Source organism: Cibotium barometz, chromosome 1 (assembly GCF_041138505.1).
Source record: "Cibotium barometz isolate CiBa-2024 chromosome 1, ASM4113850v1, whole genome shotgun sequence".
Lineage (NCBI taxonomy): Eukaryota > Viridiplantae > Streptophyta > Polypodiopsida > Cyatheales > Cibotiaceae > Cibotium > Cibotium barometz.
In genome coordinates this window covers 38,769,154-38,841,242 of record NC_141046.1, presented here as the reverse complement: position 1 = coordinate 38,841,242, position 72,089 = coordinate 38,769,154, and the positions used below count along the sequence as shown (strand labels likewise).

The following is a 72,089-nucleotide window of genomic DNA, read 5'->3' as shown; positions in this document are numbered from 1 at the left end:
CATCTAGTTGGTACTTGTCAGTTGTTACATTATAAGTCAAGTGTGCTAATGCAATAACACTCTCAATGTCCACCATATTCAAGTCGGTCAAATCATATGCAAACATTCGGGTTCCTTTCACCTTCTGATACCAACCAAGCTGAACTTCCAAACCTTGAGGCCTATCTGTTAGATCAAAACCTCGCTTGTAATCCACATATCTACGTCCTATCTTCTTTCTCATCTTTTGAACTCTTCCAAGATACCATGTACTATGAGTTGCATTCATTTTTTTCAAGCTTGTTGCCTTGCCATTTCTTTTCTTTGGTTGCTCATTTGCTTGCCCTTTTGTATCATCATGGAAATAAACAGCACAATCACATCCTATGCCAAAAAAGTTTCCATTGCTTGCTGGACATATTTTTGATTCATTGTTGAAATAAACGCCTTGCCTTACTCTTGTGAGCCTGTCCTTTGAAAGCGTTGAGTTTCCATTGAGTTGGCTCACAAAGGTTGACTTGAAAATGAATTTTCCATCAATCTCTACTATTGGGCATATGTTCTTCTTATCTGGTCCAACGCTTTCTTCATTCAAAATCTCATCAACTTCGTGTCGTATCTCACTCACTGAAATGGCCTCATCATCTTCATCGCTACCTTGTTCAGGAGGATCCTCTTCAACACAAGGATCTGCAAAATCATCATACTCGTCGGCTTCTCCCATTTCAACATCCAGCTTAGACCATGTGGATCCTGTATCCAACCAAGGTTGAGACCACCATTTTAGGTCTTCCACCTTGCTAGGCTTCAACCCTAATGATTCACATAGCGTTTGTGCTTGCTGTAATCCCTCCTTTAATGCACCAATAACCTTGTCATCTGAAGATACACTCTCATAGTTCCCTAGGTTTGCTTCACATATTCCTTCCTGTTTGTTCAAATCCTTCTAAATATGTTCCTGCTTTTTATGAGCCCTAGAAAATGTTAGCCCATCTGAGTTACATTCATGCATGGAAATTTTATTTAAGCTACCAATGACATGCAGTAGATCTCCAAGATCAAATGCTCTTTCTTGCCCAACCATGCCTCCAATTTTACTGAAGTAAATTTCAGCAGCATCAGATCCAATAAGATGCAACGGGCACTTGAGATAGGATAGAAGTCCCGAAACATCTTGATTAGGAGTACAACAAAGTGGCAAGAAATTTGAATATCTGTATAGGCCTCTTTGCTGATGAAGTTTTTCTTCAAGGTGTAGGTTGGGTAGTGATAAATCCACAATCTCCAAATCTTGAAAAAAAACCCACCTTTGCTGCAAGAATCACACGCTCCTTCAAGCCTACATTTGGTGATAGAAATATGTCGATATAATCAACAACAATTTGCAAATAGGCTTCAGTTCCCTGCATACTTCTCTCTCTTTTTTGTAACCGTCTCAAACAACTTTGTACCTGCCTACTTGCAAGTCTTTGAGTTGCTCCCCAATTTTGCCGAGATCGTTTCGTTGAATATCTCCATCTCGTAACCTATGCTCATCAATAGTAAAAGAGTTGTAAACAATAGCAACATGATTCAGTGTGATCCAAACACAGCGAATTGCTAGTTGTCGAGTAGGACTATCAAGCGGACTTGTAAGTTTCTTTCCACCATGCACAAAATCCTGATCATGTATACCATATACATTACCTCCTATTGGCTTTCCTCTTAGTTTCCAGCCACACCAATCAATGTGAAACAGCCTATCATTCTTGCCAAGATAATCCTCAAGCATCAATCGGCGTCGTCTACTATCACCATCTGAAGCATGCCCAATTATAGGTCCAACTATATCCTTCAACTTAGCATTCCACATTTTCTCTATAAGATCCCACTGATTCCTGACAAAATCACTATTAAATCGACTACATGTACAATGCACAACTAGAGCCAATCGTGGAAGACATTCGTGAGTGAAGAGGATTAAATATGTGCAGCCTTGCATAATGCCCTATCACATGATTTTGAAAGGCATCTACAATATTCTCATATCCTTGTGAACCTTCTCCAACAATGATAGCACCATTGGAAGAGCATACATGTTGCTCCTCTTTTCTCCCACAAAATCCAACAAGAGTGTCATCTTTTGGATTCCACCTACACAGAATAGCATATTAATGCAAGGACAAGTCACTTTGTTACTTGACTACTAAGGCTAAATGAAAAGAAATACAAATGTTACCTTATGCGACGTTTGATTGTTGTCTCATCTTCCACAATGATGATGGGCACCTTAGACATTACTCCGTATTTCTTCTTGGTATGAATATACTCATGCTCACCAGCTATGAATTGAATTGCCTTTCGACCTTGCCTTTTAGTGGTTGACATAGATGGCCCTTCAAGATTTGCGCTTAGAAAATCATGTATTCTTGGTCCACCCCACAACTTAACAACTTCATAGATTGTTTTGGTAGACTCTCTAAACCTTCTCCCTTTCTTGGATCTCAATGTGTTTTCTGCCATGTCTTGGAAGAAATCCCATAGCGCTGATTTGCCTCCAAATTTACCTTGTCTATGAGCCTCTATTATGTTGTTATAGAAACATCGAACATCTTTTCTATTGACACATTCTAAACTTGCTTCCTTGAAAGACATGATCCTTACTGATAGCACCGCAATGTGTGATCTTGCCCACCACAACTTTCTTTTGTCTTCATTCAAGCTTTTCTTTGACTCCAAAGTAGCATTTTTTAACTCTTCAATTGTCAAATAATCTAATCGCCTGCCTTTACCTGTTCTTCTAGCTCCTCTCTTTTCAATGGCAATACTCTATCTGTATAACCTCATACAAAAATCATTGCAAGTTGTAATTTTCTTGCAATTATCACATGAGAAACCCTGAAATGGAATTTTTGTTCTTGATATACGATGACAAAGTGTGTGTCTGTAGCATCCCTCCACCTTGTATTCCATAGTCCCATCATGTAGAGTAGCTCTTGTATACGGCTCACAAAACCATTCATGTCCTATCTTTTGATCATTTAAGTAAGACTTTATATCAATTTCCTGACCTTTTACATGGATAGTTGCTTTCCATAACCCCCAACACAACAAATTTAAATTTGACGAAGAAGACAAGTATGGATCAGCTACTACAGGACTATAAGGTACTTGCATCTCACCGCTATCATGTGTGAGTTGTTGTTTTGTTGAAACGAGGAAACCGCCTAAGGATTGTTGTCGAGGATCTTTATCAAAGTGTTTCCTTGGTCTCCCATGAGTCCCTGTTAATGCTGGGCTTGATTCGATTGATGTCTTGTTCCAAGAAGTGATGTGAGATTTGCCTTTGATATGCTCTGTCAATATAGTATCCAAATCTGATCCGCGAGGGCACAAATGAAGCCATTTTCCATCGTACTTACATACTACTCTTACTGCATTTTTATCCTTATACTCATTTAAAGTTGCCTCCACCACCTCAGACTTTGCTCCTGAATTGGCAAAAGCATATATTTTATAGCTAATGTGCATTTGAAAGATACAGGTTATACATTTAAAGTAAGTCATCTTACTTAATCTAAGAGAAAAAGCATACCTTTGTGAGTGTTATTGAAAACATTCATCTCCTCAATAGCGGCTACAATTTTCACTGCATCATCAACATCATCTCTTCCCTCACGTGTGCTGCTTCCATGAGAAGTCATTAAATTTTCCAAATTCAATCCTCTATTGGCCAAGTACCTTTTTGATGTCCTTGACAATCTAGCACATGAGTTCTCATGAAATTGGACAAGCAATCATAAGCCGATTTCTTGCCCTCAACCGATCCTGATCCATAGGTACTTCCACATTCATGACACCAAACTCGAACCATAGGCTTACCATTGAGGTCCTCTGTAAGAAGCTGAAACTTGTCATCTCTAGGTTTCTTTAGCTCCCTTAATTTCTTCCGAATCTTCTCACAGTGAGCCTCCCAAATTTCAAGAATAGATTTTGACAATAGAGTACTCTTGTACATACTCCTCGCATGCAAATGTCCACGATCAAGATCACTCATGCCATTCTCTCCATCACCATCTGCATTGATAAATCCTTCATTGATGTCATGTGATGTCCTGCAAAAATGCTTTGATGGCCCACCATCCTTCTCAATGTTACTCAACGCTCTTTTGATACCAACACATTTATCCCCTTCGATATGCCAACGATCTTCTTGTATTGCATTTAATATGCAACCTTCATCATCATCTTTGTCTTCGATGATAAACTGAAAAGGATCTGCAACAAGCCCATCTTGCACTATCTCCTTGCGTATCATACTGTAGGTAGGTTCACCAAAAGCTCTAACATAGCCCAGGAGCTTCTTCTCACTAGATCCGTGGTCAAACACCTTCACATGAACCTTGGACCCCATAGATTATCACCGATCAGCCAATTATCTGTAAAGGTTAAAGGAAGAGACAAAAGTTTTAAAAAACAAAAATTTGATAGCATCAACTTAGACATGGATGCGCACATACGCATTTTTTGCAAAAAACAATTATGGGTTTGTATGTAAACTCATGTTTGGCTGAAAAAACAACGGATCAATTATTTTACCGAGTATGTAAGTTTGAGTCTTCATGCACATAAGATTGCATAACATCACAGATCATGCATAACCACCCACTCCACATTTCAACCAAAAAAATTATAACATGATATGGAGCTCATGATAGGCAGCATGTATGCAACCAATAATGCTAGAGAAATAACTTTCACAAATTTTGAGCAAGATGTCTTTTTTTTTGTTGGGTAGAGAGAGGTGCATTCTCACACATGCATGCACTTTGGTGGGCATGTGCATGCGCTTAAGATCAAACCCATTCCAGCCATACTTAAGATCAAATGAATCATAGGCTTCTAAGCAAGCTCCCATTGTAGCCACATATTACTTTGATCTTGAAAGAGTAGTGGACATGGCATACATTATTGCCAGCAAATGTAATGTCGCACGGGCAGTAGAGTTAGTACCGACTCTTGGAAGCTAAAGCCATGATGCCTCCCAGCATTATTTACACACAGTGACACAAATACACTACCAATTAGTCTTCTAAAACTAGAGTCATTATATTATACGATACTTTTAAAGTGGTGACATAATCGCATGTATGGGCAGGAGAACATGAAAATCATACTTACATTCATTCAGGGATTACCTATACTAGCTCTTGACACATTTTCATCCGCAAAATAGATGTGCACGTGAGAAGGATAAGTTGCTGTAATAATTTCCAGAAAGAAGACGAGTGAATTCAAATGCATCTGCATGGTCCAATGGCCGAAGAGTCACTTTGTGGAGCAAGGTACATGTTTGTCATCAAATGATTACAACAGAAAGTCATTCACCATCCTATAATCCATAAAGATGACATGTTTGAGGAGTTTCCAATAGGCCACAAGATAGCAAGTCTGATCACTTTCAACAATGACCATTGCATTCACCATGAGATGACACCGACCTATACACCATAGTTGAATGGTGTTGCAAACTGTAGAAATAGTGCATCGTGGACATGAAAACAGTCGAAGAAGCAAGCAAGACTCAGTATAACAATCCTTATGCAATTATTGCCTCAGATCAATATTCCAGGGCCTTGAGGGTAGCCACTAGCAGGTCTTTGGAGGGTGCTCCATCAAAGGTCTAGAGTGTCTTGTAGCTCCATCAAAGGTGTTGATTTCACAAGTGCATTTCCATCACACCGGGACACTTGGATGTAGGCCAGTCATTAAGGACAGGGAAGACCCGTCTCATCAACAGCAGATGCTTGGGCAATGCTCTACCATGTCAATAAGGGCTCCTACAAACTGTGGCACAGGTACTCTTTTAGCTTGAAATCGTGCAGTGCACGCATGAATTTGCTCAACCCAAGGGGTACGGTAGAGGCAGCTGCTAGTGAAAGAAGGCATTTGAGCGAAATGGGAAGCAAGTATGACTGTGATTTTGATAAGAATACCATACTGAGAAAGGGTATCATTGGAGCCTCTTCTATCAGAAGCAAATTTTCTTTTGGTGAAAAAGAAATTGAGGAGAGCATGACAAATGCATGTCAGGATAACACAATGCTCATGATTTACAAATCCATGTCTGAAGAAATTCAATTAGGTAATTTATCATGCTACGAGATGCATGCACTGGATGCAAATAAGTTGTGTGAATCTCAACGAAAACAGTCGGGGATAGGTCTGCCGTTTAGTTTCCATGTTGCAGAAAATGCTCTCTCATGCCCTTCAAAACATGTGGAGGTAGAAAGGGCTTCAAGAAAGCCTTTGGCCATTATGCTTTTGGATTTTGAGAAAGCCTATGATCGAGTGGATTGGGATTTTTTGGAGGGTACGCTGCTAAGACTTGGTTTTCCACAACTATGGATTGCTGGCATCTCAGCCTTGTATAGATCAGCTACTAGCAGGACAGTCATTGGCAGGCTAGGTGATGCGAGAGATCAGTGAGACAGGGATGTCCCTTGGCACCCTATCTCTTTATCTTGTTTGCAAAGGCCATGTCGTATTTTTTTGCGGGATAGAGCCACAGAAATTTGTGGTTTGAGATTACCTCTGGGAGTAGAGGAGGACTTGCTTGACTCAGAGTATGCTGATGACACGACCTTGTATGTAGAGGATAGTGAGGAGACTTTTGAGACTGTTCGAGTTTCCTCGGATACCTTTTGTCTTGTAGCAGGTGCCAAGATAAACTGGAACAAGCCAGTTGGATTTCTCATAGATCCAGACTCCACCTCTACTTGGGGACATTAGTGGGGTTTTTCGTGGATTCAGAGAGACTGTACCACCAGGTACTTGGAGTTTCAGGTAGGTTTGGATGTTTCTCTAGAGCAGCAGTTTGTACCAGTTATTACTTCCATCAAGAAGAAACTGGCCTTTTGGAGCTCTGCACGACTCTCTTGCTGGCAGAGCCTTGGTGGTGAATCAGGTGTTACTTGCGACAGCTTGGTATGCTGCCTCTTGCTGGTGTTTCTCTCGAGCTTGCATAAAGAAGTTGAGGAGACTTATCCGCAACTTTCTTTGGGCAGAGTCTGATGGCACTACAGACATGAGAGTGAGGGTCTCTTGGGACTCTATTATCAAGCCTCAGCATGAGGGTGGTTTAGGGATTCTAGACCCAGAGATACAAAGCAGAGCCTTGTTAGGTAAGATTATTGTTAGAGGACTTACTCCAGGTGGGCATCCTTGGAAATGCCTACTGCTGCTGCAGGAGGGATTCAGACATTGTACGCCGTAATTAGGAGGAGATTGGAGGCCTTCTATTAGGTGGATCTTCATTGTTGCTCCTTTGAGTCCTCCTAGATCTCATTTTCTCAGATGCCTTCTTAGAGTGTGGTCTTCATTGAGGGTGTGCCTTACTCAGAGGAGCCCTACCTTGCCTGAGGAGGTGGATAGACAGCCGCTCATTTGGAATCCCTTGATTCAGGATTCTGATGGGCATATGATTGGAGTGTGCACACACATTAGATGGGCCAGGTTGACCAGCTACATCTGTCAGATCTTGGAGATATGCGAGTGTTCTGTCAGATCATACCCTACCAGAACTTCTGGGAGACTCCCTGACGAGTGTTTCAGACAGGAAGACGGATTTCATGGATGCCATTCCTGATGATTGGTTCTTTAGATTGGATCAGTGGAGAGAGCATCAAAATGACCAACTTTTTTGGCAGGGGCAATTTTCGGGGATTGGTATTCCTCTTCTGATTATTTACGGGACTGCAGGCAGAGGTTCTCTTTACTTCCAGGTGGCAGACCATGGGAGTCTAGTCAGAGTCGCCACTCCTTGTGGTTTGGATATTGATGCTTGTCCTTGATGGCAGAGAGTCAGAGTTGTTGCTCGACGGGGCAAGCAGTGGCACTTAGATCCAGTTGTCTCAGCCTCGTCCTTGTGTGAGTGGAGATTGTGGTTGTGGGAGAGACGACCGCTGTCTGAGGTTGAGTGGGACCCAAGGGAGTGGACCTGGCCTCACATCTCAACAGGACAGTCCCCCTACCCCCTTCTTTCAGTATTTTGCGAGGCTTGGGAGGAGATCTCTGATGAGTGAGAGGCTTCATTCTCATTCTAGGATTTTACATTGGGCTACAGAGGGTATTTCAGAGCCATTTTTGTAGATTTTTTGGAAAAGGCTTTGGGACTCCTGACGGCCATGGAGGATCACTTACTTTTTATGGATGGTAGTACACCAGGGACTGTCGGTTGGGAGCTGGCTTGCTCAGATGGGGATGCCAGGATATTGTTTGACATGCACTGTGCCTACTCGTGAGACTTTGAGTCATTGTTTATGGTCATGCAATTTTTCTCGTATGGTGTGGAGAGGCATATGCAAGATTTTCCAAAGAATGACGCCGGATCTAGGATATATCAGTTGGGGAACATTCTACTGGGTGCTTCCAGGTGTTTGGAGACATGTACTATATGAGGCGGACACTCTTGATACGGTTTTCTACATCCACAAAGGGTCTTGTGCTCTGGAGGATGCAGGTAGTATTCCTTTATCTGCATTACTAGAGACTTCATCAGAGAGCTGCACAGAGATCTTTGATATAGTGGCCAGTATTACATATTCGTGCATATGGAGAGACAGATGCAGGTTTGTGTTAGGAGGTCAGCCTTCCTCCTACCTGCATGTCATTGCTCAGATCTAGGGAGAGATTATTCACACTCTCCGCGGAGAGTGGGACTACCTTCTAACCCTATGTTCTAGAGCGAGAGAGCTTCGTCAGGAGCACTTCTTACATACTTGGAGTGCCCGCTAGCTCTTCTTTAGCATGAGGGGTGGTGTTCTGAGATGGGTGTATTCTCCTCCATGGTGGCTACTCTCTCTGGTTTCTATCCCCCCTTGATGATGTATTTTTAGCGCTCTTTTTACGCAGACTCTAGAATATAATGATACCTGTTTTCTTTTTTAAAAAAAAGAAAGGGCGTCAAGGTCAATCGGGAATCCAAAATCATCATGTCAAAGATTGGAACAACGAAGTACCAATTTAACAAAACACAGAAGACATGAAAGCGGGCATATCAGCTTTGGTACCATAAGGGAAGCAAATAATAGTGAGTCACTAGATTGCAGATCTCCATGTCCACTGTCATCTGATTGAGAAGCAACTTTTGAATTGGCTCATAAGATATTTTGGGCAAGCAAAATGTCTTGCTTCCCAAGGCGGTAAAGGAAGATTTTTGTTGGAATTAGGGTTGCAGGAATGCACACACAACTTCAAGAAGATGAGGAAGCTTGAGCACAACACAGTAGTGTATTATGAGTGCCAAAAAATGAAAGATAACAAGCCCTAGAAGATAATGGGCGTATATACAATGCACGGGGGAAAAAACCTCCTAGTGAGGGAAAAAGTGCCCCGGCGGTCCTAAGTGTGTTCACACACATCACTACTACAATATGGTAACAAATCCCCCCTGGAGTGATGCGGTGAACAAGAGCTAGCACTCATGTATAGGGAAGTGTCTAGCTATGTGGACGAATCCACAAAAGGGAGTAAGCCCAAAGCTTTGCGAAAAGCTTCGAACTTCTCACGAGGCAGAGCCTTTGTGAAAAGGTCTGCAAGGTTATCCTGTGTTGGCACATAAGCCAAACTGATCTCTCCTGCAGAGAGTCTCTCCCTGACATAATGGTAGTGCACCTCAATGTGCTTCGTACGAGCATGGAACACTGGGTTCCGCGCAACTGCCAATGCGCTCTGACTGTCAGTGAAGATGGTGGTGGCAGATGGCTGCCCAACACCCAAATCAGCCATAAGGCGTCTGAGCCACACACACTCAACCGTAGCTGTGAAAGCTGCCCTGTACTCAGCTTCACAACTAGAAGTGGCCACAGTAGGCTGCTTCTTGCTCAACCATGATATGCATGAGCTTCCAAGCATGAAGCAAAAACCACTCGTGGACACGCGTGTGTCATAACAACCAGCCCAGTCAGAATCTGAAAAAGCATGTAAATCTGGCGGCAATGATCCCCCCTTGGGATAAAACAACCCAAGATGCCGAGTACCACTCAAATAGCGAAAGATACGCTTCACTGCCTGCCAATGCTTAATGCCTGGGCTATGCATAAATCTGCTCACCTGTGAGACTGCAAACTGAATGTCTGGCCTCGTAATGCATACATAAATGAGGCAACCAACAGCTGTCTGATAGAGTGTGACATCAAAGTGATCTCCAGCATCATGAAGACTCAACTTCAAACCTGTCTCCATTGGAGTAGCAATAGGCTTGCAGTCTTCAAGGCCAAATCTCCGTAACAATGTTTCAATATACTTTGTCTGACACAAAGCAATACCTCCATCACACTGCTTAAATTGTATCCCCAAATAATGATGCAAATGCCCCAAATCTGACATCTCAAAAGAGGCATTCAAATCAGCCTTAAAATCAGCAATATGACTCTCATTTGGTCCTGTGAGCAGCATGTCATCGACATAGAGAGCAATGATTAGATGTACACCATCCACACGTTTAGCATACAAAGTGCTTTCTGTTGGACTATTCTGAAACCCATGTGCAGTCAAATATGCATGTATTTTTTCATACCAAGCTCGTGGAGCTTGCTTTAAACCATATAAAGCCTTTTTTAACCTGCACACTTTGTTTTCCTGCCCTCTTTGAACAAAACCACGAGGCTGCGATACATACACCTCCTCATGCAAATCTCCATTTAAGAACGCAGTCTTTATGTCCAGCTGATGTACATTCCAACCATTATGAGCTGCTAGTGCACAGATGCTACGAACAGTGGTCATACGACATGTGGGAGCAAAAGTCTCATCAAAATCAATGCCCTTCTCTTGAGCATAACCTTTTGCAACAAGCCTAGCCTTATGGCGATCCACTGTGCCATCAGGCTTACGCTTCAATTTGTATACCCACTTAGTGCCAATGGCCTTCTTGCCAGGGGGCAAGTCACATAAAGACCATGTACCATTCTTCATAATAGCATCGTATTCTGCTTGCATAGCAGCCATCCAATTTTCTGAACTTTGTGCCTCATCAAATGAAACAGGCTCACTTTCATCGCACATACTAGAAACAGCCAATGCATAACAATCTGACGCATAAGAGGCACCATGAGAGCCAGAACGAGTGCGACTAGACAAAGGGGCATCCAACTTGCTGTCACGCAAAGTCTGCACCAGCCATCTAGGCATATTCCTAGAGCCCTCAATCTCTTGTCTCTCATCCTCAAGTGCATCATGCACATCTGCATCAGATATAGGCTGATCTGTGCCATCATTTAAAACCTGCATAGGCTGAGAAACTGCCTCATGAGGTATTGCACTTGACTGTGCACCACTGAAAAGAGGCAACAATGTATCATAGACATCACGTGAGCTGATATCTGTCTCCTTAGTACATGAAACCAAGGGCTGAACTGCATCTTCCACAAATACAACATCACGGCTAACCAAAATGCGCTTTGTCTGTGGATGATACAAACGATAGCCTTTGCTCTCAGCACTATATCCAACAAAAATACATTTGACAGCTTTGTCATCCAATTTTCTGCGATGTTGCACAAGCACTAATGCATATGCCAGGCAACCAAAAACACGTAAATGGCCAACAGATGGCTTGCGGCCATGCCAAGCCTCATATGGAGTGACAACCTGTAATGCTTTGGTGGGACACCTGTTTAGTACATAAGTGGCACACATGACAGCCTCAAGCCAAAAACCATGTGGTAGACTTTGACTCTTAACCATACATCTTGCCATTTCCATGAGAGACCTGTTTTTTCTCTCAGCCACACCATTTTGCTGTGGTGTATACGGCACTGTACATTGGTGTTTTATCCCACGCTCAGCCAGAAATGCATTAAATTCTGAAGACATATACTCCCCCCCTCGATCTGAACGGAGGGTGCCCATCTTACTTTCTGACACATTTTCAGCCATAACCAAAAATTGTTTGAAGCACAAAAACACTTCGGACTTTGCCTTCAAAGGATATACCCATGCATGCCTGGTAAGATCATCAATGAAAGTCACGAAGTAAAGGTAGTTTCCAAATGATGGAGTTTGCATGGGACCACAAACATCACTGTGAACAAGCTGCAATCTGCGTTCAGCTCTCACTGATCCATCTTTGGGAAAGGAAGCACGCTGCATTTTACCCAATATGCAGCCCTCACAAACATGCTTGACAGGTGCCTCAAGCTTAGGCAAAGAAGACACCATTTCAGATTTCTGCAGGCGCAGCAAACTTGCAAAATTCAGATGACCAAAACGTGCATGCCACAGTTTTGCATCTGAAATAGCCTGCGTATCCATAATAGCACATGCTGAATCCTCTACACATTTGCCATCCATATTGAGCTTATACAGCCCTCGACATAGTGAACCAGATGCTACAATGATGTCACCACAAGAGAGATCATGAACAGTACATCTGTCATCCACAAATTTTACAACCAAACCTGTTTTGGCAAATGCGGAGACTGACAGCAGATTCTTTTTGATCCCTGGCACATACAATGCATCAAAAAGTGTAAAGGTGTTGCCATTTGCAACATTCAGCACAATCTTTCCAACTCCTTTAACGGGATAAGAGGAGTTATTGGCACAAGTGACAGTATTCCCTGTGGGAGCAGACTCAAGGAAAGTGAATAAACTGCGCTGCGAGGTGATATGCTTAGTGGCACCACTGTCAAAGTACCATACATCTGAATCTACTGCAGACATACATGTGTCATGCAAAGATGGGTCATAACTGCACTGCGCATTGAATGCCCATTCTGTATCTAGCACAACATTAGCAGATTCATTGTTAGAAGGAGAGGCATCTGCAACAGCCATACCAGCCTCTTTCTTCTTAGCCTCTTTCGCAGCCAGCTTAGGACACGCTTTGATGACATGATCATTTCCCTTACAGTACTTGCAAAATGTCTTCTGTTTGTCACCCTTCTTCTCATCTTTGTCTTCCTTCTTTGGTTGCGCAGCATTTGCAGATTTCTGCTTACTAGAAGAAAAGCCAGCTTTACCTTTCCCGCTTCTCTGACTAGCAACGAAAGCTTGATCTGCGACACGCATAATATTCCTGTTTTGCCTTGACTGGTCTTCTTGCAGCAAAACAGAAACTAACTCCTCAAATGATAAGGCATTGGGATTGCCTTTCATCATCAAGCGAAGAGTGGAAGCAAAACCCTGATAAGAATCTGGTAGACCATTCAAAACAGTCTGCACAAGTGAACTGTCTGACAGGATTTCATCTGCAGAAATGAGCTGCTCTTTGAAATCCTTGATCTTTGTCAAAAAGCTATCCATAGAATCACCTTCGTTCATATGCTCACTCTCCAACTGTTTTCGGAGATAAGCAACACGAGCCTCATTTCTTGCCTGATACAATGTGGCAAGTACATCCCAAGCATCCTTAGAAGTCCTGCAGGAGCGAATATGTGGGATAATGGTACGTTTGACAGACAGCGCAATCAAGGCATGAGCCTGCGCATCTCTACCATCCCAACGAATCTGCTCTGCTGAAAGTGGTGGTTCTCGAACAGCTGCTACAGCACTTGTGCCTGCACCATCATCAACAGTACCTGTTTCTGATGTGTTTGCAGCATTCCCAGCCACAATAGGACGTGCATCAATACCCTGCACAATGTTCCATAACCCCTTTGCTACCAATACATGTCGCATCATATATGCCCACAATGGATAGTTGGTGCCATCCAACTTATCCTCAGCAGCCAACATGCGGAATACATCATTGTTGTCAGCCATGGCCAATGACTGTACTACTAGATGTAAATGCTGTCTGTAAGAGGTAAACCTGTATAAAATCGACCTGTGCTATGTAGCACAGCCCAAAACAGACGAATGGGCACCTGTCCTGCAGATTTTAATCTTGACAGAAAATCTGCACAGTAGGACGATTTTGCCTGCGCAGTACTTGGAATGCAAAAACGGAGGGCGAAATGACTTCAGATCAAAATTCTGAAATGACCAAGCCCTACGGGCTTTCCCACGGCATATACTAACCTGCAGACGCTCGTGAAACCTCGTCGCAATCGGAGGAGATGAAGCGGCAGGTGCCGGTGATGCTGCCCGGGAGGAGGAAGCCTGCTCTGATACCAATTGTTGGAATTAGGGTTGCAGGAATGCACACACAACTTCAAGAAGATGAGGAAGCTTGAGCACAACACAGTAGTGTATTATGAGTGCCAAAAAATGAAAGATAACAAGCCCTAGAAGATAATGGGCGTATATACAATGCACGGGGGAAAAAACCTCCTAGTGAGGGAAAAAGTGCCCCGGCGGTCCTAAGTGTGTTCACACACATCACTACTATAATATGGTAACAATTTTATGGGTGCGTTACTCAGCAAAACGAACATGGGTGCTGGTGCTTGTGCTGATGCTGGTGGACATGGTAAAATTGACCACGAATTTGACAAGCCATTGGTTAACAGTGAACCTATTTCTATGCATGAGTGCTTATTCTATGTATTTATTTGGTGCAATGCAGGGGTACATTGCTTCGCTAAAACGGAGTCGGGTTACAAGGTTGAATGCACCAAGGTACAAATTTGTGCTTTACCAGTGGTTTAGATGTTCTAGATCTTCTATCCTCTAAATGATGTATTATTATGTGCCATTTGAAGGTCATCAGCCCATGTGGGTAGAACTACTTAGTGTATGTGTAATTTTGATTCCAAGCTTCTAATACTCTATTCAACACGTCATCGAACACCTTGTAGCATGATTAGAGCACACATCACAAGTTTTTACACGACATCGATGTTCTACATGACAGCTTGATGTACATTCTAGCCTGTAAGCCACAAGATGCATGTTGATTTCCAACAGCTTACCTCACAAGCTCTCGGCTGAGGCAGTGTGTTGTGCTAATTACCTCATCAACAGAGCCGCCATCAAGGACGTTCCCACACCCCACCCCACCCCAGAAGCTGTATGGTTTGGAAGAAAGCCAGATGTCACCAACATAAGAGTTTTTGGCTATAGGGACCATGCAAATGTTTCAAACGCACGTTGCCACAAGCTGGAACCAACTGGTTTGGAATGCATCCTGGTGGGCTACCCCGAGGCATCAAAATCAAGCATCTAGATGTGGGTATCTATGCCTACATGAATTTTGTCAACAAAATAACTTTCATTGTTAATTCTACCTAGTATGTAGACTTTCAAAATCAATTTAAGTTTGAGAGGGGGTGTTGGAGATCAAACCTCAAATTGAGCTCCAGATGTAAATACACTAAGAGTCACAAGATGTAAATAGCGGGATAATCACTAGTCACCAGCTATATAAGAAAACCCATAAAAATCAAAACATAATGATTGGGCCTTCGGGCTACCACACAACTTCTCTCCATCTACCATATCATTTCCATGGCATCGTTCAAGTAAGGCTACCAAGGAATCTTGGAAGCGTAAGAGCTCAAAAGAAGAAGCCTCATGTCAACACAAGCTCAAGATGGAGAGCTGTATGAGACAACAAAAAAATGATCCTTGACAAAGTACTTTTCCATGATGAGGATATTACTTCAGAGGCTTTTTTGAGGTCTTATAACACCAAAAAAAATGATATAAATAAAGGCATGATGAAAGTCATGCCAAGCTTGAAAAATGCTAGCTAACAAGGGGAATTGAATTTATGATGGGATTGGTGGATCAAGGTACACAAATTACAGCCATATCTCAAAAATCCAGCTGATTTTTGTGGTTGTTACACTACAATCCATTTACAATTGATCAAGAGCTCAAAATAAGAGAGCTCGCACTGTCAACATAAGGTCATGTTCAATAATAAGGGTATTGCTTTGTGGGCTTGTGCCACCAGCCAAGAATTCATAGAAAGACGTTAAAATTTTTAAGATCATTGGAGATTTTTACCTCATTCTTATGAAGGCTTGGTAGATGGATGAGATGCTTGGGCCCCATGTATGGCCACACATGGAAGAGAGAATCTCTGTGAGAAAATAAAAAACAGATAAAATTTTAAACAAAGATGAAAATTACTAATCTTTGTGAGAAAACTAAAGCAGAGAAATATAACAACAAAGATGAGAAATTACTCTCACTAAAAAAGCATGTACTCAGAGATGAGAGATTACTATCACTAAAGAAAATATACTCACTGAAGATTGTTACCTGATTCTTATGAGATTGATAAGATGGTTGGGCCTCACACAGAATCAGTCTCTTACGATAGTTGGGTCTCACGCATGGTAGGAGAATCCTTTATTAGTCTGCGTGAGAAAAACAAAATTTTTCAAAGTCACTGTAAGAATATCTATGAGAGAACCATAGGCATAAGAAAGACTTTAGCAAAGATGAAAAATACTATCAAAACCCTTGATTAGTTTTTGTGAGAAAACAATAGCAAAGAATTATTATAACAAAATACATTGCAGGGCATAGGATGGACTAAAAGCTTACATGGAAAGAGTAGGAGCACACAAGAGATACAAAGAATATGTGAGGAAAAAACACAGAGCTAGTAAATTAAGGAGGGAGATACGTCAAGCTATTAGCTTTCATGGAAGCTAGGAGGAGGGAAAGAGCGCTTGAGCATTAAAAAAGTAATCATCAAATAAACAACCAAAGATACAGTCGGGCAATAGATTTTGAAATTGGGATTGCTTCATAATTTTACAATATCTTTCAAAAAGTGACTTTCAAAAATTGGACTTGAACCATGTACCTAGGCGCTCACAAAAATAAACCTTACCACTACAATAGACGCACACTTCTGTAAACTCGTGAATAAAAATACTCCTTATGTTTATTTGATCTGGGAGAATAAAATAAACCCTTGTGTATGTACATTTTTGTAAGTCCAAATAAATTAAATACCCCTTAATTTTAACACACGTAGTAGGGTTACAGATCTGTGGTGGATGGACCCCCCGAGCTTCTTCTACAAGGGTGTTGATGGCGGTAGAGAGGGGTTTTGATGATGTAGTTGTAGTGCCAAGAGGGTAAAGTTTACCATCTTTAGGGAATACCAAGGTAGTCTTCTTGCTATCATGATCTATAGCTATGATATGACAGCCATCTTTGACAAATTTGAACTCAATACCTTGATCAGCAAGCTCACTAAATAGAGATGAGAATCTTCTTTAATCCTGGGACATAGTAAACCTTCTTGATGACTAAGGTAGATTTGCATTAGGTAGGGTGATGACAACTTCACCATATCCTTTGGCTTGTTGTATGCTATCATCTCCTAAGTATACATCTAAGGGATTGTGAAGAGAAGTAAAGTTAGATAGCCATGAGAGATTAAAGGTCATATTGCAACCAGAATCTTATTCTAGGAATTGATTGTGAAAAAGTAGAGAATTAATTCAATCATAAAAACCATTGCTTGTAAGCTTCAACTAAATCAAATCAATTGAAAAAAATTAAATACTTAAACAAAAATACTTAGCTCCAAAAAGACCATATTGGGTGCAATCTTCCCCCCTCTTGTGCGTGGCCTCTCCCCACACAAGAGTATTTCTTTATTAGTTTTCCTTTTTCACCAAAATTAGGCCATAGCCCCCAAAATACAAGATGTGCTTTTTAGAGAGCACGGCACTCTTCTTTAACAAAAATAGAGTGTCAAATTGGGACTAGGGTAAAGCCATAGGCTTTAATAAATTCCACATAAATAAATGTATCTTTCCTAAAGTTCAAAATGGAAAAATCATTTGATAAGATTACAAGCTACTATGCTTGCCAAAAATGAAATGTAATGATCCAAGACATTTCTTCCAAAGTAAACTCTTCAATTCCCATAGTCTTCATCACCTGAAAATATAAGCCCAATTAATTATTAAATTAATCCCACAAATATTAAACAGGCACAAATCATCACCAACTCATGACTACCAGGCGTAAGTACCCCAAGAATCACCCTACCATACAAACCTAACTGAAATAATCATAGGTGTCCTCAAACATACGTCATATACCGCACGTATTAATATTTATAGAGGTGTCACCCACGATATTAACCTAGCCGGCATGACGCAAGAGTAATCTAGGCGTCCCCAAATTACTCAAGAGGGGATAAATAATATTTTTCTAGAGGACTTAAAATATATTCTCATGACATCCCTCTTGCTTGAGTTTGCAATTGTCCTCAATTGCGGATTTGCTAGGTTTGAAAAGAATGAAGAATTTCAGGGTAAACTCAAAAAAATTTCTCAGGCATCCATTTAGCATCTTCTTGAGGATGATTCTTAAAAGTCAAAAGATACTTGAAGTATTGATTACCTGTCCTTGTTGTTGTTATCTCTTGGTCAATGATAGCATCAGGAACTAGTACTTCTTCCTCTCCTTCAATAAGAGATGGTTCCTCATATGTTGGGTGAGTAGGAAGTGTTCCTCAAAAAGGTTTCAAGAGATGGATATGAAAAGAATTGTGGATATTCCAATTAGATGGAAGCTCTAGTCTATAGGCCACATCATTAATCTTTTTGAGGATTTTAAATGGCCCATAATATCTAGGCGCTAGCTTCACTGCAGGGAATTTTTCCACACTCTTTAATCGACGCTTATCAATTCTCAAAAGTACATAATCACCTTCTTGAAATGAAAAATCTTTGCGCTTCCTATTTGCTTGAGATGTATACTTCTCTTGAGCTTTTGCAATACAATCACGCACTTCAGCTAGAATGCGATCAAAAGCTCTAACATATTGGTCGGCAGCTTCAATCTTATGAGAGAGTCTAGTAGCCGGAATAGGCAATGCTCTTCCATAGATCTCAAATGGTGCTCGACCAGTAGCAGTATGAGGAGTATTATTATAAGCAAATTGGAGTAGGTGTATGTACTTATCCCATGCACTAGGTTGCTGGAACATAGGCTCTAAGCATATCTAAGATAGTGCTATTTGTAACTTCGGTTTGTCCATTCGATTCCGGATGGAAAGCCGTAGAAAAATCTAACTTAATGCCTAAGTTTGAGAAAAGAGCAACCCAAAAGTGACTACAAAATTTAGAATCTCTATTAGAAACTATCACTTTGGGTAGACCATGATGAACAAAAATTTGTTTAACAAATATGTTCGCGGCTTGCTGAGAAGTTAGTGTCTTTTTACATGGAATGAAATAGGCTTGCTTACTAAATCTGTCCACTATCGTCCAAATCATGTCATGGTGACTAGAAGTAGTAGGAAAGCCAGTAATGAAGTCCATAGATACTTGTTCCCATGGTCTATCAGGAATAGGTAGAGGCATAAGCAATCCTAAAGCTTTGCCTTTGTAGCTTTTAATTGTTGGCAAATGTTACATTCAGCTACAAACTTAGCTACATCATTCTTCAAATGGGGCCAATAGAATTCTCGAGAAACTACTTGAAGTGTTGCAGAAACTCCTCTATGTCCCACAAATGGTGATTGGTGCATCTCTTCCAAGACAAGCTGTCTGTAAGGTTGAGTAACACACAATCTCTTCTCAAAGAAAAGATAGCCATCATTATGAGAATAACTTCCTTGAGGTGTCCAATTGTTTTCATGCAATTTGATCCATATTTGAGAAAAATCTGGATCTTCATAAGGTTCTTTCATGAGTACAAATGGTTCACTTTCAATAATGGAAATGTTGTTGATATTTGGTCTTCGACTCAAAGCATCGGCAACAACATTTTCTTTTCCAGGTTGATATTGAATCATAGGTTGAAAACTTTGAATGAAAGCTGCCCATTTGATATGCCTATCTGAAATAAGAGGTTGCGTAAGCAAATGCCTAATGCTTTGTTGGTCTGTCTTGATAAGAAATTCAGAGCCCATTAGGTAATGCTTCCAGATTTTCAAAGCATGCACTACTGCTGCTAATTCCTTGTCATAAGTGCTATAATTTTGCTCTACAGGCTTAAGCTTTCTACTTTGATAAGCAATAGGATGGTTGTCTTGCATAAGAACAGCTCCAAATCCTTTGCCACTAGCATCAGTCACTACTATAAAGAATGGTCTTTGAAAATCAGGTAGTGTTAGAACTGGTGCTTGTGTTAAAGCATTCTTGAGTGTTGCAAAAGATTTATCTTGCTTATCAGTACAATTCAAATTTGTAGCTTTCTTAAGGAGTTCAGTCAAAGGATGTGCAATACAAGCAAAATTCTTGACGAACTTCCTATAATAACTACATAAGCCAAGAAAAGATCTAAGATCATGTATGTTTCTAGGCGTAGGCCAAGAAGCAATACACTCAATTTTCTTACGATCTACACAAATCCCTTCGCCCGACACTATATGACCTAAGTATTCAATCTCCTCTTGAAAGAAAGAACTCTTTTCAGTTGACATACAATTCATTTTCTCTCAAAAGATTGAACACTTGTTCCAAGTGTTGTTCATGCTCTTGTCGATCCTTGCTAAAAACAAGAATGTCATCAAAGAACACTATAACAAAACTTTGAAACTTAAGGAATATGCGATTCATCATACGGCTAAAAGTAGCTAGAGCATTGGTCAAACCAAATGGCATAACCAAAAACTCATAATGACCAGTTTGGGTTCTAAAAGCTGTCTTGAAAATGTCAGATTGAGTCATACGAACTTGATGATACCCAGACTTTAGGTCAATATTGCTAAAGACCTTTGATCCTCTAAGCTTATCAAGAAGATCATCTACCCTAGGAATAGGATATCTGTTCTTGACAGTAATCTTATTCAATGCACGATAGTCTACACACATTCGGTAAGTTCCATTCTTCTTCTTAACAAGAAGTACTGGACCTCCAAAAGGTGAACTACTAGGTCGAATAAGGCCTCTCTCTAGCAAGTCTTCTATTTGGCTTTGGATTTCTCTTTGCTCTAAATTGTTGACTCTATAGGGAGCTTTACAAGGCGGGGAATTTCCAGGCAATAAGTCAATACTATGATCCTCAGGCCTAGACTTAGGTAATCCTGGAGGCAGATCTTCCATGAAACAGTCACTAAATTTGGAGATAAAAAGATCAAACTTTGGTCTTTTGGATGTGTCCAACTCAGCATCAAGCTGGTTAACCCGTACCATATAAGTCTTGTCTCTTTTTCTTAGAGCTCTCTTTGCTTGAGTGTGACTCAACAAAGGACTCATTTCTCCTTTGACTTGACACTGAAGGATAATATTTTCATTTTCCTTCCTTAGAGAAATGCTATGAGTGGCATAGTCTATAATAGGATTGTATTTGTGTCTCCAAGGCATACCCAAAATTATATCTAACCCTTGTAAAGGTGCAACTAAGAAATCCCTCTTTTCTGTTAAAGGTTTGATGCATAACTCCAAATCTTTCACCTCTTGCATGCAATTATACTTTGTTCCAGTAAATGCTGCTTTGACTTTATAGTGCGTAATCATAAGTACCTTTTCAGAAATGAAATCATGTGTACTACCATCATCATGCAAAATAAGAACTTCATGTCCATTTATCGTTCCTTTTATTTTAAGCAAAGAATAAACATGAGGTTTACCTTCTTATTCTGAGTAATCTGGATCGGAATTACCCTCTTGCTTGAATGATTCTTCTTCATTGTCTTCTTCTTCAATCATGTTGACTCGAGCTGCTGCTGCTGGTGTTGAATTCTTGGTACGCTCCGGACAATTCGGTGCTATGTGACCTTCTTTGTGGCACTTGAAACATTTGATAAGAGATGTCTTCGGTTTGCCACCATTAACTTTCTTATTGGTACTCATGTTGCCTTTAGCTTCCTCCTTGCCTTTGTCATAACCTGGTCTATACATCTTCTTTGAAGCATAAAAAGATTTAGTAAATGGTTTAGAAGAAGTACCCTCATGTGCTTTAATCTCTTTAGGAAAACCATTTTTACGTTCTGAATTAGTTGCCAAAGATATTGCAGAAGATAGTGAATGAGGTCGAAACATATTCACATCGGCCCTAATGGTAGATCTAAGGCCCGATATGAACTTCCTTTTTTAATCCTTTTCGCTGACTCTATCCACAACCTGCACCTGTAATAAAGTATTCCAGAACTTTTCTACATACTGTGACATAGTTTCCTTTTCCAATTGATGCAAAGTGTCCCATTGGTGCCTAACTTTGGACTTGAATTGTGAGGGTAAAAAGTGCTTTTTAACCAGCCGCCCGTTGAAATCTTTTCCAAGAATCTGGCTTGTCACGACCTTGCTTAATTACACTCCACCATAAAGCTACACTGTCTACCAAATGATTGACTGCACATTTAATCTTATCACTCTCTGAAAATTTTTCTCCAGAAAAATAGTCATCTAGTTGACTAAGCCAAGCTAAAATAACCCTAGCATCCTTCTTTCCATCATAATTTTGAAATGTGAAAGCTTTCCGACTAATCTTGGATTCTTTTTGTGACCTTTGTGCTTGCAATGTAGCATTTACAGCCCTTTAAATAGTGTCATCTTCGTCATCAAAAGATAGCAAAGAGTCACGGTTGCGTCTACGATTCAAGAGCTGTCTCTCCAATTCAATACGCTTCTCTCTTTCTTCTACAATTTGATGTTGTAAAGAAAGGAGTTGCTCTTGAATTGATGGCGAGATAGGCAAATCTGCCATAGTGCTTGTGCAAATGATGTAGATAAATAAAATTTTACTTTATTTGATGTAAATAAATAAAGCAAAAATGAGTACTTATCTTATTTTTCTCCCGAAATTTGATCTTGGTTGAAGCTGAACAAGACGTTGTTCAATGGCTGAATTAGATTCTCGTCGCCTCAAACAAATCCCGAACGATTCCGCGTGATTCAAGAGTCTTGGGCTAGTCGAATTGTTGATGAAATAATTTTTCTACACTTTGAAACCTGCTGAAACAGTCCTGTAAACCTTGCCCAATCTCTGTAATATTTTTCTGAAATTTTTAAAATTTTTCAGAAGCGATTTCGGAATTTTCTGGCCTTTTCTAGGCAATTTTCAAGCTTTTTAAAACCTGTAAATCACTTTTCTGCACCCAGAAATTTTCAGAATTGGAAACCTTTGAATTTCTCCTCAAATTTGAAAATAGAGAAAAGTAAAGGTTCAAAAAGTGATGTGACTTGCATGGGGATTGGGAAAAGTGAGCTTGATTAGAAAGTGGATTAAGGAGTTGATTAGCTTATGGATTTAAGCTTATAGCTTTTTTTTTTAAATTTCCTCTCCACGCCGTTTTGCGCCGGCAGGCTGCCGCCGTGCGTCTCTTCGCCACGAATTTGCTTGATGATTTATTTGCTAGCTTTTACACTGATTTATCTGCTCCGTCCATTATAGGTTTGCTCAACCTTGAAGCTTTCTGATTTCTGAGAGATACCCGTGAGGTTTTTGGCTATGAGGATTTCATCCATACGGTCAGATTTTGATTTCACTGAGTATTTGGGAAAACCACTTTTTGATAGAGAGGGATGGTTTTGCAGGGTGATGAGTGGGTTTGAGAGTAGATCTAGTTTTGAATCTTTGACCTTTGGGTAAAGACTTGCAAAACACCATTCTGTCCACTGGATAAATTCCTGCACTTTCTTGATTTTTGAGAAGTTGAAGCCCTTTCCTACCTTCTCCACAAATCTCCTAGCCCAAGCTCTGATACCACTGCTCTTATTCTAGGAATTGATTGTGGAAAAGTAGAGAATTAATTCAATCATAAAAACCATTGCTTGTAAGCTTCAACTAAATCAAATCAATTGAAAAAAATTAAACACTTAAACAAAAATACTTAGATCCAAAAAGACCATATTGGGTGCAATCTTGGGTGCAATCTTCCCCCCTCTTGTGCGTGGCCTCTCCCCACACAAGAGTATTTCTTTATTAGTTTTCCTTTTTCACCAAAATTAGGCCATAGCCCCCAAAATACAAGATGTGCTTTTTAGAGAGCACGGCACTCTTCTTTAACAAAAATAGAGTGTCAAATTGGGACTAGGGTAAAGCTATAGGCTTTAATAAATTCCACATAAATAAATGTATCTTTCCTAAAGTTCAAAATGGAAAAATCATTTGATAAGATTACAAGCTACTATGCTTGCCAAAAATGAAATGTGATGATCCAAGACATTTCTTCCAAAGTAAACTCTTCAATTCCCATAGTCTTCATCACCTGAAAATATAAGCCCAATTAATTATTAAATTAATCCCACAAATATTAAACAGGCACAAATCATCACCAACTCATGACTACCAGGCGTAAGTACCCCAGGAATCACCCTGCCATACAAACCTAACTGAAATAATCATAGGTGGCCTCAAACATACGTCATATACCGCACGTATTAATATTTATAGTGGTGTCACCCACGATATTAACCTAGCCGGCATGACGCAAGAGTAATCTAGGCGTCCCCAAATTACTCAAGAGGGGATAAATAATATTTTTCTAGAGGACTTAAAATATATTCTCATGACACATATGGTGGGTTGCACTAGTATCTAGGTACCAAATAGTAGAAGGAGTATTATGTGAAATACTAGTAGCAAATAGGTGGAGAGGGTAATAATGAGAAGTAAGAGGATTATAGAAAGTAGGAGGAGAATCTAGATTACCTTCTTGAACCTCAGTGAAGTGAGCCCTACCAAATGGCCTCTTGTTGTTCTGATTGTTGTTATTGTTGGAGAGTGCCCGTTGCTTTGTGCGGGAGTCCTTCTCTTCATGCCTATGACGGTGGCAATATGTGCATTGCACATTGGAGTAAGGGGTATTTCTAGCATGAGAATGCTTGTGGGTTCCCCCCTTAGGGTTGAAGTGATGATGTCGTTGCGAGTGGTGAAAACCACTTTTGTGATGACCATGCTTATGAACATTGATAGAAGTGGCTAGAGCCAGTGTTTTTATGTTGGAGTGGGATTTTTGATCCCTTAAGGCCTCCTCCTGTTGAATATTTGCCACTAAGCTTTGAAGCTTGAGCTCTGTTGTTGTTGAAGCATGGGTTGTAAAATTAATGCCCTCCATGTTGATGTTAAGGCTACCAGCAAAAACATTGATTGAAGAGTCTTTGGGATTTCAAGACCAGAAAGAAGGGTTTCATCTAGAAGACTCTACCAAGAGTCCAAGAACTTGGCGATTGCTTGACCTTCTTGCATGTTGAATTTGACAAGTTTCTTCACTAGAGACACTTGATAAATCAAGTCAGTGTGTAAATAGAAATCTTTAAAGAATTGCCATATTTATTGTGAGGACTTTAGGCTTCTCACCATTTGCACTTGTCGATCTCCGCAGTGAAGAATGATTTCCATCTGTGCCGTGATGTCTTGTTCCTTCCAAAACTTGAGAGCTTCAGTTTGCTCCTCATTGGGTTTGCCGTCATCCTTGATGTACTTCCATAATTCAAGTTTCTTGAGATATAACTTCATTCTTAGCTTCCATACTAAGTTATTGTTGCCACTGCGCTTGTCAATGGAGAACAACATTGGCTTGGTTATTGCAACAGAATAAGAGACTACCTCCATGATTCCTTAATTGAAGGAGAAGGAGCTTGAGCTTGGATCTTGAAGGTAGTAGAGATTAAAGCTAAGGTATGAAACCTCAAGATGAAGAAGGCTTATGGATGGCTATGGAGTTCTCAAGGCTCTGATACCATGTGAGAACTTTGATTAGAGTAGAGATGGTGAGAAGAATGAGGAAAGTAGACAAATAGAAGAAGAGAGAGAGAGAGAGAGAGACCTATAGACGTGAGCAACAACTTGCTTGTTAAGCATATATTCAAATGAGAGAATGAGTAGCTCTTTATACAAAGTGGAGTCATCATAAATAGAAGTGACTGTTGTAAGTCATATTGCATGTTAGAATAGAAACAGAATTATGCTTCCCTAGAATATTGGAGAGCATCTCCTAGATACATGCATAGAATAAATGAAATCCTAAGAACATGAGTCCACATAAAAATGGACACCTCAAAGCATTAATTACTAGCATGTGCAAGCCGCCCTGGTGTGGGCTTGTGACTTGGGGTAGGAAAGGATTCAATTTCAAAGCTTGCAAGCCCTGACTTGGGGAGGGAAAGAATTCAAGTGCAAATCTTGCAAGCCCCCATTGGTGTAGTGATACTGAACATGCTATAATAAGCAAACAATCATGATCAATTACTTGTTGCTATATGAATGGCTTTTTTATTCTCAAGGATATTGCATGATCTTTTTTTGCTATCATTCTCATAGGTATTATATGTTCATTTTCTTTGAATCTATTGATGAAGCCTATTAATAAAGTTTTTCCTTCTGGTGCAGGTGTATGCCAAATCAAAAGAAGAGTTAGATAGCTCTAGATCCAAGTTCATGGAGAGAGAATCGATGTTTATGACAAAATTAAACATTTGGATATATCAAATGAGCAACAAGCAATTGGAATAACTGACCTCGGGATGGATCAACTAGAAAATGAGGCGCATATGCCTTAACTTCATCTTTCTAAGCCAATGGGAAATAGTGTGAACTTGTGACTTTTGTGGGGGGGGGGGTGTGTGTGTAATTCCCTATAGATCCTTGTTGGTATTGTGTGGACACCATTTGTAATTCTTCTGATGGGAAGACCAAGCTGCCTTCAAGCAAGTGACCAAATTGGGACTATAGAGGATCTTCTTAGGGGGTATGTGGGGGGAAGTAAATGATGATGTTGAACATCAAATTGAAAACACAAACAATAGGTTGTAGCATATACAAAATAATTTACAAGTTTTGCATCCACCTAGTTTTAGAGTTAATATTGTTATAACTATGATTGATTTTCACCACATGGATGTTTTTATGTGTGAAATAGTTGGTACGATTGCAAAATCAAAACTCTTTCCTTTCAAGAAAAGATCAAGAGATTTTTTCGAGCATGCATACGCAAGAATTTCTACAAGAGGAAGTGCAGAGATTGCAGGAAGTATGTGAGCCTTTTGATCTATTATTCTTTAGAAGATTTTATATGCTTATGCTATTAGGTGGCTTATTTTAATGCACTAATAATTTGATAAGAGAGTGAATTATGTACTTGAATGGAGAAACCATTTCTCAACTAAAAGAGCATAAGGAAACATGTTTTAAAACCTCAAAGAAAAATAACAAAGGATGTCCTCGTCACTAGCATAATGCAAATTGATTATAGACAAATGATGGTTGTATGTGTGTGCATGTGTGTGTGTGATTAAAAAAGAGAGAGAGAGAGATGTTTTGACCCAAATTTTTTTTTGAGCGTCCTCCCCGCATATTGTTGAAATAATTTTCTCACGCCACAACAACAAATAAGGGTTGTGTGTGTGTGTGTGTGTGTGTGTGTGTGTGTGTGTGTGTGTGTGTGTGTGAGAGAGAGAGAGAGAGAGAGAGAGAGAGATGAAAACATGTGGATCCTTATTATGGTGATACACATGCACTCATGCATGCACACAAAGAAATGGCTACATGTATGATAGGATCTATGTTTACATGAATGTGCTTTTATCTGGGTGTATGGGTGCATGTGTATAGTTGCTTTTGGCCTTCCTCTTCATGCATTTGATGTGCATGTGTGTAGTTAATTTTGGCCTTCCCCTTCATGCATTTGATGTGCATGTGTGTAGTTACTTTTGACCTTCTCCTTCTTGCATTTAATGTGCATGTGTGTAGTTAATTTGACCTTCCTCTTCCTACTTTTGGCCTTCCTACATTTGATGTGCATGTGTGTAGTTACTTTTAACCTTCTCCTTTTTGCATTTGATGTGCATGTGTTGTGTAGTTATTTTTGACCTTCTCCTTCGTGCATTTGATGTGCATGTGTGTAGTTACTTTTGGCCTTCCTCTTCCTACATTTGGTGTGTTCATTAACAAGTTGTTTTTTGTATCTAAGCCAGTGAACTTCTTGAGGCCCATGTTTTAAAGTTCATAGAGACAGCAAAGAAATATTTTCTGCTAGAAAAGATCGTGAATTTGGAGACACATCTAACACATGCATTAGAAGCCAACAACATGTACAAGTTGCAACTCAAAGGGTATGCTTAATCAAATTAAAATAGCATGAGTTAGAATCTCAAGTTTTAATCTTGATCAGATTAGAGGTTTATTTCAAAAACAAAACTAATCTTTGCCTTGAAAATGGATGTGTTTTGTTTTTTTTTGTTAATATAATACCATCTTTCATTCATAGACATAAAAGATTATATTACACTCTTTCTATTTTTAGTGTTTTTGATAAGCAACAAACTATAAACATGGCCACCCTTCAAGATGTTCAAGATGTTCGCAAGCTGGATCAAATCAGGAAGGACCTTTCTCATTACAAGAAGAAGGTTACACAACTAGAACATGAGCTACATGACATGAATGAGCGCTACATCCACGTAAGTCTTGAGCTAGCTGAAGCAGAAGAAAGAAGGTGTAAACTTTTGGTAACTCTAAACAAACGAAAAGTATGAAGAGAACTTGATATGTTGCAATATCGGCTTCAATGATCTCTTCGTTGGTGTTAAGATGAAGGGATTGGACATGAGCTACCCATTTTGCATAAATACATGAAAGCTAGGTATGGTGGATTATCAACTGTCTAAGCCTATCTAATAGTGCCATGTTATCGATTTGTTTGTAGATACTGTCATACACAGGCTTCAATATGCTTTTATCACCTAAGTTTGACATGAGACTAGATGGATTGTAAACTAGAGAATAGCCAACATAGTTATTAGAAAAATGCTACCATGTTTCATCAATTTTTATATTGAATTCTTGAATCCTCAAATTTGGGGTCTAGACCAAAGAATGAATTAGAAAAAGATGTGTAAAATAACCTAATGGAAAACTATGTGGGAAAAATCCAAATTTCCATGTTAATGCCCAGTTTCCATTACTTTAAGTTAGGAAGCTCCTATTTTTTCCACAGAATTTCCATCAAGTTAGGACACCCAAAACCTTCCTGCCAATATGATATTATTTATTCATCTATATGAGGTTAAAAGATGAAATATTCTTCTTAAAATACAAAAGTAAAATAAATAAAGACAATCAAGACTAACACTATAGCAAATCATATATTATTTTCCTTTTTTATCGGTTTTTTTAATCATACTAAGGTTTTTAGAATGCAATAAGGTGATGCACTCAATTAAGATGGACTACCACATCTTTGCACTCAATTAAGATAGACTACCACATCTTTGCACTCAATTAAGATAGACTACCATATCTTTGCACTCATGCTTGGAGTACCACAAGACTAGTCTATGGAAAGCTTATTAGCATAGCAAAAATGATTATATCTTGTTAATTGTAATTAGGAAATCCATTTTCACTTATATACCATGGTCCCTTTTCACATTACACTTATTATTGTCTATCCCCATGGTCCCACCAAAACCGCCCATCAATGGCGCACCGAAGTAGCATGTGACTACCATGAGATATCTCACCCATGTCATGCCCATAATGCCATCACTCTACCATAATGATGTATGTCTAAAAGTTATAGCAAGCATTCACTCCATTGTTTGCATCAAAGATCTCATGTTATTCACCCACGAACTCTTTATGTCCTTCCAAGATGGAAGCGGGCTGCCACAAAGCTTCCTTATCCAGCAATCCTCTCCATTTAATGAGGTACTTAACCATAGTAAGGTGAAAGCATGAAAGGTTGTCTAAAAAAGTATTCTTTTTGACCAAGGAAAAATTGGTACTAATTTTGTACTTGAGTACTTTAATTTTTTTGCATGTCAAACTAGAGTACTTTTGGCTAAGTTAGATGCAATATTTTGTGAAAGAAAGTTCTTAAAGCAATATTCTCACATAGGATATTAGTACTATTGAATTTTTGTACTATTTTGACTAACAGTATGTACACCCTTTCATGCTTTCACTCAGTATGGTTGTGAAGTACCTTCTCTCGTGTTCCCAACACCTTCTCTTGTACATGCTCAATGTTACCCTCCTCATTCATAGGAGGCAATTTCTCATGTACTTGCACAATCTGTCCCACATAAGACTTTAAGTTTGATACATGAAATACATCATGTATTTTTGTTATGGATGGAAGCATCTATTGTTATGAAACTTCTCCAACCCTTCTCACCACTTGGTATAAGGACCATAAAATCGATGGGCAAGCTTAGTGTGTGTATTTCCCTTAAGAGAACCATATCTTGGTTTGGAAATCCTCAAAAAGACATAATCCCCTTCCTTGAATTCCAATGGTCTCCTATGCACATCTTCATATTGTTTCATCTTCCTATGAATTCCTTGAATTCCAATGGACTCCTATGAGCATCTTCATATTGCTTCATCCTTACTTGGGCATTCATTATGTTATCTTTGCATTGTTGAAGGAGTTCTTATATATCTTCTCAACTCCCTCCCTTTGCATTTGGATCCACTATATCTTGCTTAAAAGCAACCATAGGCACATTCACCTTGTAACCATACATTGCTTCGAATGGTGACATACCAATACTTAAATGTTTAGTAATATTATATACAAATTCAGCCATATGCAACCACTCATTCCATTCATGTTGCATGTCATGACAATAATGCCTCAAGTAGGTTTCCGATCATTTGTTAACTCTCTCCATTTGGCCACCCATTTTGGGGTGATAGGCCGTTTAGAGTAAAAAATTATTATGGCTCACTTTGAAACACATCCAATAAAAAGATTGCCTGGCAACCCGCAATTGTCATGGGGATCTTTCTAATGGCCGAGCTCATAACCCTTGAGGTCTCTAAGATCCACAACTCCTTGAGAAGAAATTCCACCACGTCTCCCACGAGAGGAGCGTTTCCACACCGCCATGTTGCACTATGTGTACTCGTCTCCCTACTCTCACCTCACTTACTCACACACACTCACTGGATTAGAAAGAGATTAGCAAGAGGATTAGAAAGAGCAAGACTCTATTGCACAATGGGAGAGTCCTTTGTATTATGAGAGATTTTCACTTATATACATGGCCATAAGTGTTTGCACACTTAAATTGTGACCGACTGGGCACTTTAGGCTCATAAAAGGCCTAATGCTATTACAATGACTACTCTCATAATATATCCATGAAGTACATCACTTGATACTTCATCCTAACTTGCTACCACATGCTCTTGAAATCACCATAATTATTCCATTGGACCATTACGAGCACCCGTCCAACTTATAGATTTGGACACCATTGCTTCATATCTTGAATGCATGACCTTTTGGTGTATCTACTTTGACTCCTTAATGTAAGATAATGGTATTAGCTCTTGTTAACCATAGAAATACATTAACATTCCCCCCTTCTTGATGTTAACCACATCCTGATGATCACGTTGAAGACCTTTGTGTGGGAGAATCGACAAGCTTTGTTGATGGCTTTTGATGTTGAGTGACGTTCTCAACGGTCCTTGTTCCTTCGGAAGGAATGAGAAAGGCTAGTTAGTAAGGGTATATCTTTTGCTCACTTTGTTTTTAGCAATCATAAGCAGAGTTACATGTTATTAGTGTTAGTGGGTGTTAATTTCAGTTTGGATTAACAAACATGATCCTCCAATTGAGGACCCTAGTAAGTAAGTTTTGGGCACCCAAGTGTGAATAAGGAAAAAATGTATATAAGGCATTTTCTCATAATGAAAGGACACAATCCCCTTTGTCCTAAAGAGAGCTCTCCCTTGTGTCTTGAGAGAGATCATTCTAGCATTGTTCCTCTTTTATGCTTGTTCGATTCATACTTGTGTGAGAGAGTGAGAGAGAGAGTGATTGCCTTTTGTGCGACGGTGCAAGCGACTCTATGGTGTGATGACAACGTGGAGGTGGAACTTGGAGGTTGGAGATTAACAAGTGATCTTGGAGGCCTCAAGGCACTCAAGTTCAAAGCATTGGTAAGTGCCCTACGATAGTTGTAATCTATTGCTCATCTTTTAGGTGAATGTGTAGAGTTCCCTCTTGGAGGTGTGGTAGCCCCCATAACAGTGGGGGAATCTAAGAGATGTTAATAATGGAGTAGGAAAGAAGGAAGGATCTGGAGGAATGTAGACAAAATCATCAGAATGAGATTGTCATTCTTAGTTCCTTATCTGATTCATTGAAACGACATTCATCACTTGAAGAATTTGGGCTTCGATGATGTCCCGTTGTGTGTCAAGATTTTTGTCAAATGTTGTTGAGTAGGACCTATTCTTGCATGCTTCTTCCTTGTTGAGTAGGACCTATTCTTGCATGCTTCTTCCTTGTGCTTTTTATGCTTTAATGTATATTTAAGTACTCTATGAAGCAGATAATCATGAAGTACATTAAATGAGTCAAATGGATCTGGGTTCACACTAACAAGCTAGAAGTGGGCATGTTGAGAGAGATTAATGTTATGCTTTGGGAGAAGTTGGTTTATGCTCTTACACACATTCTTTGATAGTTACATGAAATCACTTTTTCTCAATTAGATCCATTATACCTCATTATGGTTATGTATCCTAATGGATAAGGCACCCATCTAATCAGAAATCTGGGTTCACACTAACAAGCTAATTTCCCCACAGGATGCCATTGTTGCATTTTTTGGAGCCTCAAGTGCATGCTATTGTATGAGCACTACACGCATATATGTGTTTTGTGTTCACTTGTGTCCATTTACTACCGTTATGTGCATCCTGCATAATATTTATCTCACACTCTCAAGCCGTGAAAATTACAACGATGCTCTCACTTGGTCTCGGCCAAAGTTTCTCCTTCTCGCAAGATATTCGGAAGTAAAGGCATATTCGCATGAAGATCTCGACAACTTAACCATTTTCAGTGCTCAAAGGCCAAAGAAGATTGTCTTGTTCATGAGAGAAAAAGTGAACCAAAGTATGATTTTGGTCCTTCAAAATTTTACAACAAAGAAAGAACCTTGGATGAAGTTTAAAAAAAAGAAAAGGGTCATGCCCCACCAACATGCACGTGCAAATCTAGAGTTCAAAGAGAGAACACACGATGTGACTGATTAATCATCTTAAATCATTGATTGAGTCATCCATGCACCATCTCCAAGTGACTAAACTGTGGGTTGTTTCTTACTAATCCAAGAAATGCATCTCAAACCAAGAGAAAAATAATACCTAGTTTTACTGAGTGCTTGGTGTCAAAGTCACCCACCTAATCTGAGTGCTTGGTGTCAAAGTCACCCACCTAATCTGAGTGCTTGGTGTCAAAGTCACCCACCTAATCTAAGTCACAAAAGCCATTGAGGGTTTTGCATATAGTATAGGTGATGCCGTACTCGTTAGTACATTAGATACATCGCAACACATGTTGGAGAACCTACTCAAAATGCTAATAACAAAACTAATGTCTAGTCTAGTATTACATAAGAGGATAAGACTACCAAACCAGTTTCCTATATGAGGTCTCATCCACAAGGTCTGAGGTGTCTTTGATAGACAGCTTTAGATCAACCTCCATTAGGGTACCAACAACTGCCTTGCATTTATAGTCATGCCAAACACCTTGAGTATCTCACTTACATATTTTTGTTGAGAGATGAAAATGCTATTGAGATTCTTCCAGACCTCAATCCCCAAATAATAATGCATAAGCCTAAGATCTATCATCTCAAAATATGCACTAAGCATCTATTGTATTTGTGAGATCTTTTTCTAGTGATCCTTTGTTAAGATGAGGTCATCTACATAGAGAATAATGATCACATACTTCCCTTACTCACAAAACATACAAATTTGCATCCGAAAGACTACATAAGAGACCAATACTTACAAAGTAAGCATCAATCCTCTGGTACCATGCTTGTGGGTCCGATTTCATCAATCCTCTGGTACCATACAAAGTAAGCATCAATCCTCTGGTACCATGCTTGTGGGTCCTATTTCATCCCGTAGAGTGCCATCCATAACTTGAAAACTTTGCTTTTGAAATTGAGAGAACCACCAACCCAGGTGGTTATTCCATTTATACCTTCTCCTTGAGGTTCCTATTGAGGAATGTAAATTTTACATCCCATGTATTAGCTGGTTATTAATTAGAAGCAGGCACAATATCAATGAATTATGATTGGTAAACCTTCAACCTTTTTCACAACACAACAAATGAAGGCTGAAACATCTCGACAACTACGATGATGTCATGTCCATAAAAATCTTGGACCACAGACATGATCGAATGTGGTAGCCAATCTCTCGTAATTTCTATTACATGTGTGACCATGGTGGATTATGTTGGCCCAAGTATCCCCCTTGCACTGCTACTGCAAGAACGGTGTGGAATGTGGTTTTAACTTGGTTATATAGGAGAAAAAATTTCTTGAAAGTCAAAACCTTCAACTTGTATAAAAGCTTTAATGATGACCAACCATGTCTTGTACTTTTCAAACCATCAAATCTATATTTTGCTTTGTAAACCCACTTAGCGCTAATTACCTTATGCCTTAAAGGATGATCTAGACAAGGTCCCAAGTGTGGTTTTTCAAAGATGGAGTCATATTCTACTTTTCCAAAGTACCATCAGATCTGTATTTTGTTTTGTAAACCTACTTAGTGCTAATTACCTTACGCCTTAAAGGACGATCTACAAGGCCCCAAGTATGGTTTTTCAAGATGGAGTCATATTTTTCATGCATATGGTGGTTGGTTCTTGTGAATCTTGAGTACCTCTATCATAAGAGAAAAATTCACAAGATTCTCCCAAGTCCTGTTTTTCTCCTCTAACCTTTTGGATCTCTAAACATCTTTGGGCACATCCTTGATGGTGGCCGAAGGTTTTGATCCATCCAAAAGTTACATGTACCACTTAGGAAATGAATTACCTTTTTGTGGTACATCATGCTCTTGTTCTTCATCTTTAAAATCCATGTCCATAGGAAATGGGCCAAGCTTCCCTTCATCAAAATGCAAGGAAGCCCATGCTGCATGTGGAGGTTGTGTTGCTTTGGTAATTTCATTGTTGCATGATGATGAAGAAGAAAGCTCCCCCTCCATCCAATGTGGTTTTTCTTCAAATACTACATCACAGCTCACTACGATCTTCTTTACCTAAGGGTCAAAGAGCCAATTATATCCATTGGACTCCAGGTTTTATAAGGATGCATTTCTCGATTTTGGAATCCAATTTCATTCTTTGAGCATTTAGAACATTACACACCCAAAAATTTTCAAGTGTGCAGTTGAAGGTTTCTTATCCGAGTAGGCATGTAACGAGATCATCCCCTTGAAGAACTTTGTTGCACTCCTATTAAGAATGTACATAGCCATGTTAACTATCTAAAAGGATTTAGATAGATTCTTGCCAGTAAGCATACTCCTTGTTTGCCATTTTAACAATATCACGATTCTTGCACTCTGCAACACCATTTTGCTACAGTGAGTGTGGTACCTTGTCCAAGCTGGAGATGAAGGGATTCAGATGCTCTTTATGTCATAGTCACGATCATGGAAGATATTGTGATAACCATGGCTCAGCATGTCTCCACAGCTACAAAGGCATGGACCTAATTACAAAGCTAGTATGAGACCACAAATCCCTCAAGGATTCAGAATCTCAAAAATTAGCTTCAACAAGAGAAGCTGAATGAAGGTGAAATAGTGGAGGTGTTTCTCACCAGAATTAACAATCTTGGTGAGACCAGATGGTTGTAATTAATATGAGTGAGCTCTCCCTGGATCTCGCTCATGCTGTCTAAGGGTATCTCGCTCATTCTAAGGGTATTACTGCCTCATTATGATAGTTTTGTTACATCTTTGAATGTTACTAGAATTAACAATCTTGGTGAGACCAGATGGTTGTAATCGATATGAGTGAGCTCTCCCTGGATCTCGCTTATGCTGTCTAAGGGTATCTCGCTCCTTCTAAGGGTATCTCGCTCCTTCTAAGGGTATTACTACCTCATTATGATAGTTTTGTTACATCTTTGAATGTTACTAGAATTAACAATCTTGGTGAGACCAGATGGTTGTAATCGATATGAGTGAGCTCTCCCTGGATCTCGCTCATTCTTCTAAGGATATTACTGCCTCATTATGATAGTTTTGTTACATCTTTGAATGTTGGTGTTAGGAATACTCCTCTCACATTCAAGGAGTTCATCTCATTACTTTGAGGAGATGACGTATAGAGTCACAATGGTGCAATGGTGGTGGAGACTAGGCTTTCTCTATCAACACAAAGAAGAAGAGTAAGGATTCTAACTCTTTAAATCAAAAGGAAAAGGTTTAATATTTTCATTGTAACAAGTAAGGGCACATAGCCAAATAATACATGAAAAAGTAAGTAGATGCCAAGAATGACACTCTAAAGACCAAGGAAGAATCCAGTCATGCTGCAGAAATAAAGCTATTTATTGCCGTTGAAGAAGTGTACAGTGAGATGCCTAATGTTGGAGCACATGGTGATTCTTGGATCATCAACAGTGGGGCTTCTAGGCACATGACCGATTGAAAGGATTGGTATTTCTTCCTATGGGAGATGACATCAGGGTGGCAATTGGAATGATGCAAAGTGCCCAATAAAAGGATTAGGTACTATGCCTAAAGAAGGTTGTACAAAAATTCTTTTAAAATGTTCTTTGGGTCCTAGATATAAAGAGAAGCCTCCTTTCTTTCTTGGCTATCATAGACCATGACTTATGGGTTCACTTTGACAAGAATGTTGCAGTCATTCTTGATGGAGATGACTTGTGGGTTCACTTCGACAAGAAAGGTGCAATCATTCTTGATGGAGATGACAACTTGTGGCCTCACTTTGACAACAAGAAAGGTGCATTCATTCTCGATGGAGATGATAAAGTCGTTGTAAAGGGAATTTAGAGGAACAACTTGTATTGGTGTTTGTAGTCTAGACCAACTTTCAAATGTTCTTTGGGTTCTAGATATGAAGAGAAGATTCCTTTCTATCTCGGCCCCATCACAGACCGTGACTTATGGGTTCATTTCGATAAGAATGGTGCAATCATTCTTGATGGAGATGATAAAGTCATTGTAAAGGGAATTTGGAGGAACAACTTGTATCGGCATTTGTAGTCCAGAGAAACTTAAGGAGTAGTAAACTTTGGTATGAGAGATATGGGCATCTCAGTATGCACACTCTTTCAGCAATGTAGAAAGGTAAGCTAGATGAGAATTTGCCACCAATTTTTGACAGGCAGGATGTGAAGTTCACATGCTGGTTGGGTGGGTAAGCAACACTAGAAACTCTTTTCACAAGAGGCAAGTTTTAGGGCCACCAATGATGGTGTCCCAAAGCTCATAGAAGGAAAGAATAGCTTGAACTTCTAGAGAGGATAATTGGTGGCAAGTGAACATCAATACCAATGACAGTGTCCCAAAGCTCATAGGAGGAAATAATAGCCTTAAGCTTAAACTTCTAGAGAGGATATTTGGTGGCAAGTGAACATCAATACCAATGACGGTGTCCCAAAGCTCATAGGAGGAAAAAATAGACTGAAACTTGAACTTTTAGAGAGGATAATTGGTGCTGTTAAGCTATTAGCACTAAATGGTGGTGGGAAAGGTCTTATAGAAGATGCCATATACTTGTTTATGGGATATTTGGACATCTAGAAACTGTCTAGTATTTCAAAAGGGATTAAGGCAAGGATTAGATGCTATAGAATTGATGTATAGGTGTGTGGATCACTGCTGGTTTGTATACATTTATAGAGTTGATGTAGGCTTCACATAATATACATTCACATAATATACATTTGTGTATTATGTGAATAAGATGAATGATAATACATTTGTAGAGTTGGTGTAGTTTGGAATAGGATGAGACACTCACATGATGATGGGATAGATGCACATAATGGGGAAACCTAACTAATTTCTGGCATTTGGTAGGTATACGCAGGGAAAGATTTGAAGGAGTTGGGTGTCTGACAGGAATAACAAAGCTGGTTTCCTAAAGTTTGGGCCTAAAACACAAAGGTGGTACTTGAAGGAGAAAAAACCTGCACACATCCTTATGGCATTCATAGAGAACCCTATTGGAAGAAGGCATGATGTGAAGATATAGACCAAGAAAGAGGCTATGCAAGAGAAGACTCCTAAGGGGTGCACCACTGAGACTTTATTGGTGGCTAGTCTACAGCAACTGGGTTATCACATTAGTTGGGAACACTTATCTTTTGTGTGGGAGGATGAGTGGTGGGATCAGATTTGTGGTCTACTAAATAGTGAAGAGTTGTACTAGTTTTTCTGATGAGATATGAGTAGGCTTCTATAAAAGGTGGACTACTATATATATAGTTGGATAGTTTATAAATATAAATATAATTAAAAAAAACATTTGAGATTGATCTAATATTTTGTATTAGAAGATATTGTTGCTTGTGGGAGATTTGGGTCTCTAGGAATGTGTTGATATTCAATAAAGGGGCCACTCAGGGGGTAGATGCAATAGAAATGATGTTCAAATGTGTGCACTTTTGCTAGTCTATAGGAATATGTTGATATTCAATGAAGTGGCCAATCAAGGGGTAGATGCAACAGAAATGATGTTCAAATGTGTGCACTTTTGCTAATTTCTATACTATGTAAATAGGATGAATAATAATATGTATGCTAAGGCAATTCAGGCATTACATGTAGGGATTATGTGATTCAGACCCTTGATGATGAGATGTTAGTATAGACTAGGATTCCCTAATGTTTCTTGATTGTTGGCATGAATATTCTTGGGATGATGTCAAAACCAAATACCTCGAATTTGGACCCAATCTAAAAGTTGTTACCCGAACTTGATTGAAAACCCCCTAGGGAGAAGACTAGTGGTGAAGATTTAGACCAAAGGGCAAAATTTTGAAGACCAATATTCCAAGGGCTTCACCTCTGAAGTACTGTTGACTGCTTGTATGTAGTTGGGCTTTCATTTTTCTTGGAAAAGATCCTCTTTTGTGTGGGTAGATGAGATGTGGGATATGGTTTGTGATTTTCTTAATAGGAGTTGAGACTAGAGGGAATTTGCAAGCAGAAAGCCTTTTGTAAAAGTCTTTGATGAAGTTGTAGATACTAATATATTAATATATTATTGTTAAAAAAACCATTTCATTTATCATACCACCCATTAATTAATGAATGGATACATTGACTTCTAGAGGTCCTCTAGGTCTACTTCAAATGAGGTCATCAATTGTGTCCTTGACTAATCTCCCTAGAAGCCAGTCCCCCCAACATCCCCTCACCCCCACAGGTTGCCTTCAACCCATTTACCTATTTTTCCCCAAAACCCCCTTATTGTAGGGTAGTCTCAAAAAACATGTTTCCCTTCTTCAAGTGCTGTGATTTGTATCTGGGGCATGTCCATGCAGTGAAGTTCCTTTGAAGAAGCTTAAATCCAGGAGGCAGAGCTAGCAAGTATACTCTCCAGTTGGGTTTTCAGTGATTCCCAAATCAGATTCCACCTCTTCTTCCAGCACCAACTGACTTTCTAGACTCTATTACAATATTTTACATTAATTTCACCCTCACTTATCTCATCATACAATGTCTTAGTAGTGATTCTATCCAGTTTGTCCCCATTGAACAGTCTTAAAACCATCTTTTTTCTCTCTCTCTAGCCAAGTTGTCATCTTCCTCCTTTATATGAGTATGACATTCCAAGTACTGATCAATCTCCATCCTAGACAAGCCACTCATTTTCCTCTTCTTTTGTAATACATCCAACAAATTCCCTTAGTATTGCCTTTCCTGTCTTTTCTGATGAGCTCTCAATTTACCCACCGTTCTGATGATGCCCTGCATCTCATGTGCAAACTTTCTTCAAGATCCCTCTCTCTCTCTCCCTTGCTCTTTAGCCTGTTAATGGCTTCTTTTGTAAGAAGTATGAACAAGTCATCCTTAAGCAAATTGTTGTTCACCCTCAACTTTCTCACTGGAAAGTTTCTAAGTTCATCTTCCCCCCATCTACCAGCCCCACATTAAAGGCATATGATTAGAGAGCACAGAAGAGGTTTTCACTTTGACAGATATTGTGTGGGGCACCCATGAAGCCTGATGGCTAAAGAAAACTCTATCTAGTCTAGATGATGACCCCAGATATTGAAGACTGAAATAGGTGTGTCCCAAGTCAAAACCCCAAGGTCTCAAATTCCAACCATTAGTCAACCCCATTTTACCTCTAAGATTATCCCACTTCTTCTTCTCCTGTCCCATCATGATTGTGTTAACCACATTGAAATCCCCCATTAGAATACAAAGGGCATTGAATGTTCAATTTACAAATCCACTCCCACATTTCCCCTCTGATTTTGTGATTATGAGCCTCATATATGTTGATTACCCACCATAACTTCTCTTCATCTAGTTGAATCTCCACAAATAGTATCCTACCACTGGGATGGTTGGCAATAATAATAGGCTTTAAATCTTTTTTGATTATGGAAAGAACCCCACTAAAACTTGATTTTACCCCCTCATACAATACTACCCAATCTATGAAGCTTTCTTTCCTACCCCCTTTAGTATCAACTAGATTATGTTCTTAGATAGCCATTGTGGACAAATCCTAGTCTTTCACCCCCCCCAAAGGTTGCATTTTTTTCTTATCCTTCAACCTTTTAAAATCCAAGTGTATCCCCTAATCTTGCTTCCCTTATTCATTCTAAGGTAGTAGCAGGGACCATCTCTACCTCCAACCCTTCTTGACCTCTTGTCTCTATACTTGACTCCGCAGCCCCTGTCTGAATCTCCCTCCATGCAGTATCCACTTGCCCATTGAACCTCTCCATGGATGCGGTCTCACTATCCTCACCTAGAGAACTAAAGGGAGTAGCATACATAGGAGGAATGAACCCTTCCAAAGACTTGCCTGTTTCCACCCCTTTCCCTCCCATTTTGAGTTGATTGTTTATGCCCCCCCTCCCCCCTCTGTCCCTAACCTTGGTCCATCCATGATCCTCAAATTCTTTTCCTTTCATGCTCATCTTCTCTTTGTCCCCCTTCTCCTTTATTAGCGTGCATACCTGGGATTTCAACTTTGCTCCCACCCCCCCCCCCCACTAAACCCTCTTCCTTATTCCCTTCTTCATTTATTTCCATATTATTGCCCAATCCACAATTTCTAGCAATATGACCGAAGTTCCCACATCTGAAGCAAGCTCCTGGGAAGCTTCCAAACTTCAACATCAATTCCATTTTCCCCAGTTCCCCTAAGTCCAGTTCAAGAGATTTTGAAGTTTCAACTGCCGTTTGCTGCTGTATTCCAAGATACACAGACTTTGTTAGAGTGGTGAGTGACTGTTGTCTTCATCACTAGGCACAAACAATACAGGACCTAGGGCACTTGTCAATTCCTTCAAAGCTGGTCTCAACTAGGGAGGGAGACCTATTATATCAACCCAGACTGGGCACGATTCCCTGAGGCTTTGATTCACATCAAAAGTGGGATCAAAAGACATAGCATGTATCAACTTTGGCCCCATAAATAACGAAGCTTTTGCAAACAAATCGACCACTAATATTGCACTGCTCATGGAAAACAGACCAACTTGCGTTTTGACCAGCTTTGATGAGATGTTAATACAAGCATTCAGATGGGAAGAAATCCAATCCTACTGTCGCCTTTTTACGACCCCATCATCTCCTTTATCTTCCCTTTCTCTCTTCATTTCGTACTTTGGGTCCCATTCGCCCCATCCCCCCTCTCCAAAACTGATCCTAGCCATCCTATCCCTACATGCATGCACCAAGCATGCGCTCTAGGCAGCCAACCGTGGTACTGAAGCATGGACCACCATGTGAAAGCATTAACTACCACGTGAAATCATTAATCGCCACCTAATCTCGTATCTCTCGACCTCCAGGTGATATCGCTTGGTTCATAAATGGTTTATCCATTGATAAGGATGGAATATTCACAGAATATATTTAATAAAAATGCAAAAATATATTTTGGTGCCATATATTCTTGGTAGGATTTGAAGAAAAAGCATAGAGTGGCGGTGTATATTCACAACTTTTATTGTAGGTGTATTAATTAAATGCCATTGATGTGGCATTTAATTAATACAACCTTGGTATATCAGCCCCCTCTCTCTCCTCCTCCCTCTCCCTCCCTCCATTAAATGCCCTTTGAGGCCTTTTATAGAGAATTGTGAGACCTTAAATAGAAAGGATATGGGTGAATGCATGCAAATAGAAAGCATATGGGGGGGTCATCATTTCATTGCCTTAAATAGAGAGGACATGGAAAGGTGAATGCATGCAAATAGAAAGTATATGGGGGGTCATCATTTCAATGCCTTAAAAATAGAGTGTATGGAGGGTTATCATTTCATTGACTTTTTCAAGCATTACTCATTACATACTAAAATGAAACCTTAGAAAAACACTCTTATTCTTGAAAATCTCACAATTATATTTAATGGAAATGAAAAAAACATTTTGTCATGGGTGCTTATTCACCCAAATTTTGTCGTGGCATTTATTAATGTTGCTGACACAGTATTAATAAATCGAACGTTTAAATGTACCCTTAATAAATGTACCCTTAATGAAGGGTACGTTTAATTAATCTTCAACCCAAGCATGCTCTCATTGCCTCCTCACCGCCGCCTCCACCTTCTTGGCTACTCGTCTGCTCGCCTCCTCTCGCATGGTCGCATGTCCGTGCCTACTCGCCTCCCTCCCTCACCCAGTTCAGTCCTCAAGCAGCCATGACAACCTCTCTCCCCCGTCCACCACTAGCCCTCTCGCATGGTCGCATGTCCGCGCCTACTCGCCTCCCTCCCTCGCCCAGCTTAGTCCTCAAGCAGCCATGGCAACCTCTCTCTCACGTCCACCACTGGCGTAGTTGCCTCCCATAGCGTGCTCAGCTCCCTCCCTCACTCCATTCCTCATGACAACTGTCCCAAGCAGGGGGAGAGAAAGAGAGGCGTCAGCCCATGAAGAGGGACTCTAGAGAGAGCACAATACAGAAGCATGCATGTCCACGTGCATTCGAAGCATCCGTTTACTATTTTAAGTTGATTTTATGAGATTTGTTTCTAAAATAAAAAGGGTATGAATATTTCAAACTTTCTACTTTTTTTCCAATGTTAAATGAACCAAGATTTTCTGACATTTACCTCTCTAACTAATTAATGAAACCCAAAAAAACGTTTTGGGTGCTTATATATTGGCTTTCAATGGGGCACGTAAGCTGAGGCGACAGGAGAAAAAAATATTTGGCAAATCGAGAGACACGGAGAACACAATCGTCGTTCAGAGAATGACACGTGGCGAGCATCTGGAAGTGGGATCGAGCGGTGATACGCATCGCTGGGAGACCGGTCTGCGACCGCGATCTCGGACCGCCGGTCTTTTAGGACTGGGTTAACGGGATTTGGCACGTAATATAGTTCGTTCCTTCGAGGCCTGCTGCTGTTGCTGCTTCCGCTTGTTGAGAAAGCTTGGCCATAACCATAGCCGGAATAAAAGCAGTCCTGCTTCGTATTCTTTTTGGTCAGTCTCTTCGATCTTGCCTTTCCCTCCTGCCTGCAACAGAAAAGCAGACCACCTTGCCCTAACTTTTCTTTTACGCGGCAGCCAGACTGCATTGGTCTCAACGTGCCTTCGAATCGACAGAAAGTGTAGGTTTTGTGCTCGGCATCTCCACCGGCGGTCTCAGAGAGCAGGCTAGGGAAAGAACAGGAAAGTATCGCCATAGCAATTACACACAGATCTTTTTGTTTCGAAAAGCTACGGTATTCTGCGTTTCAGAGAGCTTCCCTCGTTTTCGAATTGCTGTAGGGGTAACTATTGGCAGAAGCGCACTGTGTAGGAAGCCAAACCCTAATAATTTCTTCTGCATATACGCCAACAGCTGGGGGAAAGACCGTAAAGACAAACTCAGGGTCTCTTCACCCTTTTTTTTTTGAAATCTTCTCTGCGCAACCGGCCTTCCCTTTGTTTTCTTAAAGGAAGACCGAGGTTTTCTTGGTATGTCTGGATGCTTTGAATCTTTATACGGCCAGCATTGCTTTTATGCTTTTTATACGGGTTCAGGCTTTTGATTCTGAAGAGCTATTTTTCTTTATCCACATAGAGGTCATTTGCAGCCTCAGAAACGGCTATTGTTTTCAGAACGTGCATGGTTTTTCTGTGATCACCTCTGGCATTTGTGAAGGGGGGGTGTGTGTGTGGAAAACATAGATTTTTCCTGTCATCTCTACACCCTGAGTCCTGCAGAGGGTGCTAGCACCTCCGCTTGATCACAAAAACAAGTCTAAGAAAGTGGATGCAACGATCAGGATTTGTTCGGCTTTTCGACATCCAGGACCATGGTAAATATTTCTAATGGAGAGAAGTGAACTTTCCTTCATCCCGGGATGGCTCAAGGGAGCTGCAGGGGGTGGTTTGGCCACACACCATTATCAAGGTATTTCCTTTTTTTTTGATCTTATGTTAAAGTATGCTGATGACCTGCAACGTGCAGCTGCTGTTATTCATTAAACCACTTATGTCAAAAGTATTGCTCATGACTTTTAGATTGCTGCCATTCTTTGTTTTCAAAACTTGCTTCTTTGGTATTAGCAGCCAGATTGTGTTTTGGCTATGACTTATGTGCAGATGAAGGAGGATTTTCCAGGACCAAAGTGACACAGCAATTGCTTGCAGTTGGCAATCACTTAGACTCTCCTCGAGGATCTTCTTCTTCTGATAGGGTCTTTTCCCCATCCTCTAGGCGAGGCCATATCAACAGTTTACTTGAGAAAGACCAGTTCAGCACAGTGCGCTTCCACTCCGGCTTGAATCGGAGCTCCTCTATTCGCAGCCATGACACATCAAATTGGGAGCGAGATGGATATAGTGTATGGAGTGACCGAGAATATGAGCATGAAGGTGATAGAGACTTCCATCCTAAGAAAAAGGAATGGCTTCTTGGGGCTGTCTCAGATGAAAGGGAGAGGGACAGGGAGCGTGGGGAACATGGAATGCTTCGGCTCTCTACTGCAGGATTGTCAGGACCGTATGACACTGACATGCGGTTGCAGTCAAAGGGGCTGTCTCCTAGGTTATCTGCTGACAGTGGATTGCGCAAACTGACTGAGGTTGTCTCAACCATGCCGTCTGCTAGTGGGGGTTTGGCTACTAGCATGCAGAAAGCAGTCTTTGAACGCAACTTTCCTTATCTTGTTGGAGATGACAAACAAAATAGTCTGCTTTTGAGCTCTGGAAGTGCTTCTATTGCTAGCCCACGTCCTCTTTGGCAAGGGTCTTCACAGCCAGATTTGGGTCGAGCTTCCTCACCTGCATTGCCTGGGGGTTTTGCTAACCCCATCTCAACCGTCTCAGCACCTATTAGTGCTTGTGCAGGAGGAATTGATGTTTGGAGCTCAGCTCTTGCAGAATCCCCTATTTCTAATGGTAATGTGCAGGGCAATAGTTTGGCAGTCAATTTTGCCCCCATCACCACCTCTAGCCAGACATCAGCTTCTCCTGTGCCCGGGCCAGCAACAACTGTGACCCCTTTGAATATGGCAGAGGCCTTAACTCAGAATCCACCACGTGTGCAAACACCCCCTCAGGTGGTGGTTTAATATTAGCTTATGTTTTTCACCCATGGTTTCTCTTTTTTTTCTCCAATGCAGCCATATCTTCTCAAGTTTCTTTATAACAGATGTGATTTTGTATGCAGTTATCTCTTGAGAGCCAAAGGTTGGAGGAGCTTGCCCTGAGGCAGTCTCGTCAGTTGATTCCAATGATTCCTTCTTTGCCTAAGACCATGGTATAGTTTCAAGTTTGAATTTATTCCAGCCTTTTACTATTAAGAATGTTCATAAGTGAAAGATTTCAATCAACGAAGCTTGCTTTAAGGTACTTTTTGAAAAGTCATATCAAAGGTCAATTTTTGTTTATATGGGCTTGTATTTTAGCACATTGTTTAGTGAACTGATTTTAGGTTGTATTGCAAAGAAAAGTGTTTTCTCCCAGTTAGCCACCTTCAGATTTAGATAAGGTTAGAATCATTTGAATCGGATATTGTTTGTAAGGATTGACTCGTGTGCAAGTCTGGCTGGCATCCTCTTCTTGTGGATTCTACAGAAGTAGAGGTTCGATTCTTGTTATGGTGTACAATATGTGGACTGCCAATGATTTATGCATGGTTTACTTCACATGATCTTATCCCCCATAACATTATGATCTTGAGCTTGACTCTTGAGGCTCTCCAGTTGAGATTTGATCCTTTGAAACCCAAAGGAAAAGGTAGTCTCTGACTTTTGGTTAAGCAGTTTTTTCTTTGAAGGCTGGGTTCACAGCTGGGTGGACAGTTTGGCTAGGGGACCGGCTGTCCCAAAATGATATGGGTGTCTTTAGTGGGCTATGCCAATTGGTTGATAGGGAGGGGTAAAATATTCTCGTTTGAACATCTTGCCGCACACTCCCCTGGACATTGCACTCAATGTGTGACATGCATTGTAGAAGCATGTCTATGATTAACGCTAAGCAAAAAGCATTAATGCTAATCCTATGTTTAGCAAACACACATTCCAAACATGAATATGTGCAATGATCTTGGATCTTGGCCTAGATCCAATTCATGCATGCCAATCTATGTGCATACAAAAGCTTGCTAGTTCCATAGCTTTGTCATGCTCTCTAGATGCTTGCCATTTGGCCTAGAGCTGGCTCTATCCGGGGATTCTTGCCAACACTTGTGAGATGCTTGAGAGATCTATTTGATTTCTACCTTTCCATGCCCGTTATATACGGATAGGATGGAAAGTCGTGTTCAGATCGGTTTTGCCTTTTACCTACATAATAATGTCCAAAAAGTCATATTTGGCCTCCAAACTGTGCCCAAAAGGTGTCCCATTTATGGGCACATGTTTTGGGCACTTCTAGGTAGATGTAGGGCCTCAAAATTAGGTCCAAATTGTCCTCTAAATCTGCCCATATACTTGCTAGGAAAGATACTCATGTCCATGAGCATCGGGATTAACGGATCAACATGACATCCCCTCCCGCTAAGCCTGGAACACTGGAGTACTCCATACACCTTTACTCTGATTCTATTTCGGTCCAATTGAATTCATATCCTTTGGCTCGATCCCCAAGCTTCAAGTTCTTTGGCTCGGTATTTGGATCTTTTGAATCACATGTAGTCTCATGATTGGGATAGATTTTTCGGAAGTTCCTCAAAAACTATTGGGCTGACCTCTTCAAAATAGGATTTTGAGAGATCTACCTTCTCGAAAACTATCGGGCTGACCTCACCCTCCTCTAAACGGGATTTGGAGAGATCCACCCGCTCGATTTGCAGTTTTGGCTTATGGCTCTGGCTTTGGGTGGAGGCATAGTTATAAGTAATCATAGGGTTAAAAGCTTATAAAAGCAGTGGGGCTAATTATTAAGCCGAGTGGCCTATATAAGTGAAACCTAGGCTCATAAGTTATTGCGATTGTCTGGTCTGACATTGTTGAGTATGGCCCATCGGGGATGTTAGTAACTACTCCCTAATTTCTTGAGATTCATATTGTAAATTCTCTATTATCCATGGACATGGGTGTTGGACACTACATGTAGCCATGGAATGTTTATGGTTAAGCTTCCTATGTATGTGTATGCTAGCTGAATCTATGAGATCCTGTTTGTATGCATGGCTTATTTTTATTTGCTTGTATTGTTTTGTTTGCCTGGACAATGCCTGGATTTTATTGCATGAGAAGGTCATGGATTTGGGGATGCCTGGATTGCACCCATGGGTTAGTATGTTGCATAATTTGTCTTCAATTAACTTGTATTGATGGATTTGTACAGGAATAATTGATATTTTGAAGGTAGCCCACTCTTATGTGGGTTTTCTATCTCCATGCATGCATGACAGTTTAGCTAAGTATGGTTGATAAACTTCTTCTCCATGATGAGAAACCCCCATGCATGCAACATGCATGGTCAGAAACCCCCATGCATGCAACATGCATGGCCAGAAATCTCCATGCATGCAACATGCAAGCTTTTCCAACTACATGCATGCATCATGCAATACTTTATCTTTTCATGTGCCACGCAAGTTTATACTTTTCTTAAAAAGTAAAGCATGCAAGCTCACTTATCTCCAAAAGAATCATGCAAGATTAGTTAACTCAAAAGAAAAGTAAAAGAGTAAGCTTCTTCCCCACTTTTTACTACACGAGTTGCTCCTTTGCTAGTAGCCATTCTTTGTGATCCAAAAGTCTTGCACAAACCTCTCCCTACAATATCTTTTCATGAGCAATAACCTCCACTCCTTGTCTTCATCTAGGCGCTTTCGTCTAGGCTGAATACAACTCTATAAATTCAGATTTCCAGCCTCATTTCACATACTTCTTGGGCTTTGTTTATTTCTCTATCTAGTGCACTTATTATAGAGATAGCGGACCAAAAGGCACATGTCCATCCACAACATATCCATAGTCACCAAAAAACGCGTTTTGGTCTGGCGAAACTTGCGAAACGTTTTGTCACAAAACGTTTCTACAAAACCTTCAAAATCTTTAACAAAACGTTTTGTTCACTTTTAAAATGTCAATTTTTTTGTTTTTTTTTCTCCCAAAAAATGCGTGCTACCGTCGACGTCGACGTCGACGTTGATTGCCCCTGATCTGCCTGTTGCGCGCTTCTGTCACCCCCTCACCTTCGCGCGAGTCTACTGCTAGTCTCCACGTTGTTGCGCCCAGGCCCCACATGTGCCCACGTTGGAGACTCCCCATGTGCCCATGCTGGAGACCTCAGCACCCCACATGTGCCCCTTGCTGTCGATGACTGCTGCTCCTTGTGTCCTCTAAGCAGTGAGCACTTGCCACTGCTGCCCCCTCTTCTCCTCCTCCTCTTCCCCCTCTTTGCCTGTCATGTGCATGCTTGTCCTTCTCCCATTCCATACTAGCTAATCTGCACTGTGCTCCATAAATCTTGGTTCGATCTGGTTCTCATACTCTTTATCTGGCTGCCTCATCATATAGTACAAAAAGGTACTTTTCTACAGCCCTAGGCTGCCTCATACAAAAGGTGATAAAACACCCAAAATCTAGTCCCTACTTGGACCCTAAGGACCCATTCCCTAGAGGAATGAATGAATACAATGATGAGCACTTGCACCCTTTTAAAGTCCCTTTGGACATCTTGGAGTGCTGGCCGACCAGTAGTCGGCCAGCCGACTGGACACAAAATCCATAAAAGCTGCGCCAATAGGTCTTCTTGCTATGTCATGGTGCGTTCTCAGATGCCTTGCTCTCTGGTACAGCCGACTGGTCCTGTAGGCAGCCGACAGTAGCTTCCATGCTTTCCAATGCCAATCCAAGCCCTGGCTCCAAGTACAAGCTACTACCTCATTTGCACCTTGTGCTCCAAGTCCTAGCTCTAATCTGTTTTTCTTGGCTGCCCCTTCTGGATTAGCCTCTAAAAATGGTCATGGCTTTTCTTGCACATGACATGCTGCTCCCTTGCACATAGCTCGTCGGGCCTGGAGATGAGAAATCACGGGAACGCCATGAATGCTCTAGGGTACCAAGGTACAGCTCATGTTGGTAGCCAACTGGGGAGAGATGGCGTCCTCAGAACTGCCCATGTCAAAAAGGATTATGAACTGTCGGCCCTTGGCAGAGCCATAAGCTCGGATTAGGCTTTTTTGTGTGGTGGTTGCCTCACCCTCCTGTTTAGCATCAAGTACCACGGATGGCATGGGGCCGAGTTTTCAGAGAAAAGGGTTGCCAGGGATGGATGGATGACAGAGGGACTTCGGGAAAAGATTGGGATGATGACAGTCATCCAAGGAAAAGGTTGGAATCTCGTCATTAAGTTTAGCAGAGGGGGATGTCACGTGCATGCTTGCCCATGTACATTCTCAAGTGATGAGATAGCCTTGTGTTTGTAGGCGCAGAGTCCGAATGAAGACTGGACAATCTGGCGAAACCTCGGAACATGCGATGGATCATGGTGTCCCATACCACCATGATACACCCCATACCCGTGCTATGATTGCTACAAAACACTAGTTTGTGGATCTGTCGCGATGTATTAGAAACAATGAATGCCAATGGCTGACCATATGCCACAAATTGAAAGAACTACTCAAAAGAGTGAACCCCAATCAAGAAAGTGACCAAAACACGGTCCAAGATTAGACAACATGTGTGTGCGCAAAGAAGGCTTCCTTCACCAGCATCCCAGTCGAAGCATCAGTCTAAACCCAAAAAATCTTGGAAACCAAACTTTGCTTCCAAAAAACTTATGTGCACAGCGCAAGTTCTTGAATAACCATGATTCAATAGTCTTGGTATAAGAATAGGTGGGTATACTTGGAATAGCGTGAATATGTAGCACGAGTTCAGTCCTAGCAACAATGTTTTCAGTCCTAGATTCAATGTGGAAAGTGGAAAAACCAAATTAGGGTTTTCGTTTTATTTTTGCTTGTAGCATAGGTTGCATGTAGGGTAGAATCTGCAAAAGACTTAGCCTAGGTCTAACCTAGGCAGGAAAAGACTTCTTTTTGCTACTCCCTCCACCAAAACCTCACCTCGATGGAGAGCAATGATGCTCGGAAAGGAGAGTTATGGCATGAGTATGAGACTATGTAGAGTCATTGACGGGAAGATGAAGAACGATACAAAAGGGAACAGAACGCCAAGCTCAATATGAACAAATCATTACCAAGTACGAGCAACAACTCATAGAAGAGGACTGTCGACAACGCGAGAAAGAAGCACATCAAGTAAAGCGTCAAGAAGATGCGTGTCAAGGTCAACTTCTGTACAAGCAAAGATTGGCACAGCTCAAGGAAACATGGGCACAGTTCATGGCAGCATCAAAAAAGGCCAAGGAGGAATCACCTAGGGTTGTGAAGCAACCCATGACCGAGAGCGTTGATGCAACGAAAAGAGAGCTTCTAAGAGAAGAGTTCTCAAGAGACGTGATCACAAAAAGAGGTATTTCCGAGGAGGTGCCATTACCCGAGATACACGTGCTAGAGCCAGAACTAGAACCAAAACCAAAGCTAGAGCCAGAAGCCAAACCAAAACCAAAACCACAGATCAAGCAAGTGGATCTTTTCAAATCCTATTTGGAGAAGGATGAGGTCAACCCGATAGTTCCCAAGGAGATGGATCTCTCCAAATCCTTTTGGAGGAGGATGAGGTTGTCTCGACAGTTCAGAGGAGCTTCCAGAAAATCTCTTCGAATCCTAGCACCGTTGCCACAATTCGATTCGATATGGTACAGTGTGGTACGGTTTAGTGCGATCCGGATCTGACCTTTTTTTTCCCTACCCGTTTTTTTCGCTGTTTTTGGACCATTTTGTTCGCCGTTTATGACCATTTGGAGAGTCGTTTGTTGGGGCTCTTGCTTCACCAACTCCAACCCCTCAAAAAAGAGACCAAGTGAGTTTGAGGTTCCACACAAGAGACAAGTCACTCTTGGAGGCTTCATTGGAGCAAATGTGGCCTCTCTCTCTTGGGTCCGAGCAAAGCAACAAGACGCAAATGTGGAGATTGCACACACAGTCATTGAGTGCAATCTCGCATTTCGTGTCCTCAAAACTCCTCAATGGCAAAGGATGGTGAGGGCCATTGCCGAAGTAGGACCATGCCATGGCCCTTGGCATGGTATCCAGGGTTGTTTCTCGTACGCGTACGAACCTGTTCGTACGTACGAGTCGTACGGTACGATACCGTACGAATTCGTACGATATCGTACGTACGAGTTAGTTTTTTTTTTTTTTTTTTTTTCCCCCCAAAAGATTTTTTTTCCTTGAAAAAAAAATTCCAAATGCTAAAAAAAAATAGAAACCCTGCTGTACGAAGATCCCAAATGCTCGCAATACTTCGCAACTTTCGTGTCCACTCAGTATTCCATATGGGGTTGTGGAGAGACCTAAAAAATCTGGCGAGGTAGACTGGTAGTGTACACTTGATTGGTAGGATGAGAGAATCTTGCTACATCACTTGGGGATCCCTGGTATAGGTAGGCTAGACAATTAGACTCAAGTTATGCACAAGGGAGAACATTTGGACATGGCCATTTTGATCTAGAGAGAAGTCCCTAAACTTATCACCCTAGATGCACTCCTCGTATTTGTGCAAGGATGGTCCCTTAGTCATAAACGCTACACTGGGAGACCTTTGGTATTGCATTACCCATCCAGGTTCTTTTTTGGAGACAATCGGGAGATCCAACCGGGAGAGACACATATCCATGTACTGGTTTCTCAAGCACTGTAGACTCCTCCCCTCCCAACCTTCCCTCACATTCAAGCTTGAAGCTCCATAGCTTGTAAGTGTAAAAAATAAAAACCGTATTTTATCGTACCGTATCCCAAAATTTCATATCGTACCGAATATTCCCGTACGGTATCGTACCGTACCGTATCGTATTTTCATACCGTGACAACTATGATGGTATCACCTACAACGACATGTGCATGAAGGCTTTTGATGAAGAAAAAGAGAGAATCAACAAGACCCTTGAGCCCGTCCGAGTGGGATGGGTAAAGTATGGGTGTTCCATCCTCTCCGATAGATGGACCGATAGAAAGAAGAGGGGCATCCTCAACATTCTAGTATCTTGCCCTCTTGGCACGTACTTCTTGCGGGCCATGGAGGCCGGAAAGGCGGGAAAGAAAACCTCGGGTGAGTTCATCTATCACCACATTCGACAAGCCATAATCGAGGTGAGAGACAATTTTATTTTTTGAGTTTGAAGCTTGAAAGTTTAGCCTTTGCCTTTTACTCAACTTTCAAGTCTTATTTATTTTCCTTTTTCATGCATCCATCATCCTTGTAAGTTGGCCCCGAAAATGTGGTTCAAGTGGTTGCGGACAATGTGTCCAACTGCCGCAAGAGGGCTGCAAAATCCGCTCTAAATTCGCCCATATATTTGCTAATGAGAAAATACATGTCTATGAGCATCCGGATTAACGGATACGCATGACAATCTCTTTGAGTGTTGTGTGCAATTTGGTTGTGGCCATCCTTAAAGTGCGTAGTTACATTAATAGTTAAGTGTGCAAAGCCCCCTGACCCGTCATAGTATTCAGATTGTTTGAATGCAAGACCTGCATTGTCCTACCTCTCCTAAGAGGATATTAGGCACTTGCAGCATAAGGAGCAAGAGGGATGGATGGATTGATGGAAAAAGGAGGAAATCACATTGGGCTGGCATGAGGTGCACAAGAGATGCAGGAGGCTGAATGAAGAAGGCTATCTGGGGCATGCCACTACACTCTTTTCTTTAAGTGTTTCATTTTGGTCCTCAATCGTGAAGGAAAGATGGTCCTCCTCTATAGATTCTTTGATAATCCTGCATAAGAAGCTGTCCAACACTGTATTTCAACCTAACACACGTTTTTGCTTGTAGAAGCTTTACTTGCCTTGTAAACTCTGTTATACACACAAGATAGCCGGTACAACTGTGTGGGGGGCAAGTACCTTATATATATGGGCAAGGGGCATGCAGTCGGCCAGTAGAAACAGGCTGACAGCCCCCAAAATGAGCCCACGACTAGGTCTATCCTAGTCGGCCAGCACATGGCCTGGTTGGTCAGCAACAAAAGTGGGCCCCTCCTGGCCAGCCGACTCATATAGGCCGACCAGGGAAAAAACAGCCCCCCACGATTACAGTAAAAAACTGGAAAAAATGGGAAAAATATAGACATGAGAGCCATCATAGTTGGTGCCTGATTCGAAACACATTTTGACCCTTATTTTGCTTAAACATATGGACCACTGTAACATCTGACGTGGCCAATCCACCATGAGTAATTATGAGACTTATGGTAGTGATCTATGATCTCTTGACTTGCAGAGCCATCATAGTTGGTGCCTGATTCGAAACACATTTTGACCCTTATTTTGCTTAAACATATGGACCACCGAAATATCTGATGTGGCCAATCCACCATGAGTAATTATGAGACTTATGGTAGTGATCTATGATCTCTTGACTTGCAGAGCCATCATAGTTGGTGCCTGATTCGAAACACATTTTGACCCTTATTTTGCTTAAACATATGGACCACTGTAACATCTGACGTGGCCAATCCACCATGAGTAATTATGAGACTTATGGTAGTGATCTATAATCTCTTGACTTGCAGAGCCATCATAGTTGGTGTGCCTGATTCGAAACACATTTTGACCCTTATTTTGCTTAAACTTATGGACCACCGAAATATCTGACGTGGCCAATCCACCATCCATGTGGGCAAAAGGTCACGAGTGATCTTAAAGGATTGGTTTCGGTGTTGCACTTTGTTAATCTTGGAATTGGGACCATCAGAAGGTGGTGTGATATGTAATGTTTTTTTTTTTTGGGGTTACGGGGGCAGGGGGAATCACACTTAATTTAACGATCATCGGCAACTTCTAATGAGCAAAGTAGCTTTTATTTCCCCTGAAAAGCAATGTAGCTTATTTTGATTGCATTTCAGAGTGATTTTGGACTAAATTATGCTCTTTTTGTGCAGAGTTTGGTTGATAAAACTAAATCCAAAACTCCACGTACAGTGGATGGTACAATAGCAACCTCAAAATTGAAGCAGCTGTCAGGTTCCTTGCAGTTGAACTCATCACATAAGTCAATAACACCTGCCCTGAAGCATTCCCAAGGCAAATTGCTTGTTCTGAAGTCCTGCAAAGATGGAATTACGATTTCTACTACCTCAAAGTTTGATGGAACCAATGTAGCTCAAGGTACTCCTCAAGGAAACACTGTATCAGCTACAAATGTTGCAGGGATGTCTGTTTCTTCCACAGGAGTCCTTGGGCAGCAACGCAAGCAGCCTCATGATCGCAGAGCCTCTTCACTGCTGGGAGCTGCTGTTCCAGATGGGTTGCGGGCAAAGGATTCAACACTCCTGGTAGATGACAGACGGCCTTCTCTTCAAGCTCAAAACAGAAGTGATTTTTTCAATGCACTTCGAAAGAAGGCGGCTAGAAATGGAAGTGATGCCAATATGTCTGGTTCATCACATCAGGCGAGGGATTTGCTGAGCCCAAGAGAGGCTGCAATCGCCAATGAAGTTGCTCCTATTGGTAATGATTCTGAAGCAAAAGAGAATGGTGTAAGTGAGGACTCACATTCCACTCAGTCATCATTGGAGATTCATAGTAATGGGCGTTTTACGCATTCTTCTGGAAGTGGCTTAATTGTGGATAGCCAGGTGAAAGATTTTTCAGTTGTTCAGAGTCAGAAGGATAGTCTACATTCTTTCTTGCCTGGGGACACTGAGGAGGAGGAAGCTGCCTTCATGCGGTCTCTGGGTTGGGAAGAGAATGCAGAAGGCAGTGAACTGACAGAAGAGGAGATCAATGCTTTCTACCAGGTCTGTGACTGCACTTAGCAGTTTTGGTAGTGCTTGCTTTATCTAAAGCTCTGACATGCCTTTTAATTTATTCTGGTCTTTACAGATGAGAGATGGAAAACAGCTTCTCAATGGAGGCCATCACAACTTCAGGGCTCTTGGTGTTGATCATTTTGTGGGCAGTGTAGGAAGCATGTCTTCAGGCCGTTCTGATGATACGGAGACAGATGAGGCGCCTTCCTCTCTTCTGCAAAGGGCTTTATCTAGCAACACGCATTGATATGAGAGTTTAACAATACACTAGACTTGTCCGCACGAAGTTTTGGAAGAGCTGCATGACCCAATTATTATTCGTTAGTAGAAGTAACTCTTCGATCTCAAAGCATTTGAAACGTTTATATATGTTTTTCCTCCAAAAGGGAAAGGTTAGTGCAGGAGAAATGTGAGATTCTTATGGTGATGAATAATTTTTTGGTGTGCACCCTTCCACTGTGCAGAAGCACAAAATGTAAAGTCAAGAACAGATGCAGGCCGGTATCCCTAATTGGTGAACATTGATTTTAGTTCTGGTTTTTGGGTATAGCAAGAAAAGTTTACGTGAACTATCTTTCTTTTATGGGTCTTTAACCTTTTCTTTCCTTAGCTGCGAGTGTGAGAGCTTTTTCTGAACTCCTGCTGGGCCACTTGTGGGCCAATTATTTGTACTGTGGCTTGCTTTGCTGGGGCATAGTGGCTGCATCATTAGGCATCTTTGTCTCATAGATGCCATACCCAGATCCTTGTGGTAGTTATAGGGTCATCAGGTCTCATTATTGGTTGGAGTCGTCCCCTGTTCAAGTGTGTTTTTACCCATGCATTTAGGGCAATGGGAACTTTTTTTGAGGGTCCTTAACCTTAGATGGGAGGGTGAGAACTTTTTTCTGAACTCCTGCTTGTGGGTCAATTGTTTGTACGGTGGCTTGCTTTGCTGGGGTATACTGGCTGCATGATTATGCATCTTCGTCTTGTAGATGCCATGCCCAGATCCGTCTCATTATTGCTTGGAGTCGCCTGTTGAAGTTTTGCCCATATGCACTTATTCTACTTGAAAGGTATTTTCTTGCGTACATGTTAGTCTTTTTTCCTGTTATGATTCCTTTTGTGTTGTAGGTGTTTGCCTGCTGTCATTTACGTGCTCACTCTTGAGTGTGCAATTGCAGCTCGGCTCAAGCAAGTGGGGGGATCCTTCTGAATGAAATGAAAAAGTAGTATTTATATAGGTTTAATATTGTCATAGATGAATTTAAGAGGGTATTGAGCTTCTCCATTTGAGCATATTCTGTAGTGGAATGAGTGCGTTGCTTTTTGGGAATATGTGGTGGCCATCACAATGGTTCATCGAGTTTCAAAACAATCACTAGCTTGCCCCCAAAACCTACGTCAACACCAAGTTAATTAGGAAAACATACACCAATCTAGACAGTAGCATATTGCAAAAAAATTAAAACGCGCAATGTCAGCATAACATTATAGAACTTGATCATCTCTTTCTGTGGCTGTAGAAGGTCAATAAAAACAAGTATAATTGAAAGTGATGGGTCCTTGTCTTCACTACCATTGTGTCCTGTAAAAAGGAGTACTCTCCAATGAAACTCCTCGCTTCCAAGTTGTGATTAAGATGATTTACAGGGTCGTGGTAGCCATGAATTCGATATTCCATTTTCCGTAAGGACTCCCCTTCGAAAATTGTTTCATATCCAAGATAGCTTCCCCATCTTCATTACATGAATTTTCTCATCGGAAAGGAATATCCTTCTTTTAATAAAATCTTTTAGTCACGTAGTACACCTTCCCCTAATGCATCTTCACAAAGCTTCCTGCATCAAAACATACAAATAGAATTAATTTATGAAAGTAAATGGAGAACTTTCCATAGTTGTGGTGCTATGTAGATACTCACCTCCAAGCTCATACTCTTTTTTTTGGCGCCACCACCAATGGCAAGAGAGCCCATTGGCATTAAGCTCTGGCATATAGCCAAGTGGAGTGCTTTTTTAGATTCTTTGAAGTTGTCTCCAAGTGCTTTGTTTTGATGAATTCTTGTTACAACTTCTTTAGAACTGCCTCTTCGTTCTCTTTGGAAAGCATTTCAATATTTATTTCCATTTCTAGTACTTGTGTCTTTTTGTTGTTGCTATTAAAATAGCAGTGCATAGGCTAGGATTTACTACACCCATGACTATTGTGATGAAATAGTCGTTTGAGATAGAGAGCGAAAGAGCTAGAGAGAGAAGATAGTACATGATAGAATGATATTGATTGATTTTTCAATAAAGTGCATGCATCTTTATAGGCTACAAAGGTTGTCTCAATGACATCACTGCTTATGTCAGGCACACACAAATATCTAGATATCATTTGATACCCTTCTAAGAGGTGGTTCACACTCAGATAAGACACTATCACTCTCTAGGAGGTGGTTCACACACACACACAAGCAATACCTCGATCCCAACAAACCCTCCCTCAAGGGATTGGCTCATACTCTATCAAGGATAAATCTAGGCTCGTGGTTTCTCATGCTAGTTTTCTTCGTCAAGGATAAATCACATGGCTCTTGTTTTACATGCTAATTATGGGGTGCCAACATACAAGAGATCAATCAGGTCACACAAAAGAAAACAACACACACAATGGACTTAAAAAGCCCAATGATTAGTACAATAGTTGGCCTCCTGTCTCTTCAACAATATTAGCAGTGTTTTTCTTTGAATAGCAATCTTTTTCAAGATGATTTCTTTTCCCACATATACCACAAGGGTTTAGGCTAAAACAACCCTTTTTCCAAGTGATTGCTTTTCACACATAATCTGCAAGCTTTACCTTTGGCTTTTCCTTTGTATGAGCCTTTAGTCTCTACAACAAAATCTTGTTCTGTGTGACAGCCTCTGTTGACCTTAGCTGCTTCTTTCTTTCTTCTTCCTGTAAAGAACTAATGATTCTCTCCAAATTAGGATTATGAATGTTCTTCAAGGTGGTCACCAAGTTGTTATGCTTCTCATGCATACTTTTGAGAAGCACTATCATGGTTCAGTTATTGAAATGCAGCTAGTTGAGTCATGAGACTTCTCATTTTGTTGACATGTGCAGTAAGAGATTCTATTATCTTCAGTTGCAACTCAAAGAAGGTGATTTTTCAGAGAAAGCTTTTAGCATTGGCACTGAAGAGCAAATCAAGTTTTGCCGAAGCTTTTAGCATTGGCACTGAAGAGCAAATCCGAAGCTTCAATCGATGATTCTAGATCAAAGATGTGATGCAAATAATTATCACCCAAGACGAGCAATGATGACATATGCCTTCTCTGCTCTAAATTGATCATGTTGTGTTATGGGATCTTCTTCACTGGTTGCATCACCATTGGAGGAGGAGGTTTGCACTGGTAGTGCTCTTCACCAAACTCTACAGATTTTCTTTCATTAAATGAAACTTTATCTTCATTTGCCAGGTGTGGAAACCTTGGCCATTAAAGTTATAAATGAACATGTGAGCTCTCATAGTAGAAGATAAAAGACCTTTTAAAGAAAAGGTTTTCTAACATTGCGGTTTTCAAAGATGATGATGTAGTAGGCTGTAGCAAACCTTTACTGATTGATAGTTCCCTCAATTTTGAAAAATGTTGGGGGATTCAAGATTAATGCTTTGATTAAGTTAGATTTTTAGAAAACTAAAAAAACCTCAAATTTTGTTTTCTTGATTGATTTGTGTACTCCTCTTCCACACGGGCTCTCTCTTCAATGCTTTAGGTGGTGTTCTTTGTTAGGGGGCACGCGGACTGTAGTTGCTGTGTAGCGTCTGTGGTGCAGGTACAGTTGGGCAGAGGGCGCTGGTCGATCTGGTCACACCACAATTGCAACATTAGGGTATGTTAGACAACAGTATGCAAACGATGGCACACACTACAGTTGTACATAGGTAGCTATACAGAATGGCGAGCAGTGCTAGAATGGACATGATAATAGTATGGGTGTCTATATATGCGTGGGCAGTTGATGATGGACAACAGGTAGTAGACTAGCGGTTATACAAACAGAGGGCTATCGTGAAGGTTTTGGACAAGTGATAGCAACTAGCAAGTACAAGTGATCCAACTAGGCTGTGATACCAATTATTAAAATAGCAATGCGCAGGCTAGGGTTTACACACAGCTATGTAGGATCATAAACCACAACCATCGCTACTGTGATGAAGCAGTCGTTTGAGATAGAGAGAAAAGACAATCCAATGATGATAATGATGGTGATTGATTTCTTCAATGTACATGCACCTTTATAGGTTACAAAGGTTCATTGCTTAGTGACATCGCTGCTTTATGTCAGACACAAATATCAAGATATTATTTGATACCTGTTCACATGAATACAGCTGAGCGACCTCTAGTCGGCGACGACCAGCATGTCTCCCAGAGGGTAGTTCAGGCCACACGGAGGTAGACCCTAGCCGGTCAATTCATTGGCGCCATTTCGTTAACAACAAAGAATTTAAACTTAACAAAAGCAACCGGCTGTAGTAGCTGGTTCAAAAGGTTGGTGGTAGATGTAACCGCCCAGTTTGAGGTGAAGTCGTGAACACGCACTAGTGGACCACCCACACCAAATCCACAGCTCGCGTGAACTGCAAAAAGCTACTAGTTGTCCTCCCATGGTCTTGTGTGAGCACCTCCCTAGGAGGTGGATCACACACACATGAGACACTACCACTCTTGTTCACACACACACAAGAAATACCTTAATCCCATTAGTTGCATGGCCCTACTTAATTAATCCATTTGATCTTGTATTACTTAATTAATCCATTTGATCTTGTAGCATTCCATTCATGGCATTCTCTACTTCTAATTTTTTTGTATACCTAAAAACTTGAGTTGACAACATTTGAATCAATAGATGGTTGTATTAGGATGACACATGGAATTGCAGAACTTACATGTGGATGTCTCTCAATCTTTTGCAGCAATAACTCATCATTCCATTTCTTAAGCTCACAAAACTGTATAAGTCATGGAAGCGAGGCTATTAAAAGTCAAATAATTGTTTGTGTACAAAGAACTATACACTCACAGAGATCAAGATGTTTCTTACCCTCACTCCGAAGCGTCATTCCGAAGCGTAGTTTGGAAAGCTTTATCTGAACCTACTATACTCCTCCTCAACTCGAATATGCAAGTCAACCTTTTGATTTAGAGTATTGGTGATATCCTATAGAGGCGCATTATAGTAGAGCAAAAAGAGGAGAAGGTTATCTTGCAGTAGTAATGGCAGATATCATGCAAAAGGCTATCTTGCACTAGAAAAGATTTTGAGGTAGATATTGGTGGCATCTTGTTATAAAGGATACACTGTAGTAAAGCAAGTAGAGTAGAAGGTTATCCTCTAGTATTATTACCTTGTGATAGAGAAGGCAAGTAGAGTATGAGAGTGGCATGTAGTAGTCTTGATGTTTTCTTATAATATTGTAGAACAAACCTTAATTTAAAAAAAGTGTAGGTATTGATTTGGATACATGATTGAAAAAACATTTTTTTGAGAGAAAGTGTTAACCACTGTGTAGGTTTCACTCACACGACCTATTGTAAGGCATTTTATCATCTAAGCCACTCTCGAATGGGCACTTATCTTTTGTAAGATGATGCTAAAACGTATAAAGCAACCTTACCTTGTACTTAATGTCAAATAGAGAAAGTCTAAGGACTTAGTGTATATACTTGCTTAGAGACCATACCATTTTTAAGTTTGGCCTACCTAGTGTGAAAACTAGTCACTTGTATAAGTCATTTTTGACAATAAGCAATACACATTCATTTCCTTGCAATAGTTTTCTTATGAGCTCCCCTTCGTCCCTCTTCTTACTTACTTGAATGGCATTAGATTCTTACATGCTAGATGGATGCTTGTTTGAATTGGTTTTATTGTAGGCTTTTTTCCCCTTCTTCTTTCCTGACCTTTTGTGAGCGCTATCTCTTTGTGAAGGACTATCTCTTCTTACCTCCATCTAGGCATAGAGAGCTCTCAATTCACTCCTTTGATAAAGGAGCATTGTGGTGTGACAATAGAGTGAAGATGCAGACAAATGAGCTAGCGCACCTAAGTTTGCAGGTCTAAGGTAAGCCCTAATAAGGACACATGCTTTGACAAGGCTAATGTAAGCTCTTGACTTGAATATATTTAGCATCCCTGCCAGGGACTAGCCTAGGTCTTAGCCCCCATTAGGGGAATTCGAAGATCATTTTGGGGCCTTGTAAGAATTTCCATATCATAACAATTTTTGGGTGAGAAATATTGAGAAAGAGGTCATTTTTGGCATAAAATATGACTTTTTATATTTTACTTTAATATAAAAGGATTGTTTGAAGTAAAGTATGAGGTGGATGAAGAGAGAGAAACGGTGCAGAATCTCATTTAATAAGCGATAGTCTAACTGCCTCAAAATGAAAATCTTCCATATACTCTCATAATTATGAATTTGGGATGCAAAAACAGACTAGAATCAACATACAACCTTAAATTTTCATGTAATTGCCGTGCTTTCTTCATCACAACAAGTTCTTAAGCTGTGCTTTCTTTATCACAACACAAGTTCTTTAGCTCACTATGATGTTGAAGTTTGAGGATAAAAGAAATGAAGGTAGTAACAAAGCATGAAGAATAGGAACAGATACCTGGTTTATCCATTACATTTTGATTGACCAAAAGATTATGAACCAATTCCCAAGAAGAATAAGTGTAACCACATCTCAAAGATAGAGAAGAAAATCATGAGAAATATAGGGATGGAGGATATTGATCTTTGGTGTGATGGGAGATTGTATCCAAATCAGCCCAATACAAAAGCTCCTCCTCCCTTTTTCAATCCAACCACACTAGTGAAGTATATAGGAGATGGTGCACACAAGGACTTTGGGCATTATGCAATAGCTTTTCCAGTAAGTGGAGGTGCTCAAGTCAATTGTGCTAATGCAAGATCTGGAGAAAAGAGATAATTGGAGAAACTTTGAAATGTGCCGTGCTAAATTATAGTCAAAGGAAGAAACCATAAAAGAGCTTGAACAACAACTTAAACAAGCCAAGAAGAAACACACAACACTAGGAATCAAAGAAAGGCAACACAAAGTCAAGAACGTTGAGGTATTGAAACCAAGCTTAGGAGACAACACATTCCATTTGTGAAGTAAGTCATTTTTTATTAAAGACTTAAACTATTGCAATCCATTAGAATGTTCATAAGATGTAGTTGCCCGATTCCTCAGCTTGTTTTTATGGATTGTAGGAATATTCTTCATCCAAATGAAGAGAATATGGATCCCGACTTAGCAGCACCTCACTATCAATTCAGCCACATCAAAGGATATGGCTAGAAGAAAAAAATGCAAAACTATAAGAAAAGGCATTATATAAGGATTTGTGAACTATAATGCAGTTGATGTGCAAGAAGTCCAACAAACGTTGGCTTATGTTAGAATTGGCCAAAAGGATATCGAAAATCTTCAAGGTTATAGAAAATAAATTTAAAAATAGTAGGGTGAAGGGATATATCTTACCTAAATCCTTTCATGTAAGGAAAGAAAGAATTAGGCTAAATGAAAAGATTGAAGACATTTTGGTCAAACCTTATCACATCATGTAAGGAAAGAAAGAGTCAGACTCAATGCAAAGATTGACAAGATTTTGGGTCACATTAATGCTACGTTTATTGATAAAACCAAGACAAAATCATGTATGATGACAAAAACAATATATTTTTGATCTAATGTCCATACAAGAAGAAGTTTGCAAATGGTTTTATAGAAGAATTTTGAACCAATTCCAAAGCTTCACAAGCATACATAGATGCACAAAAACAACAAAGACAAGAAGCATATCAATATTCAAATGCATTACAAAATCATATCAAATGGAGAACATAAAAATTATTTAGTTATAGAAGATGGATTGAGGTGACAAATCCAGTACACGATGCGAGATGACAAGGGAAAAATGTGAATCACTAGATGTAGGATTTTGTAGGTGTTCGCCTTCTTTTTGTACCAAAATAAACTTGGCATGGATGTCTACTGTTTTGAAGAAGCACCTTCAGCTTGAACATCTTTTTTTAATGTAATTACAATGCTCTGATCCTCTTCCTTATCTTTGTTGGTGATCAATTCTGTTGAGAAAACGTGATGCTCATGCTAGATCAAGTGTGTGGAGGAAAAGAACTCACAAAATACAAGAACAATATCTTGCTTATTAAGTTGTTTATGAATACAACCAGGCCTTGCTCAATACAAAATGCCTCCTAGCTCCACCTTTAAATAGATGAGCTAGTGGACCTTAAGTCCATTCACACTCACACCCTTCTCTTCCCCTTCTACTTAACCTTAGTCTCTTAATACCCCCCCTAAATACCAACTATGAAAGAATGGAATAGGTGGTATTGGACATAGGATGCCTTTATAACATTAGGCGTACAAGGTTTGGAATATAGGTGTGATTACATTGAGATTTAAAATAATTTCTCAGCAGAGGTAGAGGTTGATATAAAGTTTGCCTTTGACTCTTTGTTTTAGGACATTTAGAAGTGATATGTCCCGTTTGTTTACATTTGTTACATTTCATTTTGTTGGGATATTTGATCCAACAATTATTTGCCAAATGACCCACCTTTTTGCAATGGGCACATCTTACTTTGACCACTTGATGTGACAAAGCTTGTTCGATAGTCGATGAAGTGGTTGCATTTGAAGATTCAGCTCCTCCCTTTGGCCTCTTTTCTTCATCAAGACAAGATTGAATGACTCCTTCGAGGGTGGGATTAGGTATGTTCTTCAGGGTGGTGACCAAGGTGGGTTACGCCTTCTTGACTGCTTTTAGCAAAACAGCCACTGCACATTTTCATCCATTCTCGCATTCACACAAGCTCCATAGAGCTTATCAATCTCATCCCATTTCTCCTTTGCAGTCGGAAGCTGGTCCACATGGTGAATGAGTGCCTCATCAAGATGAAGCATGATGATGGCTTGTGCCCTCTCATCATCTTCAATATCTTCAGCCTTTGTTCGATCAATGACCTTAGTGCCGGAGATGAATGGCCAAAAGCCTTTGGACATCATTTTGTACTTGACAAGGACTTGCCAAGTGTGGAAGCCCTCTCCCGAGAACTTCTTGATTTGAGTGTTGTCCTTTGACATTGGGTATTGAAAGAGGTTATGAGAGAGTAATGGACTGATTTATGAAGAAGAAAAAACCAAAAATTTATGATATTTAGGCTTAATTAGAAAGAGAGAGGCTTATGAGAGTGCAACAACCCTAATCAAGTCAAGAATGTTGCATAAATAGGAGAGTAAAATAGTAATTTTTATGGTTTAGCACTTAGGGTTTGTGCCAAATTACTAATTTTGATGGGGATTGCTTCATTAGTGTTAAAGAACACTTTGGTTGGTGATTAAGATCACCATTAGTGTTTTAAAAACATAATTAATACTTAAAAGCACATTTTTGGTATCTAATGACACTTATTTTGGTGATTAGATTCACCATTAGTGTTTAATAACACTCTTAGTGTTTAAAAACACTTTATAATAACTTTCCTTTGCTGGATTAATAGCTTCAATAGTGTTAATCAACACTGTAAGTGCTCATAAGCACACTTTGAAAAGCTTTGAAACCTTGAAGGGTGATGTTGATGATGGAGCTTGATGAGAATGAGGCTTATGGATACCTCATGTGGTTGGCCACCACTTCAAACTCAAGAGAAGAGTCAGCAACAATCATTCACAACATCACTTGGGTGATTAGAGCAAGGAGGGAAGGATTAGAGCAAGAAAAAAATCAAGTTTGAAGCTTTAATGGAAAGCTTCCATGGAGTTTTGAAGAGAGGGTCGCCTGGTTTTTTGCTTGTAGCCGTCGCGTCAGACCACCATTTGAGCTCAAATTTGAGATGTGGACTCTAGACTCAATGGACTTTACAAGCCCTAAGGCTATGTAGCCAGCAAATGCCTACACACGACGTATTGTTGTACGAAATCTAGCGCAGCAGACGAATCGATGCTGACGCACTCAGGCGGCAATGCCGCAGTGAAGAGAAGTGCTCCCCAGCAATTGGTCGTACGAATGCATGCGCCCAGGCCTCCTCTTCATTTCCCTTGAAGAAATCTTTGAGAGTTATGGCCTCCACGAGCTGCTAGAGCTCCTCCACTGCCAAGGGGTTGAGCTCCACAAGATGAGGGAAAAGTGAAGAAAAATGACCTAATCTACACCACAAGGGTCCTAATCAACCTAGGCTTTGATACCATGTTGAGAAAACGTGGTGCTCATGCTAGATCAAGTGTGTGGAGGAAAACAACTCACAAAATACAAGAACAATATCTTGCTTATTAAGTTGTTTATGAATACAACTAGGCCTTGCTCAATACAAAATGCCTCCTAGCTCCACCTTTAAATAGATGAGCTAGTGGACCTTAAGTCCATTCACACTCACACCCTTCTCTTTCCCTTCTACTTAACCTTAGTCTCTTAATAAATTCAACATACAAGATAGTCACTAATGGATATGTCAATGCCTAATTAATGGGTTCGGAACTCATAGGCTCATAGATTGATCAGATAACACAGATGCTCACTCTCACTCGCTCACTTAGATAGTATACAATGAATAATATTCAGACACTCTATTACTATGCTTTTCAAACTTCTACAATTCTACTATGTCTATCTATTCTCTCTCTCTCTCTCTCTCTCTCTCTCTCTCTCTCTCTCTCTCTCCCCCTTTACTCTTATCTGCCTCCTACTTTATTATCTTGGAAGGACTCTCTTTCTTGTCCTACCGTTGGCATTTCTATTTTACAAGAACATTATGCTACAAGACTATTATACAAGATAATACATATGATTGCAATGTATGTGTATGTGTGTTGTAGTCTACTGTCGACCTGCGTCCGATGACCAGTTCTTTAGGTCCCACCAGCCCACAACTTCCATCATCAACACCTGCCATGCCTAATGGCTCTGCGCTAGCAGCAGCTACCTTAGAGGCTAACCGGATGATTGATGGATGGGTGGGGGTGGCATAGTGCTATCTTATTAAAGCCACCCTTTATTCTTCCGCTTGTGCCTTTCTGCTACCTGGATCTCATCCTTGTTGAGATGTCAAGCTCAACATGAGCTGACACTCACGGGGCGCCTGTACGACCGTTCGACATTTACATCATTGGCAGGTTTGGTAGCTGGCATCGACATATCTTCGCTACAGATTCTCTAGTTGGACTGCACCGACTAGTCCACATCTACCTCACTCCTCTTTGCGTGTTCACATTATGGACCGCTTGTATATACTCTATTATGTGTGTTAGTCACTTTATCTTCCTTGTAGACCTGTTTTGTTGAGTGAAGAAGAAGAATAATTTTCAGCCTCTCACCTTGTGTGTTCTCTTCTAGGGTTTGTGTGAGTGTGTGTGTGCTTGCAAGAGCTCAAGCTCTCTTCTCCCCTGCATAATTTCATGGTAGCAGAGCCTAGTTCATGGTAAGGGATGAGCGGCAAGCAAGAGAAGCATAGGAAGCGATACAAGGGTAAGAGCTTCATCTACACTTCCCCCTTTGTGTTGGCTACTACACCCTTGTCGGGAGCTCTTTGGGAGAGGCACTAGCAACCGAACTTCGATTGAGGAGCTTTCTTCTCACGAGCTTCATTTTTCCAGCCAAAAATGCGTTTCGGGTGTTGGAATTAGGGTTGCAGGAAAGCACACAAAGCTTGGAGAAGAAGAAGAAGAAAGAATGCACACAACACACAATGTATTAGATTGTGTCAATGTACAAAAGATAAGTTAGCCCTAGAGTGATGGGTGTATATACAAGCCGGGGGAAAAAACCTCCTAAAGAGGGAAAAAGTACCCCGACGGTCCTAAGTGTGTTCACACACATCACTGCTTATATATATGGCAACAGATCCCCCCTGGGAGTGATGGTGTGAACGAGACCTGGCACTCATGTATAGGGAAGTGCCATGCCCGAAGTAGATCAGTCCACAAAGGGAAGCAAGCCCAAAGCTTTGCGGAGAGCTTCGAACTTCTCATCACGAGGAAGCGCCTTTGTGAAAAGATCGGCGAGGTTGTCCTATGTTGGCACATAGACCAAGCTGATCTCTCCTGCTGAGAGTCTCTCCCTGACATAGTGATAATGCACGTCAATGTGCTTTGTGCAAGCATGAAAAACTGGGTTTCTCGCAACTGCCAATGCGCTCTGACTTCTGTCAGTGTAGATAGAGTGTAGATAGAGGTGGCAGACTCCTGTCCAACACCCAAGTCAGCCACCATAAGCCGTCTGAGCCACACACACTCAACCGTAGCTGTGAAAGCTGCCCTGTACTCAGCTACACAACTAGAAGTGGCCACAGTAGGTTGCTTCTTGCTCAACCACGATATGCATGAGCTACCGAGCATGAAACAAAAACCACTTGTGGACACTCTTGTGTCATAGCAACCACCCTAATTTGAGTCCAAAAAAGCATGTAAATCTGGCGGCAACGATCCCCCCTTGGGATAAAACAACCCAAGATGTATGGTGCCACTCAAGTAGCGAAAGATGCGTTTAACTGCCTTCCAATGCTGAGACCCTGGGCTATGCATAAACGTGCTCACCTGTGAGACTGCAAACTGAATGTCCGGCCTTGTATTGCATACATAAATGAGGCAACCAAAAGCTAGACTTGTTGCAAAGGGTTATGCTCAGGAAAAGGGCATTGATTTTGATGAGACCTTTGCTCCCACTTGTCGTATGACTACCATTCATAGCATTTGTTCATTGGAATGTACATCAGTTGGACATAAAGACTGCGTTCTTGAATGGAGATTTGCATGAAGAGGTGTATGCATCGCAGCCTCGTGGTTTTGTTCAAAGAGGGCAGGAAAACAAAGTGTGCAGGTTGAAAAAGGCTTTATATGGTTTAAAGCAAGCTCCACGAGCTTGGTATGAAAAGATACATGCATATTTGACTGCACATGGTTTTCAGAATAGTCCAACAGAAAGCACTTTGTATGCTAAATGTGTGGATGATGTACATCTAATCATTGCTCTCTATGTCGATGACATGCTGCTCACACAACGAAATGAGAGTCATATTGCTGATTTTAAGGATGATTTGAAGGCCTCTTTTGAGATGTCAGATTTGGGACATTTGCATCATTATTTGGGGATACAATTTAAGCAGTGTGATGGAGGTATCGCTTTGTGTCAGACAAAGTATATTGAGACATTGTTGCGGAGATTTGGCCTTAAAGACTGCAAGTCTATTGCTACTCCAATGGAGACAGGTTTGAAGTTGAGTCTTCATGATGCTGGAGATCACTTTGATGTCACACTCTATAGCGATCAACACTGTCATCTGGCTTTCATTTCAACTTCAAAACCCACTTACATCCAATGGCCTTTTTACCAATAGGCAAATCACACAAAGACCATGTACCATTCTTCATTATAGCATCATATTCACTTTGCATTGCAGCCAACCAATTTTCTGATTTTTGTGCCTCATCAAATGAAAGAGGTTCTTCCTCTTCACACATACTAGACACAGCCAACGCATAACAATCTGATGCATAAGAGGCATGCTGAAAACCTGAACGAGTACGACTAAATATAGGTGTATCAATTTTACTATCACACAAGGTTTGCACCAGCCATTTAGGCATACCTCTAGCCTGCTCATTTTCAGCCCTATCCTCATGAATTACATCCTGTAAATCTGCATAAAAAATAAGCTGATCTATGATGTCGTTTGAAATCTGCATAGGCTGAGTATTTGCCTCATTAGGACTTACATTTGAATTCCCACCTGTAAATAGAGGCAACAACGTATCAAATACATCCCGTGAGCTCACACCTGTCTCTTTGGTACATGATAACAAAGGTTGCACAGCATCTTCCACAAAAACAACATCATCTCGACTAATCAAGATATGCTTTGACTGCGGATGATACAATCTGTAACCCTTGCTCTCAGCACTGTAACCAACAAAAATGCATTTGACAGCCTTATCATCCAATTTTCTGTGTTGTTGCACAGGCACTAAAGCGTAGGCCAAGCAACCAAAGACACGCAAGTGACCAATAGAAGGCTTCCTGCCATGCCAAGCTTTGTATGGAGTAATAGACTACAAGGCCTTAGTGGGACACCTGTTGAGTACATATGCAGCACACATGACAGCCTCAAGCCAAACGCATGTGGCAAAGCTTGGCTTTTGACCATACATCGTGCCATCTCCATAAGTGACCTGTTTTTCCTCTCAGCAACACCATTTTGCTGAGGTTGCTGAGGGGTATACGGCACTGTACATTGGTGTTTTATCCCACGACTAGCCAGAAATGCATCAAACTCTTTAGACATGTACTCCCCCCCTCGATCAGAACGGAGGGTGCCCACAATACAATTGGATACATTTTCAACCATAAGCATAAACTGTTTGAAGCACAAAAACACTTCGGACTTTGCCTTCAGTGGATATACCCATGCATGCCTTGAGTAATCATCAATGAAAGTCACGAAGTACAAGTGTTTACCAAATGACGGAGTTTGCATAGGCCCACATACATCACTATGTACAAGTTGCAATTTGCGAGTGGCCCGCACAGAACCATCCTTTGGAAATGCAGAACGCTGCATTTTGCCCAAAATACAGCCTTCACAAACATGTTTCAATGGTGCCTCAAGAGGGGGCAATGAAGCAACCATATCAAATTTCTGCAAACGCAGCAAACTAGCAAAGTTCAGATGACCAAACCGAGCATGCCATAGTTTTGCATCTGAAACTGCCTTTTCATCAAAAACTGCATTTGTTGAATCTTCCACACACTTGTCATAAGAATTGAGCCTATAGAGCCCACGAAACAAGGTGCCAGATACAATAATTATATCACCAGAAGTCAAATCATGAACAGTGTACATGTGTCATCCACAAATTTGACTACAAGTCCAAGTCTAGCAAGCGCAAAGACAGATAATAGATTCTTCTTTATCCCTGGCACATACAAAGCATCTGAAAGTGTGTAAGCGCTACCATTTGCAGCAGTAAGCATAATTTTACCAATGCCCTTCATCACTGGGTAAGAAGCATTATTGGCACATGTGACAGTATTCCCATTAGGGACACCCTCAAGATAAGTAAACATATCACGATGCGAGGTAATGTGCTTTGTAGCACCACTGTCAAAATACCAAACATCAGAGTCAACAGAAACTGGCAAACATGCATCATGTACAGATGGGTCATACTGGCAATACACGCTAAACGCCCATTCTGTATCCTGCACAACATTTGCAGAATCTGCATTTGTAGAAGCATCCGCTATTGTGGCTGCATTTGACTCTTTCTTCTTTTGCCTGTTTAGCTTAGGGCAATTCTTAATGACATGATCAGTTGCCTTACAATAGTTGCACCTCATTTTTTTCTTGCCTTTACCAAGAGCCTTCTCAGACCTATTGTTGCTACCTGTGGTGGAAGGAGAAGAAGTTGCAGACCTACTAATAGGAGAAGAAACAGTGGAAGGGGCTGCCTTACCACTTCTTCTCTGCTGGGCAGCAATAAATGTCTGATCAATTGCACGCTACCTAGCCCTGTTTTGCCTGGGTGAAGATGTATGAAACCAACAATAAGGCCCGAAAGATTCAATTGAAGAATGAGCTTCAGACTATGGAGAAGAAAAATATGTTTGTGAATGATTATGCCTTGAAGATCAAGGGAATTGTGGAACCCCTTAGATCAATTGGTGTTTCTGTTGATGATGATATATAAGGTGGAACTGTGTCTACGTGGTCTCGGGCCACAATACAAGGTGTTCAAGACGTCTGTTCAGACTCGGGAGAACATTCCTAGCTTCGCAGATTTGGTGTCAATGCTGATCATTGAAGAGAAGAATTTGGGTGAAGATTAACAGTCTTCACAAAACAAAAACAGCTCAAAGCATTAGGCCTTCCACACAAGTTTAGGTAGAGGTAGAGGAAGAGGTCATGGACGTGGCCAAGGTGGTGGCTGAACAGGTAATCAGAATTATGGTGAGCAGAGCAGCAATAGTCCCAAGATTTGTAACAACAACACATAGGTGGAAGAGGCCAGTTTAGAGGCAGGGGGAGTCAAAGAGGTCGTGGTAGTTGGCAAAGGCAACATAATGATACACGAGGTTTTTTTTACTGTGATAAGCTTGGACATGTGTAGGTAGATTTCTATAAGAAGCACAGTGATATGCGAAATTGAAAAGTGCAGCAAAAAAACTATGCATCCTCTAGCAAAAATAATGAAGATAATGAGAAGTTGCTTGTTATGTAACATGTGGTTAATGCTGTGTCTAGAAATGATGTAGCAGTATGTAAAGATGATGTATGGTATGTTGATTTAGGTGCTTCAAACCACATGACAAGTCATAGTGAGTGATTCAAGGAAATGAAGAGTCTTGAAAAAGACCAGGTTTTGTTGAAACAGGGTATGACACTACTCATCCAATTGGCCATGTTGGAGATGTGCCATTGTCTATGCAGGATGGTTAGGTGAAGTACCTTTTTGCAGATGTACTTCATGTACTGAACATTACAAAGAATCTGGTTTCTGTTGGCTAAATGATTGAGCAAGGTTTGCAGGTTTGCAAGTTTGCAGGTTTGAGCAGGGTTTGCAGGTTTGGTTTAACCCTGATGGGTGCTATGTAGACGACTTTAAAGATAAGTGCACATTGGTTGCAAAAGGTAACAGAGTGGGCAGAATGTTTACATTGAATGTAAATATGCCTGAAGTGAGTACTGCAATATTTGCAAATGGTTCAGGAGTTGTTGCAGATACAGACATTTGGCATAAGAGAATTGGGCATGTAAATGTGCAAAGAATGAAGTCTATGCAGACTAAAGAAATTGTGATAGGGTTTCCTAAGTTTAAAGTTGAAGGTATGCAGAAAGTTTGTGAAGTATGTCAATTTGGAAAGCAAACAAAACATGTATCTCCACATGAGAGAAATGTGAGTAGGAATGTACTAGATGTGCATTCAGATGTATGGGGTCCTCCAAAGACTATGT

The 72,089-nt window shown here is 40.6% G+C and overlaps 1 protein-coding gene across 2 annotated transcripts; it reads left to right on the top strand.

Annotated features, from left to right (window-relative positions):
• Positions 1-43,142: 43,142 nt before the first annotated feature.
• Positions 43,143-55,629, top strand: LOC147641971 (uncharacterized). 2 transcript variants are annotated; one of them, XM_086801617.1, is made up of 6 exons: positions 43,557-43,692; positions 43,799-44,131; positions 44,323-45,284; positions 45,392-45,481; positions 54,191-55,048; positions 55,134-55,629. In XM_086801617.1, the coding sequence occupies exons 2-6, from the start codon at positions 44,050-44,052 to the stop codon at positions 55,305-55,307; spliced, it is 2,166 nt and encodes a 721-aa protein (XP_086657743.1). In that variant the 5' UTR covers positions 43,557-43,692; positions 43,799-44,049; the 3' UTR covers positions 55,308-55,629. The 2 variants fall into 2 exon arrangements, with proteins under 2 accessions (XP_086657749.1, XP_086657743.1); XM_086801623.1 differs by having other exon boundaries at positions 43,143-44,131; positions 44,323-45,281.
• Positions 55,630-72,089: the final 16,460 nt, after the last annotated feature.

What these genes read in the sequence shown, in the direction of transcription:
- LOC147641971 (XM_086801617.1), top strand. Translation starts at nt 44,050, where the DNA reads ATGGAGAGAAGTGAACTTTCCTTCATCCCGGGATGGCTCAAGGGAGCT. An exon ending in TGCAAACACCCCCTCAGGTG is followed by an intron (nt 45,285 to 45,391) that starts GTGGTTTAATAT and finishes TTTTGTATGCAG; the next exon opens with TTATCTCTTGAGAGCCAAAG. An exon ending in CTTCTTTGCCTAAGACCATG is followed by an intron (nt 45,482 to 54,190) that starts GTATAGTTTCAA and finishes CTTTTTGTGCAG; the next exon opens with AGTTTGGTTGATAAAACTAA.